The sequence below is a fragment of the Sapajus apella genome, unplaced genomic scaffold, assembly GCF_009761245.1.
Source record: "Sapajus apella isolate SASKATOON/1434 unplaced genomic scaffold, GSC_monkey_1.0 scaffold81, whole genome shotgun sequence".
NCBI classification, from domain to species: Eukaryota; Metazoa; Chordata; class Mammalia; order Primates; family Cebidae; genus Sapajus; species Sapajus apella.
This window is the reverse complement of record NW_022437021.1, coordinates 608,026-680,114: the sequence shown is the minus strand read 5'-3', so window position 1 is coordinate 680,114 and position 72,089 is coordinate 608,026. Positions and strand designations below refer to the sequence as shown.

The following is a 72,089-nucleotide window of genomic DNA, read 5'->3' as shown; positions in this document are numbered from 1 at the left end:
GGACTGACTATTCAATTAACGGTGTTTGGACAACTGGTGAAGTTGGACTTATGGAAAAAGACTGAACCCTACTTCATATCATACATAAAAATCAACTCACTATGATTCAAGGCTTAACTGTGCAAAAGCCAAAGATTAAAAAAAAAATAGGAGGCAATACTGGAGAATATTTTGTTGAACATATGTTCCTGAACAATACATAAAGTATAAACCATAAAAGAAAAAGCTGATTTCCCAGCTACATTAAAATAAAACATTTCTGTTTGGCCACAAAAATTTCAATGCATATTATTAGATGATATTAAGGAATCATTAATTTTATTAGATAAAATAATGTTAGTATATGGTTTGGTTTTGTTTTTAAGAAAGAGTCTATTAGAGATACACACTGAAGTATTTCCTAGTGCAACAATATGATGCAAGACTTGCTTTAAGATAGTCCAGGAAAAAAAAAAAGTGGAGGGAAATACATGACATGAGATTGGAAACATGATTACTATTGAAACTGGGCGATTAGTATGTGGAAGTTATTTACAACTATCTTTACTTTTGTATATGTTTTAAAATTTTTATCAGAAGAAGGAAGGAGAGAAAGAGGAGATAAAAGAGGAGGAAGAGTAGAATTACATTTATCAAAAAACACTGTGTTAGTCTGGGTTCCCCAAGTGGTAGATGCCAAGATGGAATTAATGGTGCAAGAGATTTGCTGGGGTAAGCACCTGTGAGGAATAAAGGTCAGAAGAAGGAGCAGTATGGGGGAGAGTCTGAGACTATGATGCAGGCCTGACACCTGGAAACAGGGAGGGGCAAGAAGAAGGATCAGATAGGAAGAGCTGCAGCCTGTAGTGCCACACTGAGAAAGCCCTGGGCAGGCTTCAGTACCTCCACTATGCTCAGGTTTGACCAGTAGCAGGTGATCCAAAGGTACGGCTAATGAAGGTTGTCATCTAATTACTTCCCCTATGGTTCTCTCTGAACAGCGCATTCCCATGGTTACCACTGACACCAGAAAGAAGTGAAAAGACAAACACAGACTTGAAGGAGTAACACAGAAGACTTGAAAACTATAAACACTATAAAGAATTTAAGGAAAAAAGGTCAAACAAATATAGAATTAAAAAGAGGCAAAAGACAAAACAGGCATTTCACAGAAAATAAAATACATAGTCTGAAGTATGTGAAAAGTTTCATCGATAACAAGGACGATAAAAATTAAAACCAGTTCATACCCACAAGATTGGCAAAAATGTTAGAGTTGAATATACCAAATGTTTGTAAAGTTACACAATAAAAGAAACACTCCATTGAATGCTTATAGGAGCACTAATTGCCTTTGGAAATCAGTGTGTCATTAGCTGATAAAGCTGAAAACAAGAATTCACAACTCAGTATTTCCATTCTTAGTTACATATCTGTGTTTGCTTTCTATTGCTGCCATAACAAATTACTACAAACCTAGTGGCTTGAAACAACACAAATTTATTATCTTACAATTCTGTGGGCCAGATGTCTGTATGGGTCTCCCTGAAACAAAAGAAAGGTGTTTGCAGACTGCATTACTTCCCGGAGGCTCTAGGAGAGAATCTGTTCCCTGTTCTTTCGCATTGCTGGCACAATTCGGTTCCTTGAGATTGTAGGACTGAGTCCCCTGTTGGTTCACTGTAACATGAGGGCTGTTCTTGATTTCCAGAGGCCTCCAGATTCTTCTGCTTTTGGCTCCTCTCCTCCATCTTCAAAGACAGCAAGGACAGGTTGAGAAGTTCTCGAGTTGCATCTGTCTGACCAATTCTTTTGCCTCCATCTTTTGCTTTTAAGGATTTGTGTGATTAGCTTGGGCCCACCTAGATAATCCAGGATAAAGTCCTTTTCTCAAGGCCTTTAACTTTACTCACATCCGCACATTCTTTTTTTTGCCATGTAAAACAATATGCTCACAAACTCTGTGGGTTAGAACTTAAATGTTTTTAGGAGGATACTATTTGGCCTACCACATCATTGTAAAGGCACTTACACACACACCAGGACATATGGTTTGGAATGTTCATAGCCACATAGTGCATAGACAATAGAAAGTGAAGACAACCAATATTCATTAATGGTAGGATGGTTGAATAAATTCTGGTATGTTTACAAAGTGGAAAGACATACAATAGTGAAATAATGAATAAACTACAGATACACAAAATAAAATGTTGACACCCCCAAAGTTAAGTAGTAGACACACAGAAGTCTCTGAAACAATCATTCTGCAACCTCTTTACTTATTTCCAACCTGTTCCAGATTTGACCCACTTCCCCTTTAGTTCTCCCAAATTCATAATCCCATGTGTTCAGTGGGCTCAGCATTGGTATCTGGGCACTCAGTTCTGAACTCTCAGGGCTCCCATAGGCATTGGATTCTCATCTTCCCACTGGCTTTCCCCATAATCTTCTACCCTAGAAAGGCAGCTTGATCTTAGCCTCCTTCTCCAGGCCAGCCCCTGACCCAGCTCTCTGGTTGGACATCCTTCTGACTCACCAAACCTCAGAGGTAGGATCAGACACAACTCAGTCATGGACTCCTTTGCAGCATAGAAGCTCACCAAGAAGGAAAATGTCTACATGTTAGTGGGATTTCTGGGGAGGGAAGAGATAGAAGATTATCTATTTTGAAGGCATATTCCCAGCCTAAAAATATGGCTTTGGTTTCTCATTCTTGTTCACTGTTGAAATCTATAGCTAAGTTAGAAACTTAAAAAGCAAAGGAAATGTAGCAACTCTGAACTTCTGAGAGAGTGAATATGAAAAGTTAGTTCTCTATTTATAAATAGAAAAATATTCTTTTTATAGTTAAGACTTGGTGATAGTTATTTTTACTCGGGAATTCCACCAATTCTTTGCTGGACTGAGGGAGAAAATTACTTTTCACCTAAATGAGAGAAAAATATTATTTAGCACTTATGTGTTGGTCTCCAACCTTGACTGTACATTAAATGACAAAGGGCGCTTTAAACAAATATTGATGTCTGGGTCCCATGCCTAGGGATTCTGAATCAGTTGATCTGGAAACTTCCTGGGCAGCAAGGGTTTTAAGGTCTCCAAGTGATTCCAATGTACAGCTAAGGCTGAGCTGACAACCTCTTCCTAGGGTAAACATGTCAACACAGGTGCTCAGTGACTCTTCACAACAATCCTGTGAAATACCAGCCCTGCGGATGAGAAACTAGAGCTCAGAGAGGTTAAATAACTTACCTATGACCACACAGCTAGTAAGGGTATGAAACAGCATTTCCGACCAAGTTCATATGACTTCAAAGTCCATGCACTTAACCACTAGTGAGTGAGGAAAAGCTGTCATTGTGGAGAAGGGTGAAATTAAATGTAGATAAGAACCTGCTTAGCAACTTTAATTTCCCACTCTAGAGCCATTATATTCTTTCTTACAGACACAGTCAAGGCTGAATCTCTACAACTCTTGTTCTTGAAAGAAATCTTAAAGGTTTGCTCAGAGTATTCATCATCCTTGTACCCTAGATCTGGAAACTGGGCTCTCATCTTATGCCTATGAACTAAGGCCCTGAGATGTCCCGAAGTAAAGGAAGGATGAGGATAAAGAATGGACAATGGAGCTAGAGTCCTGGGTTCAAATCCTGTCTGCATGTGATATATCACTGACTTTGGGTAAGTAAGCTAACCTCTCTGAGTCTCAATTTCCACATCAATCATGTGAAAAATAAAGCCTACATTGTTGGATTGTAGTAAGGAGTAAATGAAATCTATATAAAGAGATAGTATAACATCCAGCTCATAGCAGGTACTCAAAAAAGTGTAGATGTAGTATGATATTATAAATAAATATGATTATTACTTGGTACCCTTGTTTCACTGCAGTAAGTTTGTTGCTTTACCTTACCAAGAATTGCTTGAATGCTGCCATTGAGTCCTTTTTTTTTCAGCCCCAACCATAAAGATGTACAGCTCAATCTCTGTGACGCCTAAGGGTTGCCCCCTAGGACTTCAACCTGGTACCCACAGTCAGACGCTACTTCTACCGCTCTCTCTTACTATGCTCCTCCTGCCTGCCTCCTAGAAATATTGAAGGTGTTCTTGATGCAAGGACTATGTTCATTCAGATCCCTGCAGAGCACCCACCTCAGGGCTGTTCCAGATTACCCATGTGACCCGAAGAAATATGCTTCCCTGGCTTCCAATCTCCAGTCCTCTCTTCTTTGGCCCAACTTGCTATATCCATGGCAATCCAAGATATTACTTCTGGCAAGTAAAAGCATAATGTTAACCCATTGATTTGTGTATCAAAAACTCTAACGCCACTGGTTTAAAAGTTTGGGCTGAAGGATGAGACAAACCCTCCCAGTTTCCTCAGAGGGATTCCAGCCTAACCCAAAGCCACAAATGTGGTGGGGACGGAACTCTCATTTATTCCAATCGTTGCATAAACATAGATAAAGAGGCATAATTCTCTTGAGAGATTTTCAAGGTCCTCCTTAAAGTGTGTTTCCCTCACTTTTGTGGTTCTAAACTACAGCCACAGCCTCAAGACCAAATTACAGCCTTTGGCGGCTGGTTTCAGTCTGGTGGTTACGGCAATGAATTTGGAGTCAGGAATCCTGGAGTCTCAGCCAACTATTCCCTGGGTAACCACAAGCAAGTTAAATGCCCTTGTCTCAGTTTTTCTATCAGTCAAATGGGGTAATTTTTCTTTCCTTCTACTTCAAAGGCATATGTAATGACAATTAATTACCTCATGGCCACAGTAAATTTGGAACTTTCTGTTCAGTAACAAAGTTATTGTCAGTTTTTTCCTTCAAAGCATAATCCTTGAATCTTGGGATTATTTTCACTTTTGGATGTCTGAATGTCACAGCTAGAGGATCATTCAGGGGTGTTTTTTCTTTAGGGTTACTAAGCCACATACTCAATTGCCTTAATGCTGTCAGATGGAAGCAGAAAAAATCTTCCAAAACATTAAGCCAAAAAGCCTGGATTCAGCTGAAGAGAACAGCATTGCTAAAGCACATGGGTGGCTTTCTTTAGTCCCAACTGCTGGGGCTTCCCCATAATATATACACCTAATACCATTTGAAAAATGCTGTAAAGAAACAGTTTGGTATTTGTAGATAAATATGGCCTAGTTAAAATTTCCCATCCCCTCTTCCTGTTTGTGTAACACCAATATCATTATCTGCCATGTCTCTATTACTTTTAGCTTTTAAAGGATCCTTTTTCACAATTCATATATATATATTTTTTTTGAGACGGAGTTTCGCTCTTGTTACCCAGGCTGGAGTGCAATGGCGCGATCTCGGCTCACTGCAGCCTCCGCCTCCTGGGTTCAGGCAATTCTCCTGCCTCAGTCTCCTGAGTAGCTGGGATTACAGGCACGCGCCACCATGCCCAGCTAATTTTTTGTATTTTTAGTAGAGACGGGGTTTCACCATGTTGACCAGGATGGTCTCTATCTCTTGACCTCGTGATCCACCCGCCTCGGCCTCCCAAAGTGCTGGGATTACAGGCTTGAGCCACCGCGCCCGGCCCCACAATTCATATTTTAACACTGAAAAAATTGAGTGTCTCCATGTATACAACCAGTGACAGACCTGTGGGGGTGAAACTCATTTACAAATACTACTTTTTGACCAACTTTGAGAAAGAAACAACTTGAAAGTTGAATTCCTACAGCTGATAAAAGTGATAGCCATTGAGAAAAGAAATGAAATTGTAGAGTTAACAGACATTTTAATTTTTGTGCATACATAGTAGGTGTATATAATATTATTTTTAAGTACTTAAATTACTATTTATACTGCTGGGTTTTCCTCTTTAGTTTTGTTTTGTATGGCTGTCACTTCTGAATAAGAGTGTAAATTTTGACAATTTAGTAGAATATTACTGTTCCCACATAACGTAGATTATGAACACATTCAATTCTGTTTTTTAATGGTTAGCTGACAATTGAAATAGAACAAATACAACTCATCACAATTATTCTTCTCTGCTATAAAGTAAATAAAATTATGGTACTGGGGATTTTAGCCAATTACAGTCCTCAACTTTAAATAGTGTGTTTCATTATTAATGCTTAAACAGATATGTCCTAAAAACGACTCAATGAAGTTAAGTATTGCATATACATTAGATATAAGAGATTAATTCACTTTGATTTATGTGCTATAGTATAAAGATTATTCATTAATGAGCTACAGATTCAGCTTCTCAGGTTTTTCTGGTTCTCCCACTAACTCTCTTTGTGACTTTGGATAAGTTCTTTCATATGTCAGGGCCCCAGTTTCCTGATTTTAACAGGTTCATTTGTGTTCACTTCCCCTCTACCAAAAAAAGAAGTGTTGAAATCTTAACCCCCAGTATCTCAGAATGTGACCTTAGCATCTGAAAGGGAGGTTCTTGCAGATGTAATGAATAAGATGGTCCTACTGGAGAAGATGGGTCCATTATCCAATAAGACTAGTGTCCCTATAAGATGATGGCCACCTGAAGTCAGAGATATGTAGGGAGAATGCCATGGAACATTAAAGGCAGAGATTGAAGTTATACAGCTGTAAGCCAGGGAACATCAAAGATTGTCTGCAAACCACCGGAAATTAGGAAGAGACAAGGAAGGATTCTTTCTCACAGGTTTCAGAGGGAGCATGGCCCTGCTGACACCTTAATTTCAGACTTCTAGGATTTCAGACTTCTAGCCTCCAGAACTGTGCAACAATAAATTTCTGTTGCTTTGAGTCACCCAGTCTGTGGTACTTTGTTATGGCAGCCCTAGGAAACTAAAATGCTGGTATTTAAATTGAGAGTGCTGGACTCTGAAAGCCTCATCCAGAAACATATTTTGGTTTTCTAAGTCAGGAGTCAATTTTTCTATAAGCTTTTCCTGTAATGGGACAGATCATAGGCTTTTCAGGTTATGTAGTCTCTGTCATAAATACTCAATTCTGCCGATTAAAAGCTGCCATAGATAATTTGTAAATCAATGAGTGTGGTTACGTTCCACCAAACTTTATTTATAGACACTGAAATTTGAATTTCATATAACTTTTCTGAATTGAAAGATGGTATTGCAAAAAATTTCTCCACTACTTAAAAATATACACGTGATTATTAGCTCTTAGGCCACACGAAAACAGGAAGGGGGGCTGGATTTTGTTTGCAGATGCAACTTGTTGAACCCTGTTCGAGGCTGATGACATAAACTTGACCCACTTGGTAGAATGCACGACAAAAAAAGCAATATGCACTCTTTTACTTAGGACACATGAGATAAGTGGCCTGACTTGCTGTGGGTGAGAACTGTATTCATAGTGTGATCTCTCTCCATCATAAAAATACTTTTGTAAACTCATCTGAGAATCACATATCAAAATGCATGATAGTGCAGTAGTTTTTTAAAACTCCATTTTATTATTTTATCTCTTTTCTTTAGTATTCAAAGTTATTTTAATAGTAGCATAAATATTAACAATGAAAATGATCACTATTTGTTGACACAGGGTTCCATTTGGCACCATGCTATTAATCCTACAATAATCTTACAAGTTACATAGTCCTTTATCTCCTTTACAGATGAGGCTAAGTAACATGCCTGAGGCAACATGACTAACACATATCTGAGCCAAGAGTACCTCAGATGATTCTGATTCCAAGGTATATAAACGAAACCACTTTAAATACTATTGTTAATTTCTTGTTATGGTTGATTCTAAATTTCCAATGTTAAGAATCAATTACTGGGATCTGGGATCCAAGATGGCCATTTAGGAACAGCTCAGGATTGCAGTTCCCAGTGAAAGCACAGAGACTGCTGCAGGTGATCCCCAGGCAAGCAGGGCCTGGAGTGCACCTCAGCAGGCCTACAGCAGAGGGGCCAGACTGTCAGAAGGAAAACCAAGAAAAAGAAATAACCTCATCAACAAACAGAACGTCCACTCAGAGACCTAATCTGAAAGCCAGCAACTACAAAGACGACAGGTGCATAAATCCCTAAAGATGGGAAGAAACCAGCGCAAAAAGGATGAAAACACCCGAAACCAGAACACCTCTCCTCCTACAAGGGATCACAACTCCTCACCAACAAGGGAACAAGGTTGGATGAGGAACAAGTGTGATGAAATGACAGAATCAGACTTCAGAAGGTGGGTAGCAAGAAACTTCTGTGAACTAAAAGAACATGTTCTAACCCAATGCAAAGAAACTAAGAACCTTGAAAAAAGATTTGATGAAATGCTAACAAGAATGGACAAAATAGAAAGGAATATAAGTGAATTCATGGAGCTGAAAAACACAACATGAGAACTTTGCGAAGCATGCACAAGTATCAACAGCCGAATTGACCAAGCAGAAGAAAGGATATCAGAGGTCAAAGGTCAACTCAATGAAATAAAATGGGAAGGCAAGAATGGAGAAAAAAGGGTAAAAAGGAATGAACAAAGTCTCCAAGAAATGTGGGACTATGTGAAAAGACCTAATCTACATTTGATAGGTGTACCTGAATGTGACGAAGAGAATGAATCCAAGCTGGAAAATACTCTTCAGGATATTATCCAGGAAAACTTCCCCAACCTAGCAAGGCAGGCAAATATTCAAGTCCAGGAAATACAGAGAACACCACAAAGATATTCGTCAAGAAGAGCAACCCCAAGGCACCTAACCGTCAGATTCACCAGGGTTGAAATGAAGGAGAAAATACTAAGGGCAGCCAGAGAGAAAGGTTTGGTTACCCACAAAGGGAAGCCCATCAGACTCACAGCAGATCTCTCAGCAGAAACCCTACAAGCCAGAAGAGAGTGGGGGCCAATATTCAACATCCTTAAAGAAAAGAACTTTCAACCCAGAATCTCCTATCCAGCCAAACTAAGCTTCATAAGTGAAGGAAAAATAAATTCCTTTGTGAACATGCAAGTACTCAGAGATTTCGTCACCACCAGGCCAGCTTTACAAGAGCTCCTGAAAGAGGCTCTACACATATAAAGGAACAACCAGTACCAGCCACTCCAAAAACATGCCAAATGGTAAAGAGAATCAACACAATGAAGAATCTGCATCAACTAATAGGCAAAACAGCCAGCTAGCACCAAAATGGCAGTATCAAATTCACACATAACAATACTAAACCTAAATGTAAATGGACTAAATGCCCCAGTCGAAAGACACAGACTGGCAAATTGGATAAAAAGCCAAAACCCATTGGTGTGCTGTATCCAGGAAACCCATCTCACATGCAAGGATATACAAAGGCTCAAAATAAAGGGATGGAGAAAGATTTACCAAGCAAATGTAGAGCAAAAAAAAAGCAGGAGTTGCAATTCTCATCTCTGATAAATTAGACTTTAAAGCAACAAAGATCAAAAGAGACAAGGACATTACATAATGGTAAAAGGATCAATGCAACAAGAAGAGCTAACGATCCTAAATATATACGCACCCAATACAGGAGCACCCAGATACATAAGGCAAGTTCTTAATGACTTACAAAGAGACTTAGACTCCCACACAATTATAGTGGGAGACTTTTAACACCCCATTGTCATTATTAGACAGATCAACCAGACAGAAAATCAACAAGGATATCCAGGACTTGAACTCAGACCTGGACCAAGCAAACCTAATAGACATTTACAGAATTCTCCACCCCAAATCCACAGAATACATTCTTCTCAGGACCACATCACACCTACTCTAAAACTGACCACATAATTGGGAGTAAATCACTCCTCAGCAAATGCAAAAGAACGGAAATCATAACAAACAGTCTCTCAGGCCACAGTGCAATCAAGTTAGAACTCAGAATTCAAAAACTAACCCAGAACCGCACAGCTTCATGGAAACTGAACAACTTGCTCTTGAATGTTGACTGGATAAACAATGAAATGAAGACAGAAATAAAGATGTTCTTTGAAACCAACGAGAATGAAGACAAAACATACCTGAATCTCTGGGACACATTTAAAGCAGTCTCTAGAGGAAAATATATAGCAATAAGTGCCCACATGAGAAGCAAGGAGAGATCAAAAATTGACACCCTATCATCAAAATTGAAAGAGCTAGAGGAGCAAGATCAAAAAACTCAAAGCCTAGCAGAAGACAAGAAATAGCTAAGATCAGAGCAGAACTGAAGGAGATAGAGACACAAAGAACCCTTTAAAAAATCAATAAATCCAGGAGCTGGTTTTTTGAAAAGATCAACAAAATAGACAGACCACTAGCCAGATTAATAAAAAAGAAAAGAGAGAATAACCAAATTGATGCAATAAAAAACGATAAAGGGAATATCACCACAGATTCCACAGAAATTCAAACCATCATCAGAGACTATTACAAACAACTCTATGCACATAAACTAGTAAACCTGGAAGAAATGGATAAATTCCCAGACACTTGCCTCCTCCCAAGCCTAAACCAGGAAGAAGCTGAAACCCTGAATAGACCCATAACAAGGTTTGAAGTTGAGGCAGCAATTAAGAGCTTACCACCCAAAAAAGCCCATGTCCAGATGGGTTCACAGCCAAATTCTACCAGACATACAAAGAGGAGCTGGTACCATTCCTTCTGAAACTATTTCAAACAATACAAAAAGGGGGAATTCTTCCCAAATCATTTTATGACACCAACATCATCCTGATTCCAAAACCCGGCAGAGACTCAACAAGAAAAGAAAACTTCAGGCCAATATCTATGATGAACATAGATGCAAAAATCTTCAATAAAATACTGACAAGCCGATTGCAACAGCACATCAAAAAGCTTATCCACCATGATCAAGTAGGCTTCATCCTGGGGATGCAAGGCTGGTTCAACATACGCAAGTCTATAAACGTAATTCACCACATAAACAGAAGCAAAGACAAAAACCACATGATTATCTCAATTGATGCAGAGGAGGCCTTTGACAAAATTCAACAGCCCTTTATGCTAAAAACCCTCAATAAGCTAGGTATTGACGGAACATATCTCAAAATAATAAAAGCTACTTACGACAAACCAACAGCCAATAACATAAACTGGAAGCATTCCCCTTGAAATCTGGCACTGGACAAGGATGCCCTCTCTCACCACTCCTATTCATTATAGTACTAGAAGTTCTAGCCAGAGAAATCAGGCAAGAAAAAGAAATAAAGGGTATTCAAATAGGAAAGGAGGAAGTCAAATTGTCTCTATTTGCAGATGACATGATTGTATATCTAGAAGACCCCATCGTCTCAGCCCAAAATCTCCTGAAACTGCTAAGCAACTTCAGCAAAGTCTCAGGATACAAAGTCAATGTGCAAAAATCACATACATTCCTATACACCAATAACAGACTTAAAGAGAGCCAAATCAAGAACGAACTTCCATTCACAATTGCCAGAAAGAGAATAAAATACCTAGGAATACAACTAACAAGGAACGTAAAGGACCTCTTCAAGGAGAACTACAAGCCACTGCTCAACGAAAGAAGAGAGGACACAAACAGATGGAGAAACATTCCATGTTCATGGTTAGGAAGAACCAATATGGTGCAAATGGCCATACTGCCCAAAGCAATTTACAGATTCAATGCTATCCCCATCAAGCTATCAATGATCTTCTTCAAAGAACTGGAAAAAACCACCTTAAACTTCATATGGAACCAAAAGAGAGCCTGCATAGCCAAGTCAATTCTAAGCAAAAAGAACAAAGCGGGAGGCATCACACTACCGGGCTTTAAACTATACTACGAGGCTACAGGAATCAAAACAGCATGGTACTGGTACCAAAACAGAAATATAGACCAATGGAACAGAACAGAGGTCTCGGAGGCAACACAACATATCTACAACCATCTGATCTTTGACAAACCAAACAAAAACAAGCAATGGGGAAAGGATTCCCTGTTTAATAAATGGTGTTGGGAAAACTGGCTAGCCATGTGCAGAAAGCAGAAACTAGACCCCTTCCTGACACCTTACACTAAAATTAACTCCAGATGGATTAAAGATTTAAATATAAGACCTAACACCATAAACACCCTAGAAGAAAATCTAGGCAAAACCATTCAGGACATAGGTGTAGCCAAGGACTTCATGACCAAAATGCCAAAAGCATTGACAACAAAAGCCAAAATAGACAAATGGGACCTAATCAAACTCCACAGCTTCTGCACAACAAAAGAAACATTCATTAGAGTGAATCAGCAACCAACAGAATGGGAAAAAATTTTTGCAGTTTACCCATCTGACAAAGGGCTGATATCCAGAATTTACAAAGAACTAAAACAGATTTACAAGAAAAAAACAAACAAGCCCATTCAAAAGTGGGCAAAGGATATGAACAGATACTTTACAAAAGAAGACATAGACATACATGAGGCCAACAAACATATGAAAAAATGCTCATCATCACTGGTCATCAGAGAAATGCAAATCAAAACAACATTGAGATACCATCTCACGCCAGTTAGAATGGCGATCATTAAAAAATCTGGAGACAACAGATGCTGGAGAGGATGTGGAGAAATAGGAATTCTTTTACACTGTTGGTGGGAGTGTAAATTAGTTCAACCATTGTGGAAGACAGTGTGGCAATTCCTCAAGGACCTAGAAATAGAAATTCCATTTGACCCAGCAATCTCATTACTGGGTATATATCCAAAGGATTATAAATCGTTCTACTATAAGGACACATGCACACGAATGTTCATTGCAGCACTGTTTACAATAGCAGAGACCTGGAACCAACCCAAATGCCCATCGATGATAGACTGGACAGGGAAAATGTGGCACATATACACCATTGAATATTATGCAGCCATCAAAAATGATGAGTTTGTGTCCTTTGTAGGGACATGGATGAACCTGGAAACCATCATTCTCAGCAAACTGACAGAAGAGCAGAAGATCAAATACCACATGTTCTCACTCATGAGTGGTGTTGAACAATGAGAACACATGGACACAGGGAGGGGAGCACTACACACTGGGTCAGTTGGGGGGAAATAGGGGAGGGACGGTAGGGGGTGGGGAGTTGGGGAGAGATAACAAGGGGAGAAATGCCAGATGTAGGTGATGGGGAGGAAGGCAGCAAATCACACTGCCATGTGTGTACCTATGCAACAATCTTGCATGTTCTTCACATGTACCCCAAAACCTAAAATGCAATAAAATAAATAAATTGGAAAAAAAAATCAATTACTAAGAAAATCTATAAGGTTATTACTAATAAATAAAATCTATAATTCATATTAACAATAAACAATGGAAGAAAAATATACTTCATTCTAACTCATTAAATTAGATCAAATATAATATTTGATTTCTTTGTCTCAAATACTGGAATTACATGAGCAAATGGGCCAGCCTTAATCTTAATGCTTACTTGGGAAAAACATAAATTACAATGTAAAACTAGATACTTCTTTATAATATACTCTTTTTTAACCACCCAGTGAAAGAGAAGGTAGAAAAAAACAACAAAAAACATCAAACTGACCTGTTGATAGCATATGTGATTAAGTTCGTCATTCAGGTGTATTGACAGATGGCAGAAAAGAGAAGAAAGTATATAGATGCCAGGGAGATGGAGAGTGGTGTAATCAAATACAAAACCATCTGGATCCTGTCCCTGTGTGACCTAGTATTTGTCTTTAAGTTAAACATTTTGTATCCTCATCTGAAAGATCACAGACCAAATTTCTAAGCTGAAGCATTCTTTCAGCAAGCACAGAGGAGCAAAGTATTGTTTGAGGAAATCATATACTTCGTTCATATAAAGATTAAGCCAATGAAATTATTAAAATGGTAGAACAGGGTTTGAGAGCTTAACCTGCAAGGATGCCATCATGCCTGCCTTATAGAGAGCATGCAATATGCCTGATATAAAATGTCTGCAGAGCACAAACCCAGCAATCTGCTTTGTGTTACTTTCTAATAAATGTCAATGGGGAAATTGTGTTTATAGCTTGAAATACAGGGAGGGAGAGAAATCCAGTAGCTTGCCACATGGAGATATATCCTCTTTGTTGATTCCAGAAAAATGTCAAATCAGAACAAATGCTCTAAGACTCTTGGTCTTCACTTCTGCACTGATTAAGCTCCATGCACTATATTTTGGGAATAATAAACTGCATTCATAATATGCTGACTCAGTGAGAATAGCAGGCCTCACAGATTTCAACGAACACAATATCCACAGCTATTTTACAGCTAGACAAATTAAGACACCTTGAAAAAACAACCTGTTTCAAAAAAGCTAGAATCAGAAATCAGCAATAAGACTTAAGTCTCTCCCTTTTCTGGGATTATAGAGTTTAATTTGGGTGACATTGTTTCAATGATGGTTTAGTCACTTCCAAAGCTACAGTAGAATTATGGAATTCTCACTGCATCTTATTGAAAACCAGTTTTTACCCATCTAATTTGGTTTCACTGACATTTATTAAGAACTTTACTAGATCTAGAGGTGAAAATGCTGAGTAAAAACAACCCCCACCCAGGAGGACTTTAGACTCTAATGAGGTGGAAAAACCCACAAAAAGACCCTCAAGATAGATAAATTTTATTTGAATGAGCCTAAAGAACAAGATAAAGATATTGGGCACAATGGAAACTGAAAGAGGGGCATGGGGCTCAAACTGGGAGTCCAAAAAAGGCTTCTAAAAGAGGTTGATGCCAAAAATGAACTCTTAAAAGTAATGAACATTTAGCTAATTGAAGAACGGAGGAAAAAGCATCCTACCCTGGAGAAACTAAATAAGCAAAGTCGAGAGGTATAAGACATTGTGGAGCATGCCGGGAGAAGATGCTTCTCAGAGAGCAGAATTACTAACATGAAAACTCCAATTCATGTCTATTTCTAAATGGAAAAACTAGGACAATATTATTAAAGGCTTTAGATTCATGGTGTAAACTGTAACTGGAGAAACCTGTTGTTATTATATGATGCCCATAACAGGATTGAGAATCTGATGCTAGAAATATCTCTTATAAAAATAGGTTTAATTTTAGAAAACGAAATACAGTACTTCCTGGCTGATGATATAGCCTATGCCTGTTCTTAGGTCAGTGCCCTCATTGGGTGAAAGTTTGCTGTAACTCCAAGTAAGACAAACAGAAACTCAATGGCCTCTCACACATAATCCCGTGAAAATTATTTACTGAGCATGCTGCACACCCAGTGTTTCTTCCCAGGACTTCTGTGTGGTACTTTGCACTTCTATCCCAGAATCACTGTTACAAGGAAAGAACAGTGGTGAGCAGGAAACCAAGAGTTGTGCCTGCTCTGCTACAAGGTCACTGTTGGCCACCGAGCTGTAGAGGGTTGCAGGTAGCTACCCAAACGTTTGATGGGAATAGCCTCCATTATCACAATAAATGCAGCCCCACCTAAGTATAAGCCTTGAGGGAAGACTCTGTAGGTAGGAAAAGGCAGTAGTACAACACCTCCAGCTTCATCCCTGCTGAGTTTTTCTCACTCTAGTTTTTCATGCTTTGATTTTAAGTACCATCACTTCCCAGAGGGTGCCTCTATGACTTGGGCACTGGAGCGTTTTTGGTCATTTCAGCCTGTTGCAATCGGTTCTCCAAAGTGTCCAAAAGCACTTAGTATGAAAGAACAACACCACCACCATTGGAAGGACACTCTCTAGTTTAGCTAACAATGTAGTGGCTTCTCAGCATCCCAAATCTGATTCTTAGGATATACAGTAACTCCAAAAGAAAATATAATTTATTAGCATAATATATGCATACTTTTTTCCTGTCTGCTGTCCTGCCCCTGCAAGATGCAATAACACTCTCTCTTCTACAGGGTCAGGCACCTGGTCACTAGGACCCTTCTTGGCCAACACAGGAAAATATTTTCCAGCTGTATGAGAGCAGCATAGTGGCCAAAACCCATCTGAGTCAGACTGCCTGGGTATCACTTACCAGAGGTGTGACCTTAATCACTTAGTCTGTGTTTGTCTGTTTTATCATCTGTAAAATGGGGACAATGATACTACTTAGAATTAAGTGAAAAAACACATATGTAATATTTCTCACACACAGTGTATGATTAATAATTATTAATAGTTATCTGTCTTTTAGAAGACAGATAATTATTAAATAAAACATGGAAGTCATTTCTTCTTATTATTTTTTATTTTTATTCATTTTTTTGAGACTGAGTCTCGCTCTAACACTTAGGCTGGGGTGCAGTGGCATGATCTCAGCTCACTGCAACTTCTGCCTCCTGGATTCAAGCAATTTTCCTGCCTCAGCCACCCGAGTAGCTAGGATTACAGGCATGCACCACCATGCCTGGCTAATTTTTGCATTTTTAGTAGAGACAGGGTTTCACCATGTTGGCCATGCTGGTCTCTTAACTCCTGACCTCAGGTAATCCACCTGCCTTGGCCTCCCAAAGTGCTGGGATTACAAGCATGAGCCACCATGCCCAGCCTTCTTTTTATATAAAAAACATGACTTTCCACTGAACTCTGGCAGCTAAATAAATACGATCACCTTTCAAGTAACCCCCAGGTATGTAGCTAAAGGAAGTGTCATAATCTCTTACCACCCAACAGTACTGCAATATGCTAACCATAATCCTACCTCAGTCAGGCTGGACCTTTGCCCAGGCTGCTCTCTCTGCCTGAAATGCTACAGCACCACCCTGCTCCCTCTTCACTTACTCCGTGCACATATCCACCTGACTAGTGCTCAACAATGGCTCTCCACTACTGTGCATCCCAGCTGTTTGCAGTTAGGTGGGGCCGTAAGCACATACACGTTGATGATCTGTTAGCAGCAAGGAAAGCACTGCACATCCTTCCCTTTTGGTAGAGAACATAGCGGCTGTACGGGGTTTCATAAACCTGTATCATCAAGAGTATAGTTGCCCTGGAAAACAGACTTTGTGTAAGCAAGAGACAAACATTTTTTTTTTTTTTTTTTTTGAGACGGAGTTTCACTCATGTTACCCAGGCTGGAGTGCAATGGCGCGATCTCGGCTCACTGCAGCCTCCGCCTCCTGGGTTCAGGCAATTCTCCTGCCTCAGCCTCCTGAGTAGCTGGGATTACAGGCACGCACCACCATGCCCAGCTAATGTTTTGTATTTTTAGTAGAGACGGGGTTTCACCATGTTGACCAGGATGGTCTCGATCTCTTGACCTCGTGATCCACCCGCCTCAGCCTCCCAAAGTGCTGGGATTACAGGCTTGAGCCACCGCGCCCAGCCAAGAGACAAACTTTTAAGTAGCAAGCCCCTGTGACCTGTGGGCTGCTTGACCACAGCATAAGCCTGGCCCATCCTGAAAAATGTATACCCCTTATGCCCCATTCCCATCCCCACTCTACCTCCCCTCTCCCTGACTCCCACCAGCCACATACATTTGCCTGATGGGTTTCTTGTCAATCTTTAGATCATGACTTATCTGTTCCTCAGATAAGCCTAATGGTCATTCTTTCTAGGTAGGTCCCATTCTTGCTATTCTCTATTACAGAATCCTGTTCTTTAAAATTATTTCCCACATAATTTGTAATTATATATTTACACGTGTCCACTTCTCTCTTCCTTGTCTCCACCACTAGACTGTTAAGATCCACAAGAAATCTATAGTTATGGTCATCTAGGCTTTAATTACCAACAAAATAGGTAAATCAACCAGGGCTTAGAATATTCCTAGGGCTTATAGAACACTGTTTATACATATATTTTAATGAACGAACATCCAAAGAAGTACACAGGCTGGGCGTGGTGGCTCACGCCTGTAATCCCAGTGCTTTAAGAGGCCTGGGCCACAGAAGAACTGCTTGGGGCCAGAGAAGAACTGCTTGGGCCCAGGAGTTAGAGATCAGCCTGGGCAACATAAGGAGAATATTTCTCTACCAAAAAAAAAAAAAAAAAGCTGAGGATGGTTGTGCATGCCTATGGCCCCAGATGCTTGGGAAGTTGATGTGGGAGGATGGTTTGGGCTTGGGAGGTCAAGACAGCCATGAGCCATGATTTAGCCCCTGTCCTCCTGCCTGGGCAACATGGCAAGACCCTGTCTCAAAATAAAAAAATAAAATAAAATAAGTATACACACAATGCATAAAATGGCAGGAAGCTTGTGGTTTCATAATAGGCCTGATCAATCGGGAGAAAGACAAATTCCACTGAACCCTGTGCTGGGCCAGAAATTTTGTGCACAGAGGAAACTCATGGGCATTAAAAAAATCACATCTAAGAGAAAAATCAGCAGACTCTTGAGCAAGAGCCAACAAATAGAATCCCTGTTATGCTCTCTTCCATCCTGGAAAGCTGTGCACAAGTACCAGGGTCCCCCATGGAGGAAGAAGGAGCAGGGGTGGGTGACATGGAAGGCTTTGGATCTTTTAGGAGCCTGGGGACACAGCACATCAGCCCACCCCATGGCAGTATTGTTGATTGTGAGGACCACTTCTTTGTTATTTGTGGACGTGGCCATCATCCCCAACCCCACCCTACCCCATCCCAAAATAAATAAAAAGCAAAAAAGAAAAAGGTAGAAAATATAGTTTTATTTCTATCTTGGAGAGAAGACATGATAAAATTTGAAAACTTTTCTCCTTTTGCTGGAGAAAACTGTCTTCTACACACAGTATGGGGCAAACTACAGAGAATCAAGAGGAATAATAAATTCATAGAATTTTGTCTTGAGTATTTCACTATGAACTGTCACTTGATATTCTTTTTCCTTTTCAGGATGTCAATTTTTGCCATCATTTCTATGTATAGAGAAAAGGACATGCACTAAAACACTGGGTCAGGAAACTGGTCACCTGAATGCCTTTACTTCTAACACTTGATGTCTCTATCTTAGGGGCAGTTTTGTATGGCAGCTACAACTAGATAATACTTTAGGTGATATGAACAGCTAAGTATATAACAGACATTTACCATTTTATAGTTATCCAGCACCCAATTCTCTCCACACATATACAGCTTCCTAATAACACCCTAGTCTCTCCTTGGGGATAACTCAAATGGTGGGTGGTCTTAGTGGGAGGGCACTAAGTACCAGCTCTCACTGTCATTTCCTGCTTCAGAAGCTGGGGAGCCTGCTCCTTCCTCCACCAGCTCCCTGTTATAGCCAGGGGGCCAGGCAATCAAAGATCACTCTTGGGACTGTAAATCCTGAATGATGCAAAGGATGAGGACATGGACAGATGCCAAATCCTTTGCAGCAGTCTGTGGGGCCCAAGGACTGGCCAGCTACTGAGTTAAAGCCTCAGTCAACTTTCAGGTCCTGATGCCAGAGATGTCCTAGCTCCTGTTACTTTCTCAGGTTCCTCTTGATCTGTGAACTCCAATATCCTGCCAGTAAATTCTTATTTGGCATAATGTATTTAGGGTTGGATTCTGTTGCAGGCAACCAAGAACTCACACCAGAGCTGTAATACAGCTACGTAGATTGTACTCTGTACAAGAGAACCCAGCAAAAAAAACCAAAGGCTGAAATTTAGCCTGAGGTCCATTTGCCAAACTTATGAGGCTAAATTTCCCTGCAGGAAGGGGTGAAATTTTCCAGTTTACACAGAGGCATTGTTTAGGCTGGCAGTGGCCCTGCCCTTGACCCATACATCCCCATTTTCCAGTTGTGAAATAAAGACCTAGTGATTAATTCATTGACACTTTTATGATTACAGTAGTGCAATGACATTGCACTGGGCTCTTCTGCTGCCTTTCTCTCTACCCATAGCCTGAATACTGAACCACCTCTTTATTCCGTCAAGGAAAATGGGAAAGAGAAGGAATGTTCCTACAACAACTCATCCTCCTATGATAAGGCTGACCACAGTCTGTTACCTATTATTTGCCTACAGTTATTAAAGAGTGAACTTTAAATGTAAAATATATTTATAAATATTTAATACTCAGTGCCACATGACAGTTTTTAATAGTTAACCCTTTACATTCATTAACGATGGCAGAAAAACAAGTAAAGGACTCAAGAACCTTTCATTAATTTCCTACAAGCTACGTTTCTGCCAATTTTTTTGAGATATCATGGAATGGTAAAGATGACAAATTTTGCTCTCCAATGCTCTATGCCAACCTCTTCAATTTTCCCATGATTGTTTAACATTTTTCACATCTTTTTCTCTCATTTTACATCAGAAATTTATACAGAGGATCTATGGGCTAGTATATACCATACCTAGCATATGAACAGCATTTATTGTTAAGAAGGAAATTAGAGAGTCACCACTCCTTCCATTAGGAATCTAACAGTTATGCTGCCTTTCCTTTACAGAGCTTCCTTTTACCATATTAAATCCTCCAGTCTTCCTTTCATGTTACTTTAAGACAGTGATCAAAATCTTTTGTTCCTACTTCCATTCCCCATAAAAGAAAATTAGATTTGTTTTTAGGCTTTAATCCTGCTAAGATAAAGCAAATCAGCCCTGTTTTCATTACTGTCCAGTCAGTTCCATCAATCACCAAAGGGAATCACTAAAAGCAATCAGTGAACAAGGTCAACAGCACTCAGCAGAGGGCCAGCACAATGGTACTTTAGCAGATCAAAATGAAGACTGGGAAAAGGATGACAGTGCTTCACAGCCCTAAGAGGCCCAGGACAGCTTCTCAGGAGTCGTCTGTAAATGGGGAGAAGATAATGAAGAGAAGGGTATTATCTTTATTGTGTAACAGGTCTCCCGATATCGAGCTTGTTAAGGTAACAAAGAGCTAAAAGGTTCAGTTGGGGGTTAGCTTCATCTTTTATTGGTACAGTGACTCAGGTTTTGGACTTTGAGACAAAAGGCCTTAATGTTCATAGATCTTGTTCTTCTCTAGCAGTTTGTGTTGTCACATCTGATAATTACAAAATCTCTCACAAAGAGATATAGGTATCATTTAGGGTTAATTGGTTGCAAGCAACACAAGACAACTTTGATTAACTTAAGCAGAAAGGGGTTTTCTTTAAAGGAAGTGAGAGAGTTATTAGAATCCATCATGAGATTGAAGAGTCAAGCTTGGAGATAGTATCAAAGGTGCTCTGGTGGGGAGAGGGTATGAGAGCAGGAATTATTCAGTGGTCTAGGCTGAAAGAATTGACAGTTTTCCTCAGCACTGTTATCTCTGCTTAAGATAGAAAGTCCTTAATTGGCTTCACCAGGACTACAGAAAAATGAAGGACTGTAGGGAAGGGGAGTAGGGAAAGGATGTGATGGTGTTAATTACTCACAAAAAATCTAGATATTATTAGCAACATAAGGGACAATGTGTTCCCAGTAGCCAAGATAAAACCAATGTCCACTATGGCATTAAAGAAGTTTTCACCCTAAAGGACAGGAGCCATCTACTGAACTTGCATTAACAAACATCACATAAAGCACATGTATGTTTTTCATATGTGAACTAACAGACTAGTTTCAGTGAATACAATGCTTGACACTGGTAGCTGCTCAACAATTATTTGTTGAATGAATAAATTTCTTTTGTAATGTTATTTGTTCTCATCCTTTCTTTAGGCCATTTATGTTTTCTAATATATAGCAAATATCCCATATTCAAAATTGGTGAAATAGAACCTCTAAAAGAGAGAGCTCAATGCAATGAGAAGAGTACCCAATTAGATTCATTTCTTGATTCTGCCCAATGTGACCTTGGGGATGGGTCACAATGGCTTTGAGGTTACTTCATCTTTAAAATGAAGTGGTAGACGTAGATGCTTTTTAAGTATCCATCCAGTTCTATAAGTCTAACATCATGGTCACAAATATATAGATGACAGAGACTCAGAAAACTTAGGGAAAATGTTTATAATTTTCACAGTGTGAAGTGGTTGTACCCTGAATCTGGACAGAAAGTAAAAACTAACTTACTTGGTAGTATTTAGGAGAAATTGCCAATATTGTAGAACATCTAGATCACTGTTATCAAACTTTAAAAGAAAGGCAGTAGAATCAAGTTTTCAAATGAAATCGTATGTTGAATTCCAATGTCTAAAACAAATAAAAGTCAAACTACTCTGAGTGAAACAAAAGAGGGGTGCCTAGAGCCTCATACTCACACCCTTTCCCACAGTTTCCTGGGTACACCATTTGACATTACTCATTTAATTCCTGATTGACTATCCCTAAATTTTTCCGTACCTTGAAGTAGTTTTAAAATGAGGTGTCAAATTTAATTTGGACAAGAAAAATTAAGAAAAAAGCTTTCCATGGGAAAATAAAAGTATATATGCACTCTTTCAGAGCCAAATGAGTTAAAAGACTTTAGCCTACAACAATAAATTTAATCTGTAAAGCAAAATAAAATCTAGCAGCACAGTTTCATACAATAGTCTTGGTCTAGTCCTTACATTATGAACTAGTATTATATAGACCATTGTTTCAAATGGTGAAAACTTAGCTTCCAAACTGTCATCTCTGTGGCTCACTGTAGTGACCTTCTTAGCTTTAGCAAAAAGAACCAATTGCTCTTCTCATAAAATCAGTGTCCTGTCCATTCCATTACTTTGAAATATCATCATCAGAATCATTAAGACACATTCTATTAACTTGGACCGTGGATTTCTATACATAAAATACCAACCATGAGTCTTTGTTTTTGAATATGAGCTTTGAAAAATTCAAACACCTTTGTTAAATCATTTACAAACACTAATGTAGATAAAAGCACATCTTTTTTACCTTCAATGAGATTAATCTTGAAAATATACAAGATCCAGGTGATTGATTTGTTGAACAGTTATTGAGCTTTAATGATGCCATATTTTTAGTCAAAGCAAAAAGCTATGAAGATTTTTCTGAAAGACATTTCACCACAAGCAGCAACAAAAAAGTATATTTCATAGTCATTAGTGATCTGATTGACCTCTTTTGGCAGGACATAAGGTTTAAATTGTTTAGGTACAACCAATTAGATATGAAATGGCTTATTACATGGATTTGTGCCTGACAATCAAGAAGGAAGGCAAAGGCCATCTCTCACTGTTATAGTCTTTACTGTTTCCTGATCTATGCTGATTCTGCCAATCATTCTTCTGATCTCTTGATTCAATGGTTTCAAGATTCACTTTGAATCTTTAAGACATATTTAAGACAAACCAAGTGATGTAGCAGATGCGATTGATGCCATGCCCTTGTTTCTTCATCATTTACCACTTCCAGGCAGGATGGTTCTACTTTCTACTGCCAGCGATTATAATTCTGCCTGAATACTTTCTATGGTAGCCAGAGTCTACCCTGCCTACATATGGGTTATACCAGAAGATACAGGAGCATTTCCCTGAGTAGTTTTCAACCAATGACTGACGAGTTGATAAATACTGTCTCTCCTCCCCTAGGCCAGGATAACTCCAAGATATGTTGTATATAGCTTCCTAGAGTTCCCAGGTGGAACTGAGGTCTAATTGTCTATGGTGTATCTTGCTAGATATACACTCTTTATTAGCTTATCTCTTTCCTGACTCATTTTCTCACTCCCTTAGCACTTCTGTAATAAAATACTTACATTTGAATCGTTATCTCTCTTCTAAGTTGCTTCTGAGGGAACCCACAGTAAGAGAAGGAGCCCACGGTAAGACAAGGGGATATAAACATGAATACAATACGAGTTCTACTTTTAAGGAATTCCGTCTACAACAGAAAACCATTAATAAACACAACAAACCACAAAAGCAATAACTAAGAGAAGAAATACACAATGTTACATTATAAACAGTGGTGTGCTAGCCTAGGTAAAGATGATAATCTAGAGTTTTGAATGTTCTGTGCACCAATGGAATGTTAGCTAATGGTTCTTCCTGCAATTCTAAATATTATCATCATTGGTGAAAAGTGGCAACAATTTCTCTAATAGTCACCTAGTCTAAGAAAGTCATCTTACAGGGTAACAAAGAGGGTAGGAGTATAAGCTTTCTTCAGTTGCATGACAGCTAAAGAGGAATCAGAATAACATTACAGTGATCCTACCTGACCAGTGAATTTAAACTATAGCTGATATAAAATGGAATTTATCCTTGTATCAACCTTTTGACAACCCATCAACCCCCAAGGCAAATATGTGAAGAGCAAAATGAAATCAATATTCTGGCCATCGTTTGTCATTAGTTTCTAACACACAAGGAGTTGGCCATTGCAATGCAACAGCAATGAACAAAAAATCAGGCAGTACTGGAGACCATTTTTTAGAAGGTCGTGTTGTAGAACAACCAAGTAGATGCCTTAGCTTGAATGATCAGGGAAGGCCTAACTTAAAAGGATGAGGAGGGCAAGCATCTCAGGTACAAAAGCACCTGGCCTTTGCATGTTCAAGCAACTGCATGTAGTTTAATCATTTTCTGCTTAGGTGATTTACCTTTGATTTACTCTTCAGAAGTGATCAAAATATGGCAGTACTGAATATCCAGTGGTGTGTGTCAGTAAGATAGGCAGAAGCCAGAAGTAGTTTAGATTTTATGTAGGGGATGCCATGTCCATCCATCCTAAAAGTTTAATTTAGAGGACTATCATAATGAGCCAACTCCCTTTTGAAGGAGTGAATATTATATTAATAATGCTCCTTCTATAGCATGTTGTGGTCTACATTGTATGTTTTCAAACATTTATATCCTTCCTGTTCCACATTTCACATTTTGAGACAGGGAACACATCCCACCCACTTGGCAGAGAGCTGACAATTAGCACCACCCTCATTCCACCCATATACATGATGCTGGGGGAGTGGCCTTGGATTTTCCAGCTACCTTAATGGCTCCTGTTGCACTCCACCTTTAAGTCTCCTGAATTTACTTTTTGCTGTATCCATACGTTCTCTTTGGTAATCTCACCAGTGTCAGTTGCTTTTAAACAAATTGCGTATGTATGGTTTCAGACTCTATTCTGTTTTGTCCTGTCCGTGGAATTCTAATCTCATATATTCAACTAACAACTTGATTACCTCTCCGTGTCTGACTATCTTAAAATTAACTTGATGAAAACAGAAGCCTTCATTATCATTCTCAAACCTGATCTTTCCTCCAGTCTTCCCCATCTCGGTAAATACGCCCACATTCAACCCAATTGTTGAAGCCAAAAATACAGAAACTTATTGCATCTTCTGTTTTCCCAATGTCCAGTCCATTGGTGAGCCCTATCAACTCTACCTCACATGTATGTTTCATGTGGTTGGTACACTGCTTGCCTTCTCCATTCTTCACTTCCCCTTTCCTAATGATCCTCATCTCCCTCACCACCCCCAACCCTTAGATATCCACCCTTCTTTCACATGGGCCATGTGACTCAAGGCAGGCCAACACCGTTCCCAGCTCAGGGTGGGCTCTGCTTCATCTTAAGCCAATCTTGGTAACTCCATCCCCCACGCAAGTGATTGGAGACAACAATGGAAAAGTTTTAAATACATTTGGGGCAATCAAAAAGGGGACTAGGCGCATATGGCAAAGAAAAATCCTACTTCATAAACTAGCACATAAATCCAGCCTCTCCCTCCGAATACAAATGCGGGAGCATCTAGTCTCAATTGCTAGTGACAGTTATATAACAGCTATTACAGTTTGAGGGTGAAGATTAGAAAGTCTGGAAGAAGATTGATGATGTCATTGAGCTTGCTCTAGGACTAGGCTTCTTGTAAAACAAGCCTACAAATGTCGTTATATAAGACGTCCTAGGTTGGGTGTTTAGTTAGTTGCATCCAGAAACAGCTTAATTTAGAATCTATCTACTCCCACTATTAGTATTAGTACTACCACTTGCTTACTAGGATTTACTGCAATGATTACCTAACTGGTCTTCCTACTTCTACCCGGGAATTCTAAGCCAGGGCCTAATGAAAAATGCTGACCATTATTACACCTACAATTTCATTTCAAACAGAACTGAATTTTGGAAAATGATTATGAAAAATTACAGGGGAAAAAAGGGTCATCACTAACAGAAACATTTATGTCTGCATCACTAAAAACTTCTACAATGGAGCAAATTTGCTGTAAACTTCATTTTTTCTGTACATCTACTCAACTAAAATTTAAGGAGCACGTATGTGAGACTATATTAAGTGCTACTAAAAGAGAAACCCAAAGTTCTGTAGAATAGTCCCTTCCATTGAGGACATTTTTTGTTTTGTTTGGAACCACTTCCTGAGTGACTATGGGCAAATGATTCAGCATCTTGGTGCTTCATTTTCTTCATATGTGAAATGCACATGATAACATTAACTATCTCAGGGCTGTTGTGAAGATTAACAAATACAAATAGCTGAGAACAATGTCTGATACATAGTAAACATCAGTTATTAAGGGGAGGTAAGGCAACTTCCATATAAGTGGTAGCATGACTCAGAAAAAAAAAAAATTGATTACTACCACCATATTATCACATGCTAATCTTCAGTTCAACCCTGCAGGAATTCTTTTCACTTTACAGAAGAAGAAAACCATTAACAGGCTGTTCTGAAACTTAATACACAACTAACAAGTGGTCTAATTACGAGTCAAAACTTGAAATAACATCATAACCTATACACTTTCCAAAATACCAAGCAGGAAACCCAAGAGTCAGGACACCTGGATTCTAGCTCTATATCTGCCACCTATTAGCTATTGCAATCCTGGGCCCTTTTACTTCCTTACTGTGAGATTGTTTTCTATTTGATAAAATACTTACAATAAACAGGCCTGTCATCCCTGTTTCACAGGGTAGGTCACTGCAAAGGTCAAATGAGAGAAATTTATAAATTGTAAAATTTCAAAAAATAAATTCTTTCATCTGCCTAATCTCATTTCCTACTTTGGATGTGTTTTATTATCCTATGCCAAATACCAATTTTCAGGTACCTAATCCTTAATAGCAACTACCCAAATTTTGATATTTAATTAAGGACAAAATACTGGATAACTACAAATAACCCATTAAAGCCTCTGCTCATCTCTCATGAGGTTTCAAAATTATACCTCAATAATTTAAATTAATCACATCATGTGGTCATCACTCAGGCCATCACTTAATAGTGTCAGTAATCTGACACTGTTCGACTGACCACATCCTGTAACCACAGACCAAAATATTGAGAAAATGCACATCAAAATACTTCTTAGCAGGTTACAACATTAACATGGCTACCTGTGCTTCCTTATATTTACAAAAATGTTACTTATCCATCCAAAACTTTTATACTTTCCAAAGTTATTTGGTGTCTCTTATTCCATTTGATCATCTAGCAGTTCTGTTAGGCAGGCAAGGTAGGTTTAGGCTTATCTTAGAAGGAGAAACATATTTATGTTCAAAATCGTTTTTAAGTATAACTTGTATTTCAGGTCACCAACTCCTATTTTGGTACCTGTACTGCACTGTTTACATAAATTTTACATTTGAAATTACTCAACACTACTGACTGAGTGTAGTTCTTTTTACATTTACATTTGAAAATATTCCTAAAAAATACCCTGTATATTTGCTTCATTCTAAGTCATGAGAAAGAATCCTTTGCAAACCAAATTAAATCTCCCATTCACCAAAGTAGATGTGGCAACAGCTACCACTCTGTGAAAAGTCAGTTGTATTAAATGAGCCTGTAGTACCTGAAAATACGCACTTGTTGATAAAGTATCTTGAGCCCACTTCCCCAATTTTAATAGAAGACACCATTCTTAGAACTATGATTAAATCACTTTGGACTTTGAGTACCAATAATACTCTAACAACCATTAATAATATTATTAATGGCTCAGGAACTAAGTAAATTACAGCAATTTAAAATGATTAATATTTTTAAAACACAGGTTTTGAAAGGTCACCTTATAAATGTCAGCAAATGTTGCCTAAGCTATCAAAAATACAGATGAGATTAAGGTTCAACATGATGTAAAACAAATACCTTATAAAATAGAAGTAACAATTAACTGATGTGGTTTAAGAAAAGTACTGAATTGGGAACCAAGTTAAATCTGCTCCAAATCATTTAACCTAAGCCTCACTCAGTTAACATTAAAAAAAAAAGTTTCATAATATAAAATTTTACTATCTGTATATAATAAGGTTTCGGAAAATCATGACAAGAAAATTGACTAGAGGCAAAAGATTAAGACTTCTGAACCAATTAGATCAAAACATTTATTTTTTGTGTTACAAAAACAAAAATAAATCCAAACAGATAATGAAATAAACACATTTTTAAAGTGTCCCATCCTGGGTTCTCTGTCCTAGAATTTATTAAGCAGTTCAAGTTTAGGTTACTTCAACACTTCTTCTGGATGCTATGAAGTCTCCATCTTATAACCATGTTTCTCTAGTTCAGCTCTATGATAAAACAGAAAGAACGACATCACCAGGAATTCTTTATAATAAACATTCTTTTAGAAATAATATAATCAATAAATAAATGAGCTAAGCCTGAGACACCAGTTTACAATATCACTCAATAGTTTTAGTCTCTAAAAAAAAAGAAACTACATAAGAAAAGTGGACACGAGTCAATAATAATACTAATAAAAAGTTGCTTTTCCCACTAGTTAACTTATATTTTATCTTCCTTAATTTTCTTATAAGTCTATTTATGGAAGAAATGTGACGGAGTTACTGCTAACCTTCAAATACTTTCCAAATGCCATATGAATGTTCTGTTCATAATAAATATTTAAACATAAGTTTTGAGATTCATTAACCTCAGGCAAAGTACACATCACTATCAAACCTTTAGGGATTTTATAATCATCATAACAGGTATTACTGTTGTATATGCAGAAAGAATAGCTAAACAATATGCCTTCCATATTGACATATATCTATTAGTAATATACATATATATATTACTAATCAAATTTATAAGTGTGTGAAAATTTTCTGCATTAACCATATAGGCAAAATAAACACATAAAATAAGTCATGGAATATTAATTAACTGAGACTTTACTTTCCTGATTTTAAATGTGGATGAAAATCTCAAAAGTTTATACTAGCATGAATATACAAACATGAAGATTTTTTTTATAATTTATCCAACCGAAAGATTCGGTCATATATATTGAGAATTTCAACTGCAATTGTTGATCTGCCTTAAATAAAATATTTGTACAAAAAAGTTTAGCTTTATGATCAATTTCAGCTATTTAAACTACCATTCCACATATCACCAGGAACTTATTTGACACAATTCAGATAAAAGTTTATGATGAAATTATTAGATGGCTAATTTATCATCCAAGATAAAACACTGAGTAAATTTAAAGTATGATTAATATGCTTTACATCATTACATCCAATAAAATAAAGACATTGGTTCTCAAGTAAATTTGGCTTAGACACCACTACACTATTCCAATGCAAATACATGACAGGAATAATGTATGGTATTTATTATTCATTTTTCAAAAAACTTTTCCTAAAATTTTTATAGTTACTCAGAATACAAACAGTGAGCTAATTTCCATGAATTCTATCAAGCCCATGGATTGTTCAAACGAAGCATTCTTGTCTTCTGCTAGGGTATATAGTATGGGCTGGTGGTATAAACACTGGATTAGGAGTCAAGAGTCCAGTGCCAGTATCTGACTCTGGCCCTTCCTTTGCTAACTAAATTACTTCCTTTGGGCCCTTCCCCCGCCACTCAGGCAACTGAAGATTATAGTGTCTGCCCTTCATTTATAACAACCTACCTCCATTGTTTTGAGAGCTAAATGAGAGAAAGTTATACAAATGTAATGTAGTATACTTTAAAATAAATAAGAAAAAGGAGGAAAAGCTAAGAGATTATATTTCTGATGATCACAGAAAACTCAAATGTTTCATACAAAACCTCTTGTTGCCAATCTTTAGGGAATGTGGTAATTGTCTTTGAATTTTATCTCATGCTAAAATTTTACACCTTATTTAAAATGAAAATAATTTCACAACTTTCTTAAACCTTAGCATATTTATTTTTATTTTAACAGCAGCAGCAAAAACAAACAAATGAACAAAAAAATCCCAAAGTTCAACCTATGATTTAAGTAACAAGTACACCAAATCTGTCCTTTAGGTTTGTGTCTATTGGCCTTCCTAATGGGAGGTGGCTGGTCGCCAACTGCTCGTATAAATTGTTTATGAAAACATAACTGCCAGAAGAACAGATGATCAAACACCGCATGTTCTCACTCATAGGCGGGTGTTGAACAATGAGAACACATAGACACAGGGAGGGGAGCACTACACACTGGGGTCAGTTGGGGGGAAATAGGGGAGGGACGGTGGGGGGTGGGGAGCTGAGGAGAGATAGCAAGGGGAGAGATGCCAGATGTAGGTGATGGGGAGGAAGGCAGCAAATCACACCGCCACGTGTGTACCTATGCAACAATCTTGCATGTTCTTCACATGTACCCCAAAACCTAAAATGCAATAAAATAATGGGAAAAATAAAATAAAATAAAATAAAAAATTCCCAGTACCCATATAGGTTGAAAAAAATAATAAAAAAATAAAATAAATTGTTTATGAAAACAAAAGAGATGTTGAAATGCTTTTCTATCAGCTAAAATCTGAGAGAAGATGAAAAGTTCTCTGCTAGAATTTAAAAAACCAAAAGAAAAAAATTGAAGCCACCAAGTACAAAACAAAAACACTAATAATCATAAGGCTACTGAATGGAAAAATCCAACAAAGACAAAAACAGAAAACCCCAGCACAACTGGAATATCATATGACATACACAGTAAACATACCCTAACTGAAACAAACGCAGCAGCATTCTTTGTGCAACAAACCAGAAAAAAGACCAATGGCCACCAGCAGATTTGAAAACTCCTCTTACTAATCAAAAACTACTCAGCTTTATGACAATGGCTATATCTGATTTGGTGAATCAGTAACTATACTGGCTTCTTAGAGTTTTTATGTAAGATGTGAAATAGGGTTGAGAAAATCATATTACTATTTCTCCTGACATATAAAGAAACAAATTGTATCAGAAGCTGCAAAAACAGACTGACTTTGAGTTACCTGGAAGTACTAACTGGCTTTATTCTTTCTATTTCTATCTGTTAAAGGTAATTACACTGACAGAGAAAGAAGAACATGGAAAGTGGGTAGCTTGCTATATGGACAGTTTTTATTTAACACACACTTACCATAGTCTAAGCACTTTACACATACTAAACCACTTAAACCTTAATAGTAACCCTAGCAGTAAAGCACTAATTATCATCTGAATTTAAAGTGTGAGAAAAGCAAGTCACAGAAAGGCTAAGTGAGTTGCCCAAGGTTCATATGGCCAAATAGGAGGGAGATCTGGGGTTGGAACCCCAGCAGTCTGATTCACACTGGAGTCTGAGATGTCTCTCCACTGTTAAATAGGATTAGGACCAAATAACATCAGAAAACAGTGAAACCCATCTTACCATGGCTTATGATACTATGTTAAGGGTTTCCATGTACTTTACAGAAAAGACTAGGAAGAATATCTTTGTGTGAGGCTTATTAATTAAGATAAATTTTTTAAAGCAAGGATTGTCCGAGGCTGTGGTAGTCACATGTGGCTATTTGAATTAAATAAAACAAAAAATTCAATCCCTTAGCTGCACTAGCTGCATTTCATGTGCTCAATAGCCACATGTAACTGACTGCTTCCATACAGCAGTTTCTTAAACACTTCCATCACTACAGTAAGCTCTATTTGGCACCACTGGCAATGTGGCAACAACCTTAGTGAGGAAAAAACTCATGACTCAAATGGGGAAATAAAAAAAAATCTTATTCACTAATGGAAGTATCAAGATTTATGTACCTAAGGCAAAAAAAAAAAAAAAAGTATATACCTATAGAAATCCAGAAACCTAAAGGCAGAAATACAACAGAGTACATAACAGCACTGTAGAGGTGTACTATAAAAACAGTAAGCCACAAATATATAATGTTCTATTTCTAAACAATAAAAAGGCAACACGTAATGATGAGAAATCCAATTATCAATACATTTACTACTGAAAGTTTCCTGGTAAAAATTATAGTATTCAATAATGTAGTAATTAGGTTAAGAGAAAGTGCTAATGAAAGACAAAAGAAACAAAACGTTAAAGAAATTTGACTATTTTGAATGTCAAAAGAAGAAAACTTATATAGTCTCAACTTTAAAAATGTCAAAAGCATATCAGGAAAAAACCTCTGACATGTGTTTAAGAACACAGAGTAGGGATCAATAGCATTTGGAAGACCTGAAAATAAATAGTCCAATAGCATAATGATGGCAAGGAGGAACAAAAGGGAATGCATATTTTTCAAAAGGCAGTAGGGTGTTCTCTAATGTGAGGACATAAAACAAAGACAAATGTAAAAAGAAAGTGCATGAGCTTGTACACATAGAATTAATTTGATCCTCGAATAAACTGAAATCTGTAAAAATAACAAAAGGGGCTTTTAAGAGCCATACATTGATCATGAAGAATGAGAAAGAGCAGGTCCAATGCTTGGGACAGATGATGTAACATTAGCAGATTTTAGGGAAAAAGTAGGATTATTGTTCAATAGCTATCATTTTTATCTTGTCCATAAAACTATAATAGGAAAAACAACCTTATTAAGACAAAATTGAAAACTAAGACAGGTAAGATAACTGCATTAAAGCAGTTTAAAGTCTCAAGGCTCTGAATAACTATATCTAAGGGTACTGAAAGAACCATAAGATGTAGGCAAAAATCAGTCAGCAATACTTGAGAATGGAAATGAAAAACTGTAGAAGTATCAGAGTAAAGTGAAAGGTAAATTGTAGTATTTCTAAAAAGGAGAAAAACAGACGGGTAAAATTATTAACAGTTTCCAACAAAATTCTCTAAGTCTTTAGAATATAGAGTTTTGAGCCAATAAGAAAATAAAATGCATTGTAGGAGCTGGTGCTACTTTATCACTATTAGAAATCAAATTTTAAAAATTTATTATAAACTATTTCACTTTCTTTTTGAACAAGCTTACTAGACTAGTAAATTAGAAGACTGGAACACATAGACCTTCTATATCTTTACTTGAGCAAAGTATGTGACAGTCTATTTATTCTTGCAGCCAAGACAGATAAATATATGCTGAATCAAAATAAAATTAGGAGAGAAAAAAGTCATTTCAACAAATGGTGCTGGAACAACTAGACATCTACATGCAGAAGAATGAGCTGAAGCCCTATTTCATAACATATACAAAAATTAACCCAAGACGAAGACCGACATCTAAGAGTTAAAAATTACAAAGCTCTTAGAAGAAAACATAGAGATAAATCTTCATTACCTTGAATTTGCCAATTAATTCTTAAATACGATACCAAAGGCAGAAATAACAAAAGAAAAAACAGACTTCATCAAAATTAAAAACTTTGTGCAAAAGGATACTATGAAGAAACTGAAAGACAACCTAACAGAGTGGGAGAAAGTATTTGCAAATCACTTATTTGATAAAGGCCTACTACCCAGAATATGTAAGGAAGCCTTACAACAATAACAAAAAGACAAACAACTCAGTAGTAAAATGGGCAAGGACTTGAACAGACATTTCTCCAAAGAAGTATACAAACAGAACAAGTATATGGAAAGATTAGTCATTAGGGAAATGCAAATCAAAGCTGCAAAGAGATACCACTTCATATCCTTCACTTACAGGACGGCTATAATTTAAAACAAAAAAAGAAAAATAAGTTTTGGCAAAGATGTGGAGAGACTGAAACCTTCACACCCTGCTAGTATGAATGCTAGTAGGAACATAAATTGTTCAACTGCTGTAGAAAACAGTTTGGCAGTTCCTCAAAAAGTTAAATATAGAATTAATGTGTGATCCAATAATTCCACTTGTGTGTGTGTGTGTGTGTGTGTGTGTGTGCTCAAAAGAATCGAAAACAGGTACTCAAATATATGTACACATATGTTCATAGCAGCACTATTCACAATAGCCAAAGTGTAGAAACAGTCTGAATGTCCATCAACTGACGAATGTATAAAACGTAGCATATCCATACAATATTATTGTAAATTGGAATACAATATACAATATGGAACATGTATATAGAATATTTTGCAGCCAAAAGAGGAATGAAGTACTGATGCATGGTACAACATAAATGAACCTTGGAAACATTATGCTAAGTGAAAGAAGGTATGCACCCAAGGCCACAATGTTGTACGATTTCATTTATATGAAGCATCCAGAATAGGTAAATCCTTACAGACAGAAAGCAGATCAGCAGCCGCCAGGGGTTAGGGGAAGAAAGAACGTGGAATGACTGCTTAACAGATACTGTGTTTCCTTTTGGGATGCTGAAAATACTGGAACTAAATAGAGATGATGGTTACACAATATTGAGGATGTACTAGAAGCCACTGAACTGTCCACTTTAAAATGGTTAATTTTATGTTATAAATAAATGAAATCAGGCAGATTTATACATGAATATGATATAGTACATTCTCACAAGCTCAATCTCCATTCCAGTTTGAGAATCACCAAGGTACCAGCACTCTATGACTCTAATTTCTGCTGAGATATTTGATATTGGTAGAAAATTAACACTGACAGAATTAAATCCCCAAGGGTAAAAAATAGCAAATATGCTTCTATTCTTCTACCTTTGTAAAAGGACTAGAAAGAACAAAAGTTGCATGATATGCAATTACACAAAGTGCTCATGTTTAGAATCACAGGAGATGAAGACAGTATGTCTTACTTTACATAATTCAAAAATCCTATTTCAAAGATTAAGCAGTTTTTAAGAAATTAATTATTTACGTAAATTACGTATTCCATGCTTATAAATAATACTGAGCTACAATAAAAATCTGGCTTAAAACTTACCGTAACTGATTAGAGAAGTCATCCTCTACATTGTCATCATCCCAATTATCCTCCCAGACATGTGCATCTTCATCTTCATCTAGGCCAGCCCAGTCTAAAAATAGAAACAGATGCTGTCTAAATATTTCTCACACATTTCCACAATTAAAAAAACTTTGAAAAGCTTGCTTATGAACACTCACAATTCAAAAACAGCTAGTATCATATCCATGAAAAATGGTATATTCCTTAAATCTTAGTTTATGCTGTCTAGTTCTCTCAATTCTTGAGTTTGCAGATAATCTAAAACAGAAGTTAATACAAAAAATTCTACTTGCAATGAAAACTTGTAATTTCAGGAGGATATTTACTTTGCTGATTTGTCTTTGAACGCATTTTTAGAAGGTCCACTTCACAATCTTTCAAAACACAACACCAACAACCCTAAAGCAAGTTGAGTGGCAGGAAGATACCAGTGTGGAATTGAAAACTGCAAAACACAAGGATAACTCATACACAAATATTTAAAAGTAGACCAAACCATAAGCCACCACTAGTATCTAATATAGTTGATACAACATTTAGATTTTCAAAGGAAGAACAAACATAAACATGGATAGAGAAGAATATTGTAGTTTTTGGTTTTCTAAATTTTCTTCCTCCCTTTGGTAGTGGTAGAGGGGTGGTTTAGATTGAGATTTAAGCTTTTGTTTAGAATAGTGAGAAAGTACATAAGTATTACCATTATTCTCTAACTTCAAATCTCAAGCTCTAAATATGCTATGTGGGTTAACCCTGGAAATAGAAATTATCTGTTTTATAGTTATTTTAAGGAGTCTTTAAAAAGATATCCAATGGAGTATAATGCTACAAAAAATAAGTTAAATAAACACTAGATACTGTGTTCTTGAGTAAAGGGGGTGATATAACTCAAAAATCACAATGGAACTATTTCAAGGTTCTAAGACAACAAGCTTCTTCTCAGCCTGAACCACTTCCAACTAACCAGCATCCTAAACTGTTAAGTGCCATTTCCATTGGCACTAGTCCCTAAAAAGGAAATGATCACGTGACAAAAGATTCAAGCCAGAAATATAAAATAATATTTTGACACTTTTCTGCTAACCTTGTAAGTCTTTGAAAAATAGTGTAGAGCCTTATCTTTTAAAGCAACTATCTTTTAAGAAACAAATTTTTTCCCTCTAATTATGATTTGATTCAAAGTGTTGATTTCAATAGTTATTAAGTGATCTCCTCGAGTTGACTTTACTACTTTTAACGTAGAGAGGGGAAAAATATTAAGAATGGTGCAATGTTTTTTAGTTTTCATGTTAAACTCTGATAATCATTTAGCACAAGGATAAAGCATCTCTGCCTCCTCTAACAGCCATCTCATGCTATTTTAATGGCAGAGAAAGGAAAGGAATAAAGACCCAGGAAAAAGGAACTGGCTCACGAAGAGGGGGAAAAAAAGAGTACTGTGGGCAACATTTTAGGTAGAACATATATAAAAAGATTCATGACAATAGCTCTGTATTTCTTTGGTATTACTATATAGTAATACTAAATAACATATATAAAAAGATTCATGACAATAGCTCTATATTTCTTACTACATAATTATGACACTACTAAGTAAACAAAGATGAAAGAGTTGGCCAAATTCTTCGTTAATCATCTGATAAATCTGGATAAATTCTGTAGCCTTAATACCATTATCCTAAGCAGTAAGAAGTACTGATGTCTATGTAATAGCACACCATCCTTCCAGTCATCATAGATGAGGAATCTGAGAAATAACCTCTTTTCTATTATAACTTATTAAGCAATTAAAAATTAACAAGCACTAGTAAGAAAAAAAGTGCTAACACTGACAAACCAGAATCTATAATGTTTTAATGGAGATTTCTAAAGTTTATTAACTAGGATTATGTACTTAACTATATTACGTTAAAAGCTTACGTAATAGGGTATAACGCCCAAAACAGTATGTATAGCACTTACAAATTCTCTGTATTATATAAAAATGTTACAATATATGTAAGTTACAATACATATAAAACTTTACTCAGTCAATGTGTAACATGAAAAAGCCATAACTGGATTTAGTTGACATCTTCTTGGATCTCTGAATTGTGTTTTAGTTTTCAGTTATAACACTACACTGATCACCATGCAATTTTAATCACTCAGTTTTAAAGCGTTAACTTCAGAAATAGTTTTTTTTTTAAAGGACAAAATAAAACCAATGATACCTCTGATACCTGATACCTGACATGATACCTCATGTCTAATGCTATCCTTCAATATGTAGATGGCCTTATAAAGCATACACTTTACCTAAAACACTAAATGCATTGCCACAACTGTGATTATTCATGTAAATAATCACAGCTGTATTTACTTCAATGTGTATGCCTCCAGATGTGTACTGGTTTAAAAAAAAAAAAAAACCCTACATTTTAAAAAGTCAGAATTGGAAATAACCAATAACAGGTGCCTAATATGTAAGCTTCTAGCAATTCTAAATTATTTTATACTTTGTCCCAAATTTGGCTTTCTTCATATTGGCTAGTTGAGATGTGACTAGTTTGAAATTTCAAAAATCTGAGTTACCCAAGATTTCATACATACTTTATCTAAGTATCACCTTGACATTTAAATACAAAAAGAATTTTCTCTCAACTTAGAAAATTATTTTACTACTTAATTTCCCCTACCCTTTACCATACATTTTCAGTTTTCTGAAAGGCATGAAATACAGCATTTTTAAGAAAAGTAAAAAAGAAATTCCACTCATACTAAATAGGGTTGCAAATTTTCTATTCTACACCAATTTTCAAGAGCACCAAATTCTTATTCCATAACAATAAAGGTATTCTGAATATAAACAACCCAATCTCCAACCAAGTTTCTTCAAATATAAAATATTCAAGTATATACAGAACATTACATGAAAAGAAAAATACTAAATTTAACATTCACCATCGTAGGTGTGTGTAAAAGAGAAAAGCAACACTTACAAACAGCATCATTATACTCATGAGTATGATAATGAAGCCACACCATATCTAGTGATTCTAAGATAATTCACATGTGTTCCTGTTCAGGGTGTAGGAAACAAATTTTTTTTTTCAAAATTTCATTTCTGTAGGACATCATGATGCAAACACACCTATACCCTGCAGATAGATGTTCTAGTCAGTGACTAAGAAATCAATACCTAGCACTGCACTACTTTATTTTGTCTAACAAAGACCAAAACTGTTAGTAGAGAATTTCAAACAAAAATCATGCCATAAACAATGTTTGTATTACTGGGCTATTGGTGAGGTTTCAGTTATTTGTGTCAAAGAGTCTGAAACAAAGGCTCAAAATAACTTCATAATCATTCATAACTATACTTAAATTTTTCAGAAAGGAAATCCAAACCCAATTATCTTCACCAACAATTTAAAAAAATGTAAGTCTAGCAGAATGGTTCCGTTTTGTTGGTTCTCTTCGTTGATTTTTGATTTTTTAATATTTTAAGTTCTGGGATACATGTACAGAACATGTAGGTTACATAGGTATACATGTACCATGGTGATTTCCTGCATCCATCAGCCTGTCATCTAGGTTTTAAACCCCGCATGCATTAGGTATTTCTCCTAATGCTATCCGTCCACTCCCCCCCACTCCCCAACAGACTCCAGTGTGTGATGTTCCCCTCCCTGTGTCCATGTGTTCTCACTGTTCAACTCCCACTTATCAGAACAAGCAGTGTTTGATTTTCTGTTCCTGTGTTTAGTTTGCTGAGAATAATGGTTTCCAGCTTCATCATGTCCCTGCAAAGGACACGAACACATTACTTTTTATGGCTGCATATACGGTATTCCGTGGTGTTTTTGGGCCACATTTTCTTTATTCAGTCTGTCATTGATGTGAATTTGGGCTGGTTCCAAGTCTTTGCTATTGTAAACCGTGCTGCAATAAACATACATGTGCATGTGTTTTTACAGCAGAATGATTTATAATCCTTTGGGCATATATCCAGTAATAGGACTACTGGGACAAATGGTATTTCTGGTTCTAGATCCTCGAGGAATCGCCACACTGTCTTCCACAATGGTAAAAGTAATTTACACTCCCACCAATAGTATAAAACCGTTCCAATTTCTCCACATCCCCTCCAACATCAATTTTTTAAAATTTATTTTTTCTTTGGCCTCCTGAACCTGGAAGATTTATGATTTTATTTTTAATTCCATAAAATTCACAAAAGCCATTACTTTCATCTTTTCCAAGCCCTCATGCCCTAGATTCATCTCATCTTGGTTCCCTCATTCTGATCTACCCTTCATATTACTGAGTCAAGGGTATCCAATCTCAACTCTACCATGCATATTCTTAGACACACAAGGGCAAAATCACAACCCCAGATTTCTTCTTTTTCTTAATACCCCATATCAAACTAGCTGCTAATGCTTCATCACTTCTGCCTCCCTTACTACTGTGGCAGCATTCTCTTTACTTCGTTCCTAATAATACTTTATTTCAAGCCCTTAGTCCTCACCTGAGTTATTTCGACAATTTCCTAATCATCCTCCCTGATTCTAGTCTTTCTATCTTTCAAATTAATTCTGCTGGATTAATGTTTCAGCCTATTGCCTAAAGGAAACTTACACAGATCACTGTCATGAGCAAAACAAACAAAACATTTTAAAAACCACTTCTCATCTACTTAAGGATTAAGTCCAAACTGGTCAGCAGCTTAAAGTTTTCCTTGCTTAGGCCTCAAACTACCTGCATTTGCAACTACTATTTCACAAGCAAATACAATATACATACACACTTATTTTTCACATCAAAAGCATCTACATCTTTTCCCTTCTTTTGAAAAACCCTTTCCTCATTTCTTTTGAAAGCCCCATTCAAATGTTACTACCTCACATTGTACATAACTGGAAGTAATGTTTCTTTTGAACTGCGGTTGTACTTTACTATCAGTTGAAGGAAACCAAATTACATCTTACCCAGAAGCCCAACAGGTAAGAGAAACAAAAGCAATGTTGCTCTGGTTTAATTGGGGGTAGGGAAAAAACGGCTTGGAAGCCCACCTCAGGATAAAGCACTTCTGCTTGGTGTTAAAAACCACTGATCCCTCTCTCCCTTGACAAGTACTACTAACTAAGTTCAAAGACAAATATCTATAGGAGTCAAATTTGTCCCAGGACAGCCTCTAGTTAACTGTGAACTTGGATAAATTATTTAATTTTGCTGATCTCTAGCTATAAAACATAAACCTCAAAGAGCTATAAACATTCAATGACACTATGTATGCAAAGAACTTAGTACTGATAAATGGCAGCTAATATCATTCTCTCTGTACTTTTCAGTACCAGATTTATAGGAAACACTCAGCAAATATATGTCAAATGAATAATCTTTTATCACATGTTAATCATTGGAAAGGGAACTTGTGGGATGAGGGAGATGAGCAGAGAAATATGTCTTAGAATATAAACAATACAATTTCTATCAAACATTACATGTACAACAGAGTACACAACCAGACAAAGAATAAAGGATATTTGGTAAATTTTAAATACTTCTGAAGAAGAGTACTGCTGTTCCTCGGTATACTCAGGGTACCTGTTCCAGGACAGCCCAAGTATACCCAAATCTATGCATATGCAGATCCCACGGTCAGCCAAGTGGTAGTTAGCCCACTGTACAGGTGGGTTTCATATCCCGTAAATATTTTATTTCCTTTTCCTGTTTGGTTGAAAAAAATCTGTGTATAAATGGACCCTCACACTTCAAGCCATGTTGTTAAAGGATCAACTATATAGTTTTTGAAACTTTTATTTTCCTCTCAGTGTTTTCACAGTTCATCACATCTTTCAATAAGTAATGTTTAACAACCAAGTAGCAACATTAAACACTACTTAAGCCACAATTGCTTTACTGCTTGCTCATTCCATAGAACCAATGAAATAGCTAACTTTTAAATAGTTTTTCAGTGTTTAATATCCTGGTTCACAACTCTTACTAACCATCTTGATTTGGGGATTTTTCATTCCCATCTGTATGTACCCCTAAACAATCTATGTTATTATTCTGTGTGTCTTTCTATGAATAACCACACTACTGTTTATGTACTTGTGGAAAAACATTTAATAGCAATTTTTTTTTAATTTACAAGTTTCTAATACTCTGAAATAAACCAACTATCAAATAACTCACAAATTCAACAAGCTTAATTTTGAATATATTAAAAATTACTAAATACATGTCAGAAATAGCTCAAATTCTAAATAAATATTAAACATCATCCAAAATTCAAACTCCTAAGTACATTAGAGGGGCGAGAAGAGAGGAGACTAATGTTTACTGAATACCAACTTTGTGCCAGACTCTGTCATGCTCTTTTACATATCTATCATTGTTCTGAACTAAATCTTTGTATCCCCGCCCCCCTACCCAAATTCTTCTGTTGAAGCCCTCATCCTCAATATGATGGTATTCAGGAGGTAATCAGGATTGAATGAGGTCTTGAGGGTGAGGCTCTCATGATGGGATTAGTGCCTTTATAAGAAGAGATACCAGAGAGCATACACTCTTTCACTGGCCACAAGAGAACACAGTATAAAGGTAGCCGTGTGCAAGGAAAGAAGAGTGGCTTCACCAAGAACTGTATCGACCTATACTTTAATCTTGGACTCCCCAGCCTCCAGAATAGGTTAGAAATTAAATCTCTGATGTTTAAGCCACTCAGTCTATGGTATTTTGTTATGGCAGCCCAGGCCAATGAATACAATAATGTAATGCTTTCATGACTCTAATAAATATTATTAGCCATAAATTACAGATAATGAAATTGAGGATTAAGATGGTAACAGCTCAGAGACATAATGGTTAATCTCACTTAAAAAAATCAATCCAAATCAAATGATACAATTTTACTTCTCATTCGTGAGGTCAGCTATGACGACCATGTTTACTATTTATTGTAGCAAGCTTATGAGGGAAAAGGTGAATTGTAGATGGAAACATAAATGGCATAACCCTTCTCAAAGGCAATTTGAGGATACCTATCAAAATTTAAGACACACCTGGTCTAAGATGAGATGTCTAAGCCCAAGCAGAGCAAGGAGGGCATTCCTGTAGAGGGGCACCATGGTATGGCTGGTGTGTCAGAGCCTGAACAGAATGAAGAAGTCACCCACACTAAAGGAGGGGAGGGTGGCCTAGCATAAAATGTGGAGCCCAAGTAGGGCAAGAAGGGCATGTTTTGGGGGCAGAAAACATTGGTTAGGAAGGGTGATAAACAAATACACAATATACATAAGATAATGGAGGCAAAGTTTCTCACTATTGGAGAAGGAAGTATCAAATGCAGAAAGGGAAAAAACAAGAATGAACCCAGTGGTGTTGAACTGCAATTGGAGGTATCTGTGTGAACCCATGGTTTTACACACACACACACACACACACACACACACACACACACACCCTGTACATCCCTAGTTCCTGCCACTTAGAGGGTCTGGGAGCAGGAATATCCCAAAAGCAATAAACATAACCAAGGTCAAGACCTTGCCTTCTAAATACCGTTCTCCACTAAAAAGAAATCACATTGAAGAAATGGCTGATTCTAGGTATACAATTAGTTTGGAACACACCTTGTACCAAAATGCTAGGAAATGCACAAAGAATAATGGAGACATGACAAAAGGACACAGAAGACAGCTTGAAAGTGTTCTGCATATTCAAATACGGGGCAATCTGAGAATCCAAATAATAGTTACAAATTATAACCTACTCATCAGAATCCATGAGTCCACGCTGCTGCATGGTTTTTAAAAAATGAACAAATTACAAGTTTCATGATCATTGGAATACTGTATTTACAGTTTCAAAGTTCCTCCCCCCAAAATGCCTAATACAAAGGGAAAATTAGTAACCTAACAATGGAAAAGCCTAACAAACACCACCTTAATAGAGTGATCAAAGTGAACATCCCCAATAATTAAACAAGTGAGAATGATGTTCCATCTAAAAGGATGTCACAAGAACAGAGCACAAAGACTACAATGTAGACCTTTAATCATGAGGAAATAGGCAAAGTTAAGGAACATTCTACAAAATATCTGGCCTGCAGTCTTCTAAAGTATCAAAATCATGAAAGTTAAAGACAAAATGAGGAATGCTCTCGACTAAGGAAGACTAAAGAGACATGACAAGAGAATGTAATAGCTTTATATTAAGACTCTAATGAGATAATGGGAGAAAGGTGAAAGGGATCTGTGGGTTAGATCACACAGGCTGAGTATCCCTTATTCGAAATGCTCGAGACCATTAGTGTTTCAAATTTTGTATTTTTTTGAATTTTGGAATATTTGCATTATATATTTATAATTTAGCATCCCAAATCCCCAAACCTGAAATCTCACATTGGCACCCAGAAAGCTCGAGATTCTGGTGGATTTCAGATTTGGAATGCTCAACCTATGGTAAGGCAACAGTGTATTAATCTCCTGATTTTTACGGTTGTCATGTGACTATGTCCTTATAGGAAATACACATTAAAATACTCAGGAGTAATGGCCATCAAGCTGGCAACTTATTCTCAAATGGTTTAGAGAAAAATGTTTGTACTGTACTTTCAACTATTCTGTAAGTTTGAGATTATTTCAAAATAAAAATTATATTATAAAAAACAAAAATGAGTCTGCCAATTTGATTTGGCAATTTTCTCTCTAGAAGTTTATCTTATAGATTAGCCCACACACGAAAACAAAGACATAAACATATTCACTATTTGTAACAGAAAAACAAAAAAACCCCAAGCAACAATAACAAAAAAAACCCTAAAGCTATAAGGTTATTCACTGCAGCATATTCCATTTCTTTTTTAAAAAAAGGCCAGGTTTGGTGGCTCACACCTATAATCCCAGCACTTTGGAAGACTGTGGTGGAAAGACTGCTGAGGCCATGAGTTCAGTACCGGCCTAGGCAACATAGTGCGACCACATCTCTACAAAAAATATGAAAAAACAAATTAGTCAGGTGAGGTGGCACATGCCTGTAATCCCAGCTACTAGGGAGGCTGAGACAGAGGATCACTGAATCCCAGGAATTCATGACTGCAATAATCTGTGACAGCACCACTGCACTCCAGCCTGGGTGACAGCACCAGAGCAAGACCTTGTCACGCTAAAAAAAAAAAACAAACAAAAAAAACACACATAAAAGACGCAAAAAAAAAAAAAACTGTAATATCTATTCAAGAAGGGACTAGTTAAACAGACTATTCAAGATGCACACAAGAACATGAGGTAGATTTTTATATCAATGTGAAAATGTGCCTGAGCTACATTTAATAACAAAAATCAAGTAGGAGGAAACCGTATATATAGAATGTCTTTTGTGTGTGTAATTAAAGGATATACACAAACGAGTGCAATTTATATATACATTCTGGAAGAATACTAAAGAAAAAAATATTTAATGTTGGTTACCACTGGGATATAAAAAACTTTTGGGGGGAATGGTAGAGGGAAACTGTTTTTAATTTATACTCTCATAAGTTTAAATTTTTACTATAATCAGTTACATATACAATTGTCCTATGTAATATGCTATAAAAATATTTTAAAGAGGAAGTTAAGTAACTAGCATGAGGTGACAAGCTGAAAGTTTATGTATGTTGGATTTCAACCTGGGCCTAATCCTAGATTCACCATGCTTATTCTATCCTGGGGTTCAAAAACTTTCTTCTTGCGTATAATTATCAAAAATGGATATTCAACAGGTACTCTGCCAATCATTATATAGATTACATATTTTATCTTAACAATTTTTAGTAACATTGAGTTTTCCATCTCTTGCTACCACCATGTAACTAATTTAAATGTTTGATGGTCATGTCCACTACATTACATTTAATAATGCAAAACAGCAAAAGCCCTTTTTGGCACTAGGTAAACTGACTAGCATGGTGTGCGATGGTAACAATACTGGTCACATCTACCTTCTACATTTAAGATTCTAAAGAACCTCCCATTGAATATTTAGTCCTGTTGGCATGTGATGTTGACATAAATATTTCTCAACAGCACTTTTCGCAGGGCAGTTCTTCTGTATGCAGGCACAAATTTAATATCATTGACATCTACCCACTAAATGCTGGTAGTTTTTCTACACTCCTACCTATCAAGTGAATATAACATCCAAAATCACTCCCCTGATTAAGAACCACTGTAAGATGTCATATTTTTTAAGGTACAAGTGATAGTGCCTCAGTTATTCCAGAATGCTGGCAGCATTAGGGGATCACTAGTCTGTTGTCTGCCTCAACAGACAGATTCCCATGATAACAGTGTCTTATCCAAAAATTTCTCAAGGGGCCACGGGGTGGAGAGGTGGTTAGTATTCTGCTCCTGATTTCTTCAAGACTATATAGCAATTTTACCTATTACAGAAAAAGTATAACACTTAGTATAATATCACTCTTGCAAATGCTATTGCTGCTGCAGGCAAACTCAATTTCATTCTAAATACTCTAAAAAAGCTTCTCGCTTAAAAACAAAACAAAACAACAACAACAACAACAACAACAAAAAACCTCTGAATTCTGGCATAGGAAGAGAATAAAAGAATCTAAAGGACCACTTGTTTTCTTCCCACTTTTACTCCCATCCACATCTAATTGTCAGAGAAACTAATAAAAATATTTTTTAAAACTCTTTCAATAATTTGATACGAAAAAGTAATCAAAGTTTTAAATAAATTATAGACTACTTCAATTTTTGACTCTATTACCACTAACCTAAACATACTATGAGTTGAGAAATGAAATCTTCTCTAGACTTTTAAGTTGCTCTCTGGTCTTAAAATTCCAACCATTTCAAAACTTCCAAAATCATAGTAAAATCAATCACACCCAGGATTCTGAATGTTTTCCTAATAAAGGCTGTTGACAATCAGTTTAAGTAGTCAAGAAGTTGAAGACTGTATATCATAAAGATCCTAAACATGATTTTTTAACAGCTCCTGCTTAATAACCAGTAGATTACACACCCACCAATTGGAATAAATTGTGAGGAACTGCCAAAGTAGCACAGATTCACAGGCTACAGAAAGGGTTAAAAATAAAAGGAGTATTTGTACCTTCAGAGACTCCTTCCAGATGTTACACTTTACACTGAAGGGCTATTGAGAGAAACAATGAGGCCTCCATGAAAACATGTTACATTAGTTTCCTTTTTAAAATAAAAATTCCCTTTCCTTAAAATGATTAAGTGGACATCCTACTAAACAGATTCTTATACAAGATTAAATGTAACAAGACTACTCCCATAAGAAGGACAATCTATTAGTCGAACCATCAATAATGACTTTCATGTGGCAACCTCTACCAAGTTACCCAAGACAGTGGATAAAATCCACTTTCTGGAGCACTGAGACTCAACAAAGTCTTTGAAAGTAAGATCTCTTTTAGACTGCAGAGATGTTCATAGGCTGCCTTAACAACAGCAATTTTAATTTGTATCTGTTAAGGAATTTGTCAATGACATATTTACAAGAAAAATAATTTTCCAAAGTACAGAAAGAACTTGAAAGTAAATCAGGGCATTAATAATTGAAGTGAAAACTCAAATACCAAAAGATTCAAAATAGGTCACTGTTTTAAAGTAATTATTTTCAAACTTTAATGTGCAAAACAAACCTCTTAGGAATCTTCGTAAAGCTCATGCTAATTAAGCAGCTCTAGGTTAAGGAATGATGAGATGCTGTGATTTCAATCTGATCCCAGGCAATGCCTAGTCTGCTGTTTCATGGATCACATTTTGAGTAGCAACAGACTCTAAGCCTTGACTAAGGCTAAAACATGACAGAAATGTTAAGATTCTCAGAAAAGAAATAATTCTTTGGTGATATTTTTCCAAGTTTGTTTTTCTTTTGGTTTTATTATTTATTAGAACAATTTTCATGAGTAAATATTGAGTGGTTTCAGCTTGTAGGCTGACTTTTTCACTAATTCAAATTAAGAAAAACTTATCCAAATCATAAACCAGAGAACAGGAGAAAGTTGAACAAAATAAAGGCATTAACAATGTTTCTCATTCTAAGATGGAAAATTTGCTGAATGAATTAGGTTCTACACATTTATACCCGAAGACAACAAATATTCTGTTAGGAGACCCATAAACGGTGAATTACTTAATGTTAATAAACCAGTCTGTTGTGAGTCCTTTGTCTTTAGAGAAAATATTTTCTTTGCTTTTCCTTTTGCCTTTTTGTTTTGTGTCACTGCTATGTAACTACTGACACTTTGAAAAATTGCTGCTCACAACATAAACTTGGAACAAGAACAAACTACACTCTGCAAAAGCTGATTAAAATTGCTGAAAAAAAATAAACTGTAGCATCAGGCATATAATTATCTCTATATCGTTTTTAAGCAATCAATTCTCAACTAACTACTCATTTTAAATGCAGGTTCGTTCACTCAGCCAGCATTTATTGACCACCTACTATGTGTCAGGCACTTTGCTAAATGTTAGGGATAAAGTTTGGATCAGGGACTCAGCTCTTTCAGATCCTGGCTTGGACATAATGGCAAATCGTGGTATTGCTTTTTTTTCTTTTTGTCTCTAAGCCTCCATTTTCTCAAGGTGATAGTGATAGATTATATAATGTAAATAAGTGCCTAACATTCCAATCTGTATATGATAATGAAGAATGCTATTTGAAGTATGAAGTTAGAGTCAGAAGTAGATTCTACCTGCAATAGGCCAGCTTTCTACTGCATAGCTCTATGTTGGCAGATTATGAAGCAACTTGAAAGTGACGTAAAGAAAACATGACTGAACAGATAAATCCACTACCAAAACAAAAAAACTAAGACTGCCTACAACAGATAATAAATTCCAGAACTGAAAAGAAATGCGCTTTGGGTTAGTTTATGAGTTTGTGTAACATGTACACTAATGTTCTCTTCCACTAAACAAAATAAAAGTACACTATAAATAAATAGAACAAATGTTCCAGCTATGTGGTTTTATGCACAAGAGGATCATGATAGGGTATACAACTTGGGACAATCTTAGTGAAGTAGTAATTACTTGATGCAACAGGATGTGTACACCATTAACCACAATTCTCTTTCTACCACCTTTAGAAAGTTATCTCCTTTTCTTATAAGGTAAATATTTACAAATCTACTCATAACAATTAACCAATAAAGCAGCCTATTTTGAAAACCTAACTGGTAACAGTGATCTCACAAAAAGAAGCAGTACAGCTAAAGTTAAGAGCTTTGGTGTCAATCAGGCCAGGTGTCCCAATTTCACTTCTATTCTTTCTAACTAGTTGTGAGACTTGAGGAACGTCTCTTAACCATTCCACACTTCAGTTTACCTGAAGAATGGCAATACCAGAGCCTACTTCCTGTATTTATGAAAGTGGAATATGCTATTACAAGTAAAGCACTTAGATAACTTCTTAAAAACAGCAGCCACTCAATAAATGCTAGCAATTTGCTATTACCGACAATGAAAAAACTAAAGGCCTTTAGTTTTTAAGCTAAAAAAAGATGTATAAGACTTAGGTTCTTTTTAAAAATATTTTATTTTTGTAGAGACAGGGTCTCGCTATGTTGCCCAGGCTGGTCTTGAACTCCTGACCTCATGTGATCTTCCTGCCTCGCCCTCCTAAAGTGCTGGGATTACAGTCGTGAGCCATCATACCCGGCAAGTTTTAGGGTCTTATAAAGCTTTAAGTTAGTTCACAGTTAAGTGATCAAAATGGTGAGGAACAGGGTAAGGCAGTAACGTGTATTAAGCACCCAACATCTTATCCTCCTATCCTACTTAATCAGCCTTCACTTGTAACGTCCTAAAGTTAAGCTGCATTGGCGTACTACAGACAATTCTATTCTGGAAAGGTTTAAAGGCAAAAAAAGACTGCTAAAACAAAAATAAAATAAAATAAAAATAAGAGAAAGAGAGGTTATGTAGACTTGAACTACACTTAAGTGGTGGGTAACCCAGAGGAACAGTAAAGGCACCAACTATCCCAGACACGGGGGTATGGGTCTGGACTCACGGCGGCTCCTCCCAGTGAGGAGGCCGAGGCCATTGGGCCTCACCAGTGAGTCCCAGCGCGACACCCCAAACCCGAAGCCAGGGCACCACTGAGGGGTGAGCCTCAGCGCCTCCACTGCCCGCCCCGGGGGTCCAAACTTCCAGCCGGTGCACCAAGCCGGCCCGAGCGCCCAAGCCGCTTCCACACGGAGGCCTGAATCACCGTCCGCACTGGACAGAAGCCGGGGCCCAGAGGTTACCTTCAGCAGGGAACTCTTCAAACTCGTCGTCTTCCTCTAAGAGACCTAAGTCTACCGGCTGCTTTTTCTCTGACATCGCGACCCTCCGCGCCCAATACCTCCCAGATCAGCAGGAAAGTTGAAATCCTCACGCTTCCTCAAGGAAATGCCACCGTCGCTACCGCCTCAGAGGCTGACGCTACCATAGAGACTCGGGGAAAGAACTACGGGAGTCGCGCGAAGAATGCTGGGATACTGGAGGTCGGCCCAGCGCTTCCTGCGGGTTTAGCGCTTTTTCCGAGTTACAGAGGTAATTTTTTTTGTCTCTACTATGTTATTCCGACTCTCTGAATTGCCAAAGTTGAGATTCGTGTAGTTTTCCTGACTATAAAAGACTCATAATGTGTAAAACAAACAAACAAAAAACCTTGACTTAGTTTGCAACCGAGGAAGGAACTCCAGAGGGACTAGAGAGTGTGGTTGCTAACATTCATCAGCCCTTCACATACATTATTACCCCTAGCCCTTAAACCCGTTCCCTAAGCGTGGTATTAAATGTCTCCACATCGCAGAAAGTTCAATTTCAGAAAGAAGCAGCCGAAGTCACTCAGGTAGTGCTAGACAACCGAAATGCAGATATTTTTGCCTGGCTCCGATCTCCAGACTTTTCCATCAGGCAGTGTATATAAGGTCTTAGAATTACTTTGTGGTAAATAGCTTGTTAAGTAGAATTTGTGGGGCGGGCGTGTGTGTGTGTGTGTGTGTGTGTGTGTGTGCAGTAACTCTAGTTTACAGGTTATTATACAATAATGCTATTTAAAAATGGATTTGTGTAACATTTCATGGTGTTTATGTCATTTAGAATTGTTTGAATAGCGTTTGAACATCATTTTGAAAACAGTAGTGAACTGCATGGAACTCTATATATAATATGGAGATGTATATGGATGAATATTGTGTAATATACATACACAAATTGAGTGTTATTATAAATTTGATACATGTTCCAGATTATTTCTATAAATTCCATTCCCTTATTCAACAACTTTAGGTCATACTGCCTACCAGGAGCTGTACATCAAACATGTATAGACAAGGTGCCTTTCCTCAAGGAGCTCATAGTCTACTCAGAGACGTGTAAACAGGTAAATCACAATGAAACACAGTAATCCAGTTGAATCTCCATCTTAATATTATGTGAGAAATAAACAGAGTGGGAATACAGAAAATGGAATAATTAAATGTAGAACAAACTTGGACAAGAACTACAATTAGTGTAATTTTTAAAAAATGTATTTTTATTATACTATTTTGATTTGTATAGATTACCTAATCAGCCTTCACTTGTAACGTCCTAAAGTTAAGCAGCATTGGCATAACTACATACAATTCTATTCTGGAAAGGTTTAAAGGCAAAAAAAGACTGCTAAAACAAAAATAAAATAAAATAAAAATAAGAGAAAGGGAGGTTATGTAGACTTGAACTACATTTAAATGGTGGGTAACCCAGAGGAACATAGTAGTATCTCATGAAAATAGTAGTATCTCACTACCGCAAAAAATTATGCCAGGTAATGCATATCTTAATCAGTGTGACTTAGTCATTATACAATGTATATGTATTTTAAAATACGCTGTGCTCCGTAAATATATGCAATTTTTATTTGTCAATTAAACTAACTTTTTAAAGAATGTAAAAAAAAAGTTTTTTGCCAAGGAGTCAGAAAACCCAAATTCTAGTTCCTGGACCTATTATTTAGTTCATTTGATATATGATGAAGTTTGTATCAATCCTTAGCAAAAGAAAAAGATCAACAGCAATATTTGGTGATTTTTTTTACCCCTAAAACTGTGTTTATTCAATTTAAAAAGAGGTTGTTGATTTAAAAATCACCAATCTTATGTCAAGTTCCACCACCCCTGCCCTTTCTTCCATTTTACTTGTTCATGAAACCCGGAATGCTGAAACTTAAATAACTTCTCATTTCAGATGAGGTGGGGCATGTTCAGGGTGGTATGGTCATAGACAATAACTTCTCATTTTAAATGTCATGGCACATAGCACAATGAGCAACTTCACGTTTCAATGGTCATGGCACATGGAATAATTTTGGAAAATAATACTATAAATATATATTTGCAGATCAGTTTGTATTGTAAATCCAGGCTCAATTTCTTCTAAAGGGGAGTTTGGAGAAATTACTTAATTTCTCTGTAGTACATTTTAGTTATTTGCAGTTACAGTTAAGATTAAATGAGATTATGTGTATAATGTGCATAGTCCAATGCTTGGCACATAATTGGCATATAATAAGTGATCAATACAGGTTAGCTATTATTAAGTAAGGAACTTATATTTTAAAATATCTGTGCTTCTCCTTGTCAACCCCTAAAAGTCTCTTAAGTGTGTGTTGTGTTTCTTGATCTCTTTTTAACACTTTATGAGGAAGTCAGTCCCTCTCCAATTATAATGATAATTCATAATAATGTATATTTAATGTTTACTTTGTATTAGGCACTGGACTAAACCCATTTTGTATATTTACTTGTTTAATCTTCCTCACAACAGCCCTATTGATATGGTTTGGCTGTGTCCCCACCTAAATCTCACCCTGAATTATAGCTCCCCTAATTCCCACATGTTGTGGGAGGAACTTGGTGGGTGGTAATTGAATCATGGGGGTGGGTCTTTCCCATGCTGTTCTGGTGATAGTGAATAAGTCTCACAAGATCTGTTGGTTTTATAAAGGAGAGTTCCCTTATACAAGCACTCTTGCTTGCCACCATCTAAGACATGACTTTGCTCTTCTTCATTCACTTTCAGTCATAATTGTGAGGCCTCCCTGGCCATACGGAACTGAGTCAATTAAACCTCTTTCCTATATAAATTTCCCAGTCTTAGGCAGGTCTTTATTAACAGTGTGAGAACAAACTAATATAGTCCAGTTGGTTACAGGGTAGTAGGGCACTGCTGTAAAGATACCTGAAAATGTGGAAGCGACTTTGGAGCTGGGTAACAGGTAGAGGTTGGAACAGTTTGAAGGGCTCAGAAGAAGACAGAAAAATGTAGGAAAGTTTGGAACTTCGGAGAGACTTGGAGGGTTCAGAAGACAGGAAGATGTGAAAGTTCAGAACTTCCTAGAGACTTGTTGAATGGCATTGACCAAAATGCTGATAGTGATATGAACAATAAAGTCCAGGCTGATGTGGTCTCAGATGGAGATGAGGAACTTGTTGGAAACTGGAGTAAAAGTCTCTCTTCCTATGCAAAGAGACTGCTGGTATTTTGCCCCTGCCCTAGAGAACTGTGGTACTTTGAACTTGAGAGACATGATTTAGGGTTATCTGGTAGAAGAAATTTTTAAGCAGCAAAGCATTCAAGAGGTGACAGAGCATAAAAGTTTGGAAAATTTGTAGCCTGATGATGCAGTAGAAAAGAAAAACCCATTTTCTGGGGAGAAATTCAAGCTGGCTGCAGAAATGTGCATAAGAGGAGCCAAATGTTAATTGCCAAAACCAGCAAAATGTCTTCAGGACATGTCAGAAACCTTCATGGCAGCCACACCCATCACAGACCTAGAGACCTAGGAGGGAAAAATGGTTTCATGTGCTGGGCCCAGAGCCTCCCTGTTGAATGCAGACTCCATGGCTAAAAGGGGCCAAGATATAGCTTAGGCCATGGCTTCAGAAGGTGCAAGCCCCAAGCCTGGGCAGCTTCCATATGGTATTGGGCCTGCAGATGCACAAAAGTCAAGAATTGAGGTTTGGGAACCTCCATCTAGATTTCAGAGGATGTATGAAAATGCCTGGATTTCCAGGCAGAAGGAGTGTGGCCTTCATAGAGAACATCTGCTAGAACAGTACAGAAGGGAAATGTGTGGTTGGAGCCCCCACACAGAGTTGCTACTGGGGTACCATCAAGTGGAGCTGTGAGAAGAGGACCACCTTCTTCCAGAGCCCAGAATGGTAGACCCACTGACAGCTTGTACCATGAGCCTGGAAAAGCCGCAGACACTTGATACCACCCTGTGAAAGCAGCCAGGAGGGAGGCTGTACCCTGCAAAGCTACAGGGATGGAACTGGCCAAGACCACTGGAACTCACCTCTTTCATTAGAATGACCTGAATGTGAGACATGGAGTCAAAGGAGATCATTTTGTAGCTTTAAGATTTGACTGTCCTGCAGGATTTTGAACTTGCATGGGGCCAGTAGCTGCTTCATTTTGGCCAATTTCTCCCATTTGGAATGGGTGTATTTACCCAATGCCTGTACCTCCACTGTAGCTAGGAAGTAACTAACTTGCTTTTGATTTTACAGGCTTGTAGGTGGAGGGAACTTACCTTTTCTCAGATGAGACTTTGGACAGTGGACTTTTGAATTAATGCTGAAATGAGTTAAGACTTTGGGGGACTGTTGGGAGGCATGACTGGTTTTGAAATGGGAGGACATGAGATTTGAGAAGGGCCAGGGATAGAATGGTATGGTTTGACTGTTTCCCTACCCAAATCTCATCTTGAATTGTAGCTTCCATAATTCCCATATGTTGTGGGAGGGACCCAGTGGGAGGTAATTAAGTCATGGTGGCAGGTCTTTCCTGTGCTGTTCTCATAATAGTGACTACGTCTCACAAGATCTGATGGTTGTATAAAGGGGAGTTCCCCTGCACCTGCTCTTTTGCCTGCCACCATTTAAGACATGACTTTCCTCTATATTTGCCTTCAGCCATTATTATGAGGCTTCCCCAGCTGTGTGGCACTGTGAATCAATTAAACCTCCTTCCTAAATTAGTCTCAGGTATGTCTTTATTAGCAACATGAGAACACTAATACACCTATTGCATACAATTTAAATCCACTTTATACTTGAGGAACTGAGACTGAGAGAGGTTGGTAATGTGGCCAAGATCATAGTGCTAAGATATGGTGGAGCTATTATTTAAGGACTTTCTTAAAGGATAGGAAACAAACCATCCCAGTGTGCAGAGAGGCTGACAGTTAAACCCCAGAATTATTTTTTTCTTATGCATAAATGTAGGCAGAAGTGCAAAAGGCAAAGAGGTAGAATGAAAAAGAAAATCAAACTCTAGGATTAACTCTCAATGACTAAGAAACTCTCAACAATCTTAAGAGAAGCATTTGTAGTCAAAACTATGCCTTCACTTACATATTATATCTGTAATTGATTGAATAGTTAGGTAGGAAATCGTTATAGGTAGGAAAACAAGTTAGCAGTGTATTTTGTAGTAGACGATTCTGTTTGTCTCAAGTAAATTTTTTTTTAAGCAGTGTCTCACTCTTGCACAGGCTGGAGTGCACTGGTGTGATCATAGTTCACTGCAGCCTCGACCTTCTGAGCTTAGGTAAGCCTCCCTCCTCAGCGTCCCTGGTAGCTGGGACTGCAGGTTCAGGCCACCATGCCCAGCTAATTTTTTGTAAAGATGGGTTCTCACCATGTTGCCCAGGCTGGTCTGGAACTCCCAGGCTCAAGTGATCCTCCTGCTTTGGCCTCCCAAAGTGCTGGGATTACAAACATATGCTACCATGCCCAGCCTCAAAATTTTTTTCTCCTAAAAGTTTCATTAGGGATTCTCCTGAAACAGATTTTGAGGATCTTTAAGAAAAGTGGACTATAAGAATGCAGGCAGATTCTGGATACTTGCAGCTAGCTCTAAACCCCATTGTAATACATGTTTGGGGTTATTTTTATCATTGTGGTAAGAAGACTTAACATAATATCTACCCTCTTACATTTTTAAGTGCATAATACATTATTGTTAGCTATAGGCATCTTATTGTACAGCAGATCTCTGCAACTTATTCATTTTGTGTAACTGTAGATTTATAACCATTAAATAGCAATTCCTTATTTCCCCCTCCTTTAATCCCTAGCAACCACCATTCTATTCTCTGTTTCTATGACTTGGACTATTTTGGATTCCTCTTTTAAGTGAGATCATGCATTATTTGACCTTCTGTGACTGGCTTATTTCACTTAGCATAATGTACTTCAGATTCATCCATATTCATTCATCCATATAGCAGGATTTCCTTTTTTGAGGCTGAATAATATTCCACTGTGTGTATATACTGCATTTTCTTTGCATTCATTAGTTGATGGTCATTCTGATTGCAAATAATACTACAATAATCCTGCATATTCATGAAAGTACAGATATTTCTTTGAGAGCCTGATTTCAATTCCTTTGGATATATACCCCGAAGTGGGATAATTCAACCATATGATTGTTCTATTTGTAAATTTTTAAGGGAACTCTATACTGTTTTCCATAGAGGCTGCACCATTTATTTTTAGACTTCCATCAACATCACACAAGGGTTCCAATTTCTCCGCAACCTTACCAGCACTTACTTTTTTGATAATAGCCATTCTTACAGGTATGACATAATATCTCATTGTTGTTTTGATTTACATTTTTCTGATGAGTAGTGATGTAGAGGATTTTTTCATATACCTTTTGGGCATTTGTATGTCTCCTTTGGATAAATGTTTATTCCAATCATTTGCCAATTATTTAATTGGGACGTTTAGGTTTTTGTTTTGCTTTGTTTTGTTTGCTTTTGTGTTATAGAAGTTCCTTCTGTGTGTTTGATATTTACCCCTTATCAGATAAATAGTTTGCAAATATTTTTTCCCATTCCATAGGTTGCCCTTTCATTCTGTTGTTTCCTTGGCTGTGCAGAAGCTTTTGAATTTCATGCAGTCCCTGTTGTCTAATTTGGTTTTGGGATCATATTCAAGAAATTAGACCAATATCAGGAAGATTTCCCCATTTTCTTTTAGGAGTTTTACAGTGTCCTGTCTTATATTTAAGCCTTTAATCCACTTTGAGTCGATTTTTGTGTGTGATATATTTAATGGCTTGGTTTATGGGGCTTAGTTCTTTGTAGAAGGTGTATATGTATCTTTATTAGTATTATGAGTACTCTGTATCCGGTGATTGATTCTGGACTTTGGGAAGAATTATAATCCCAAACAGAAGGAGGTTTTTTGGCTCTCTTGTCATATTGGACAAATGAAAATGTGAAAAATTATAATTGTAAACTAACTCTCTAAAATATTTACATCTCACTGTAGAACAATTAGTAATGAATAAAGATACAGTTATTTAAAATCTAAATGCTAATAATGAGAAGTACTTAATCTACCACAACATAAAAGCCCAGTCTAAAAAGACCCATCTTATACCAAACTACCTGTTCAAAAATCGATATTTGCATGCCCAAGACTTGTTTGAAAAGGCGATTATGGTCTCACAGGTAAATCATAAGAATTTTTAAAATTTTGTAAATGCTGTATTTATATGACAGACAAGAACCACTCTGAAGGAATCATTATGGTTTGGGAAATGATATGCAATTTCAAAATCATCGAAATCATTTCAATTGCCTGTATTTACATTTATATAATGGGTATTTATAATGGTGATTATTTTAGAACTTACCTTGTTTTCCAGGATCTCACATTGGTTTCTATGGGAACAAGACTGGCTCTGAAGAGGAGCATTTTAAGAACTCTTTTCACATTCAGTGACTGCTAACTGAACTGTAAATTCTGTTTGTCTGCTAAAGGTTTTTAACACTTAGATTTTAACACGGAAATAAAAGTTGGGCATTCTAGCTTCATAAACCATTTTTAATAATAAAAAGTATTTTTATGAAACACCTGGCACATTTGCAACATTTGAAAAACAAAATAACTAGCTTTAGGAGCTAAGGATCTGTTCACTTTATTAAATTTATTAATAATTAATCCACATTGGCCATGTGCTTGCTCTTACAAAATTGCATAAAGAAAAACTTCATCTGATCTGTTGTTTTAATACATTTTCTCTGCTATTAATACACACATATACATATATGTTTCCTTAGTTTTATAAAAATCCCTTAAAGTAGTATAAAATGTTCTGCATTTAAAGTTTCTTCTCTGCTAATACCTCAGTCATCCTGTGCTATTACTTACCCTGGTACCATGTTGTACCTTGACCATGAGTTGGGACTTTATCCATGTTCTTAGACCCAAATGGAACTTAGTTTTACTATTTTTTGAAACAAGCTCATAAGTCTTTAAATTTCCATTTTTTCTTTTTCTTGGAAGAAATTTTTAAATCATAAAAAACCCAATGTGTAATTTATGCATTACATTTGTTCAGTTTACTATATTTTATATTTCCTCCCATTTCATGTTTTCCAATTAACTTTATTTTTTTAATTTCCTGGAAAAATGAAACTTAAAAATATTGTTATTTAATTCCCTTTCAACATAATTAAAACCTACTAAAAATAAGAGAAGCCTATTTTAGAAAAGAGTGTTAAAACTCAAAATTTTTCTCATACCCAAACTATAAAAGATGCTAATTGAAAGCACATGGCATCCCATAACCAACTTATGTACTAGCTACTCCAGTTATTTCTGACATATGATTTGTGTCTTAAATCCGAAGAGTACAGGTTGATGGCAGACTGCCAGGTGGGGTAGAATTAGTACTGGGTGATTTTGCCATCTTTTTGATTGGAATGTGTTTGCTTGCTCTCAGCCTATTCATGACTGTAGGCTGCCAGAGACTAGTGACAGTTTGAAAAGCGGAACTGCTGGCATTGCTGTGACCAAGAGATCATTCTATAACTTAGGTATCTGGTGTAAGCTCCATGGAATTGTTTTTCTTCTTCTTCTTCTTTCTTAAAAGTATTTTTCATTCAGAATTTGATTTTATGATATAAATTAAGGATTGCCCCACTTTGAAAAAAGGTGATGATAAATAAATGAGAAATATGTAATAAAATGTTTTGAGAGGAATGACTAATTGGCTATTCTATTTCTTTTAAAGACGATTGTGAATAGAAGTACAAAAACTAAAAAGTAAAATCAAGTCTAATGTTAATTATTAGACGAGAAACAGTTATCTTAAAAAGTATCTGAATCTGAAGGTGAGGAATATAATTGTCTAGCACAGAGCTACTCAAAGTGGGGTCCCTGGACCAGTGGCTGTAAAATACAACTACAGAAAGTGTGCATGAACACTTAGAAACTCTTAGAGCAATTTTACACTACCACTTCATCCAACCCGTGATTTAGTATTTTACAAAAATCAGCTTATGGCATTTTTGAATTTTAAGAATTTGCTCTTTACTACAAATGGAGATGGATTGATTTAGCATAAATTACTGTAAGCAGAAAAGAGTATCATTGGAACTTCATATATTGAGAATAATTTATCCTGTGTGATTCTGTCTGAAAGCTGGGAAGTGAGGTGTTTTTCTCTCTGAAAGATCTCTTTTAGCCCTAGAATAACATATTTATTTTCATAAGATTACAGCAAAGGAGGCTGAAGCTGATATTGTTCTCTCCTTTTGCAGATACGAAAACAAAAGTGCAAAGGGCTTAAGTGAGATGTCTGAGATTACACAATTAACATCAGAATTTAAAATCAAGTTAACTAAACAGCATTGCACTGAACTTACTTCATTTTATGATGAATAAAATAAAAAATACCCTAGGTTGATTATGGCATCAAATTCAACATATTTACAATTATATATTGCAGATGGCAGTGCTTTGTCTTAAGGTTTCTGAAGGAAAAGCATTGTGATAGTTGTTCAGTGAGTGTACAGTGAAACTATACATACTGCAAACCAAGGTGACGAGTTGGAAGGAATTCAATAACCAAAACCAAAATTAAACAAAGAGAATGAAAAAAGATTAAGGTAGGAACACATAATTTGGTTAAAGAACTAATAGAGCAGAAATGTAAGCCCACACCTCTCTGAAAGGTAAAAAATTCCAGAAAAAAAAAGGGTTGACCTTGGACTGTAAATAGGAGAAATAAAACGAAAATAAGAAAGGGAAAGTTTAGACAAAACACTGGGAATTCTTAATTGTCAGGAGTATTAGGTTAGTTGAGTGAGGGCCCAAAAGAATCTCTAAGGACATTTAAAACTGAACAAAGCCATGGACAATGTATTGTAGTGAGCAAGAAGACTTAATGGCAGGGGGATGGTTTGGATCAACCATGAGGTGTTTTTCAGCTCTAATTTCTAGTATTCCATAGCTCTGTGAAGAATAGTTGCTAAATTGCTTGATCAACTCAGACAAATGAAACTCAACACAAGAATAAAGTCCCAGACAAAACAGTAAAGTCAGCCAAAATTGAAACACACCCTCAGAATGACAAAAAACCATAAATCTTGCATCATATCCCAAAGATGACAAATTCAGTTACTGGCAGCCTGCCCAGACGGATAAATTCCAGAGACGAGATCCTTCACTGAGTAAGCCCAACCAACAGGTTGGGAGAGTTCAACTTCTCAGACTGCAAAACCTCTCAGCTAATATTAATATTAGAGCAGACTAAAATTGAAAAGGAAAAGTGATGTATTAAAGAACCTGGTCTATGAGTGAACTAATTCCTCTATTCATTCTTCAAGGAGTTATTATGGAGTGCCTACTGTCTGCCAGCTACTATTATAGGGTAAAGTACCTCAGTGAACCAAATAGTGAAGAGATCTGCCCTTATGGAGTTTATGTTGTAGTGTGAGGAAGAGTAAAGAACACAGTATGCCATATCTTCAATATGGGAAGTGCTAAGGGGAGTAGAAAGCAGGCTGAGGAATATGGCAGGCATGATTTGGGGTGTGGCAAAATAGGGGCAGATGGCTGTGTTTAATAATGCAATCAGGGTAGAACTCCTGGAGAAGGAGAGACATTTGAGCAAGACAAGGGCAGTGAGAGTAGTTAGCCAAGTTGGTACTGGGGAAGGAACATCCCAGGCAGAAAGAACTTACAGAGAATGGCAGGAATGATGGAGCAAACCTGGTGTGTTTGAGGAATAGAAAGGAGTATTCTTCCCCACACTCACTTCCCTCCAGTGGGATGAAGTCAGAGAGGCCTGTAGGCCTTTACTAAAACCTTGTCTTTTACTCTGAGTAAATTGCTCTCATCTTGCTGTGAGAATCTTAGGATCTCAGTGAAGAAACTAATGCACTTGAGGTGCCAGCCTCTTTGAGAAACTATTCACCCATACATCAATGGTGTTTCATTGTGCTCTTTTGGATTGTTCAGGTGATAAGTTTTAAGAATGTCAGCATCTTCCAGCAGCATGGGCCTTTAACATAAAAATATGTCCTGTAACTACTGCTACTGAGAATGCAGGGAAAATAATAAATCGTATAACTCTGGATTATAGAGTTACTGCTTTCATTTTTCTCTTAGACCAGCAATAACCATTTTTTAAAAATTATACTCATGATCTTTGATGTTTGTACATGTATGAAATATATGCTCTGTCACAGAAAATAAACCCCTAAATATCAGCAATTGTATTGTGGGTTTATATTCTATGAAACCTGATCATTACTAAGGGCTTGATAAATATTTAAAGGTAACTAGGTGCTTAATGTTAGAAGACAAAGATGGATCTGCTTATGAGAAGGAACGACAGTTTTTTTTTTTGAGATGGAGTCTCCCTCTGTCACCCGCTGCATGCAGTGCAGTGGTGCTGTCTTGGCTCACTGCAACCTCTGTCTCCTGGGTTCAAGTGATTCTCCTGCCTCAGCCTCCCCGAGTAGCTGGTACTACAGGCATGCACCACCACACCCAGCTATTTTTTTTTTTTTTTTGTATTTTTAGTAGAGACGAGGTTTCACCATGTTGGCCAGGCTGGTATCGAACACTTGACCTCAGGTGATCCACCTGCATCAGCCTCTCAAAGTGCTGGAATTACAGGCATGAGCCACTGTGCCTGGCCAGGAATGACAATATTAAAGAAATTTTTTTTTATGTTTTTGGATATTTGAAAATATTAGAAAATGAAAGGCTAAGTTAGAAAAACACTGTTAATGTTTCTTTATGATTTGAAAAAAGTGTGTTCAGTACCTGCTATATGCCAGGCACATTTTCTAGACCCTATGGATACAACAGCGAAGAACACATAAGAGCCTGAGATCTAATACATTCCTCTATTAAGATTCTCTTCAGGCAGCTTACCAGTTCTATTATAACAATATGTAGCTGAAGAGGTGAGTCAATGGGAGACTCATCTGGAACCCAGCATCACCTGTTAGGATGGGACGTGGCTAGGAAATTATGCTTCATGACCTGGCCCATCTGGTCATCTACTCTTTGGAAATCCTCAGGCAGAGACTACATCTCTGAATGTTTAGGAACTTTAGAAAGAGAAGAGAGGATTTGGGTTGGTTCCAAGACTTTGCTATCGTGAATAGTGCTGCAATAAACATACATGTACATGGGTTAGTTCCAAGTCTTTGCTATTGAGAATAGTGCCACAATAAACATACGTGTACATGTGTCTTTATATTAGAATGATGTATAATCCTTTGGGTATATACCCAGTAATGGGATTGGTGGGTCAAAATCCTCTGTGTATATACGCAGTAATGGGATTGCTGGATCAAACAGCATTTCTAGTTCTAGATCCTTGAGGAATCACCACAGTGTCTTCCACAATGGTTGAACTAATTTACACTCCACCAACAGTATAAAAGTGTTCCTATTTCTCCACTTCCTAGCCATCATCTGTTGTTTCCTGACTTTTTAATAACTGGTATTCTAACTGGCGTGAGAAGGTATCTCAATATGGTTTTGGTTTGTATTTCTCTAATGACCAGTGATGATGTGCTGGATAAAGAAAACGTGGCACATATACACCGTGAAATACTATGCAGCCATAAAAATGAATGAGTTCATGTCCTTTGCAGGGACATGGATGAAGCTGGAAACCATCATTCTCAGCAAACTAACACAGGAACAGAAAACCAAACACTGCATGTTCTCACTCATAATTGGGAGTTGAACAATGAGAATATTTGGGCACAGGGAAGGGAACATCACACACCAGAGTCTGTAGGAAGGTGGGGGGGGGGGGGTTAGGGGGGGAATTGCATTAGGACAAGTACCAAATGTAGATGACGGGTTTATGGGTGCAGTAAACCACCATGGCACATGTATACCTATGTAACAAACCTGCATGTTCTGCACATGTCCCAGAACTTAAAGTATAATAAAAAAGGAAGGAAGGAGGGAAGGAAAGAAAGAAGGAGGGAAGGAAGGAAGGAAGGGAGGAAGGAAGGAAGGGAGGGAGGGAGGGAGGGAAAGAAGGAAAGAAGGAAGGAAAGAAGGAAGGAAGGAAGGAAGGAAGGAAGGAAGGAAGGAAGGAAGGAAGGAAGGCAGGCAGGCAGGCAGGCAGGCCATATTTGAATTAGAACTGTGTTGTCTGATATAATAGCCACGTATGGCTATTAAGCTAGTAAAATGTGGCCATTCCAAATAGAGAAGTATTCTAAGTATAAAATACACTTCATTTGGATGACTTGGTGTAAAAAAGAGAATATATATATTTTTAGATGTTTTACATTTATTGCATTTGAAATTATACTTTTGATGCACTGAATAAATCAAGTGTACTATTAAAATGAATTTCTCTTTGTTAAACTTTTTTTAAAAAATGTGTATTCTAGAAAAAATATACTTACATTTATGTGGTTGACATTCTATTGAGCCTGAAGGTCTGCCTTTGATTCTCATATTTGCTCAGTACTGTTGCATAATAATGGCTAACACTTGGAGTACGCATTAAGTGGCAAGCCGTCTCCTAAGCACGTTACCTACGCTAAAACATTTAATCCTTACAGAAAACCCTGTGAGGAATCATTTTTCCAGATGAATAATTTGAGACACAGAACTATCAAGAAACTTGCTAAAGGCCACAGATCTGGTGAGTAGAAAAGCAATTAGGCTTTTAAAGCTGTAACTAACCCAGTAGCTCTTAAACCTACATGTTCATCAGTCACCTGCAGGGCTTGTTAAAACACAAATCCCTGAACCCCAACCCCAGGGGTTTTGACTCAGTAGATGGGGCATAAGCTGAGACTGTGCATCTCTACCAAATTTTCAGGTGATTTTGATGCTGCTGACTTACGGACCACATTTTGAGAACTGTTGGCCTAATCAATGCACTACACCACCTCTCCCCAATCTTAATAAAGTCCTCAGCCTTTCTGAATCATAACTGTAGTTCTTATATTTACCTCATATGCTATAAAATTCACCATTTTAAAGAGTACAACTCAGTATTTTTTGCTATCTTCAAAGCTCTGCAACTATCATCATTAATCCCAGAACATTTCCATCACCCCTAAAAGACATTCGATACCTATTAGGAGTCACTCCAGACTCTTGTCTCCCCCAACCCAGGAAACAGCTAATCTATTTTCTATCTCTATGGGTTTGCCTATTTTGGACATTTCATATAGAGGGAGTCATATAACGTGGCTTTTTGTGTCTGACTTATTTTCGTAGCATCATGTGTTAAAGGTTCATACTGTAGTATGTATCAATACTTCATTTTTTTGAATGAATAATATACACTTGCATGGTCATACCTTAACAGTTGATGCACATTTTGGATAGTGTATATTTTTGAGCTATTATGAATTTGTATGAACATATATTTTTATTTCTCCTAAGTTGTAAGTATGATAGGGTCTAGTAGGAGTGGAAGTGCTGGCTTTTATGGTAATTCTGTTTAACTTTTTGAGGAACTGCCAAACTGTTATCAAAATGCTGCTCCATTGTACATCCCCATCAGAAATATATGAGAGTTCCAGTTTTTCCACAAGCTTAGCAGTACTTGCCATTGCTCATCTTTTTACCATAGCTATCCTAGTGGGTGTGAAGTGTTATTTTATTGTGGTTTTGATTTGCATTTTCCTAATATCTAATGATATTGCACATTGTTTTATGTGCTTATTGGACATTTGTGTATCTTGTTTGTTTGAAAAGATGTCTATTGAAAGCCTTTGCTCTTTCAAGAGACAGAGCTCACTCAGTCACCCAGGCTGGAGTGCAGTGGCACGATCACAGTTCCCTGCAGCCTTGATCTGGGCGCAAGGCATCCTCCTGCCTCAACTGAATAGCTGGGTCTACAAGGATATGCCATCATATGCTGATTTTTAAATTTTTTTATAGAGACTAGGTCTTGCTATATTGCCCAGAATGGTCTTAAGCTTGTGGCCTCAAGTGATCCTCCCATGTTGGCCTCCCAAAGTGCTGGGATTACAGGTATGAATGACCACCCCTAGCTTCATTTTTAAATTGGGTTATTTATCTTTTTATTGTTGAGTTATAAGAGTTCTTTAATATTCTGCATAGAAGTCCTTTACCAGATGTATGATTTGCAAATAATTTCTCCTATTCTGTAGGTTGCCTTTTTGCTGTCTTGATGGTCCACTGAAGCACAATGTTTTTAATATTTATGAAGTTCAATTTGTCTAAATTTTTTTTTTAGCACTTGTACTCTTGGGTCACATCTAGAAACCACTGGCTAATCCAAGGTCATGAAGATTTACTCCTTGGCTTTCTTCTAAGAAAACATAATTCTTACATCTAAGGCTGTGATCCATTCTGCATTAATTTTTGTCTATGGTGTGAGATATGAATGAAACTCCATTCTTTTTCATGTGGATATTCACTTAGCACTACTTGTTGATCACAGGGTCCTTTTAAAATTTAAGAATATTTTATAGTCTGCATTAATTATAATATTTTTATTAATATTAATTACAATATGGTTTTTTTCCTTTCTGGGTGCTTGCCTGCTATGCTGTCAAAGCTTTGTGAGTGCTGTAATTAGAACAAAATGAATGTCCTCGGAATTAAAACCCCACGTCAGTAATGATTGACCACAAGGCAGGCTTGTTCAATTGCACTTCATCATTTACTGTTGTACCAAGACCCTTACCATTATTATATTGTCCTATGTTAATTCTTTCATTCACATATATAGGATGAGAAACAAAGGAATATTTATCCTATATAATGTTCCTTTATGATTTTTAATACCATTTTACTGTTGTTTATGCCTAAAGCACCCATTCAACTGATGTTATAAATACAAATTTGAAATGTGGTATGTTATTTCCATATACTGTTATAATAATTGAATATAGAGAGCAGACCAAAATAAGATGAATGCTAGAAAATAAACAAAAATGTGGGAAAAGAGGCAAACTTTACCTAATTGGGACTGATAGCAATTAGTACATTACATACATGGATGCTTCCTTTTCATAGGAAGTAAGATAAATGGAATGTGAAACACAATGCAGATGCTGTCCAAATATTGTGAGAGGGTTGCAATGGGAGGTGAAAATGTAGAATCTGAAAGGCATCAGTGCATATGGCATCCAGAAAAATGAGAATGATAAAGTAAGAACTTTTTGGTATTTCCCGAAATAGTGCCCAGACTTGTGACAGGAATATTTAGGTTACTGGTTAGGTATCACTCTGCAGTGCCATAATTACAGGAGGAAATTTTAGCAAGCTGTTTCAACCTAAAAGTATTATTTCTCCTTTATTTCCTGGCTCCATTGTCATTTAACCCACTGCTGTCCTTAGCTCATTTCTGAAGTAGATATCTAGAGAAAAAATAATTAACTCTCTCTGTGTAAATACTTTTCATTGTAAATTAATAAACTTTTCTGGTGACTTTATGGAACATAGGCATAAATTCAGTTAGATGAGCTTCTGGATCTGAGGACTGAGTGAGGAAAGAAATTTTGGACTAGTGTTCAGCCTAAGCAACATTGCTAAGTAAAGTGATAATGAAATTAGAAACCAAGCCACAGGGTCTTGTAAATGTGCTTCAGACTCTCATTTATATTCAGTGAAATTCTGGTTATTCTCATGAGTCAAATATTAGAAATAAAATGTTAAGTCAAATTCTCCTTTTTCAGTATATTGGTACTGAAGAACTCCTTAGTACTCAGATAATTCTGAATAGGGATATAATTATCCCAAAAATATATTTGTGGGAGCTGACTTCTGTATTGTGAAAATGTCAACTGAATTTGGTAACACGTACCTGAAAGTTCCGGAAACATAAATATTACCCACAAATAGGGCGTTGATATTTCATCTTATTGTTTATTCTGAACTTCACTCTTATGAAAAAGCCAAAGGGTGTCATCCCTTTTCAGGCTAGGGACTATGACTAAAGAGTTTTATTTTATATAATTTATTAGGCTTTTACAATTCCCCTCATGCTTCTTATGTCCTTTTCTGGTGTCAGCATTCTTATAGGCTAAATTTCTAAAGCAGAAATGGTGTGCATGTCAATATAGTTAGCAAGAAATTAGGGAGTATATTATCCACTCAAAGCAAGTCTTGGAGATGAGGAGAGAAAGAAATCTCTAGAGATAGATGCAGTAGGGGCAGTCTTGAAGAGAAAAGGAATGCAGCCTATGGAATTTGTCTTACAACTTGCAAGTCACATAGTATTAGAAATTAAGCCACAGAGCCTGGTGATATTATGTTTCATAAAATTCCTATCAGTAGTTACTGCGAGTCATAAATCTTCATCACGATGAGTTCCTGGGGCCTACATGAAAGAAGAACAAAAGCTGTTATAAATTACCTTGAGCCAGAGACTGGACCCAGCAGATTCCATAGAATAGACTGCCTGTCTCCTGTTGCTCTCATTGGATGAGGGTCTCTTGAATTAAGCACCAAAAGCAGAAAGCAAAAGGAAAATAACATCACAGATGTGCTGACCATACTGCACCCTGCCTGCCTAGTTTCTGCCACAGACTCCATCAGCTCTCCTTTCAGAACCTGCAGTTACCCTCACGGTCTTGTGCCTCCTTCTGATTATATGTTGGGTAGTTTCTACACATACACCTCTGACTAATTAATCTCTACCTCACATCACCTGAAGAGATCAAGCAATGCTGGGTTAATGCCAAGGGCTCAGGGATGGTAAGCAGAGGCAAAGCATGCACAAATAGGAAAGCCACCACCTAGGTTCTTATGAAAAGCATGCATTTTTAGAATATTAGAAAAATACGCTATGGTTAGCTTAATTCTGAATTCTGGGGTGAATTCCAAGCAAACTGAAATTCCCCATGTCCTGAGCAAAGCAAGTCTGTACATGTGGTGGCCTTTATGTCATCTTCCCAGGTAATCACTTTTCTCACCTTAGAATGGTATGACCAGGTTACCAAGAATATTTCCCCTTGCATGGAGGGGGCTGATTCATGAAACAGTGACTTGCACAGTTGGGCCACAGTGTGTCCTGGATTTTATGAACTAGCCAAGAGCCAGGGTGTGGGCTGTCTATGCAATTCTGCCCCCAACTTGTGTCAGCATGTCCAGATATTTAAGCAAAGTTTAAGTACGTGCTCATTTGTGTGAAGAAAAATCCAACAAAGGAATGCAATCATTATCGGCCTCTGTATCAATAGGAAAGTCAAATCTGGTCAGCATTTCAAATGAATTCAAATTTATTATTTTAAAAAGCTCTGTTATTAGAATGTTAGTCCTAATGCAATTCTTTTTATATATTATTTATCTGATTCATTTCATTAAACTTTATAAGCCTCCCACAAGGTAGAGTTTTATCTATTTTAGAAATGTAATACGACTTTTAAAATACCATAATTAATCAATAACAAAGTTAAAGAAAAACAGCCCTGAGTTTCTTAATCTTTATTTATTTGGGCAAGATGGGACAAGGCTAACTTCTGACACTTTTCCCTGATAAACACATTTCATGTGAATTTTTTTTTTTTTTTTTTTTTTTTTTTGAGACGGAGTTTCGCTCTTGTTACCCAGGCTGGAGTGCAATGGCGCGATCTCGGCTCACCGCATTTAAAAATGCTGTCTTGGTCTCTCCTTCAGATCTTTGGAGAAACATGAGAACACAGAAAGGAGAATACATATTTTAGAAATTTTTTGAAGCAAAATCCTATCTACGTGCTCTTTTGTTTTATTCTTAAACTTTCTTACTTAGAGCAGTTTTGGATTTTTAAGGAAATTATGAAAATATTACAGAGACTCCCATATACTACATAACTAGTCTTCCACAATTAAGGAACCAGTATTATGATATACATTATTATTAAAGTTAATATTTTATTCAAATTTTCTTAATTTTTACCTAACATTTTTATCTTTTTCTGTTCCAGCTTCCCGTCTAGGATACATCACATTTAGTCATCACGTCCCTGTAGGCTTCCCTTGACTATAGCAGTTCTCAGACTTTCTTGGTTTTGATTACTTTGATGGTTTTGAGGAATACTTGGATTTTGCAGAATGTCCCTCTCTTGATACTCTTCTGTTTTTCTCATAATTATACTGGGTTTATGTGTTTGGGGAGTAGGACCACTGAGGCAAAGTGCCATTTTCATCACATTATATCAAGGGTACTGTCAACATGACTTACTAATTTGATGTTGACCTTGATCATCTGGCTGAGGTAGTTTATTTGTCAGTTACATGCTCTTTTGAAATTTTGTTTAGTTATATAGAATGATCTCTTCATTAAAAGATTTATTAAGTTTAATTTTAAACATCATTTAGCCAAGCAGTAGTAGCACTAGAACTAACTATCAATTGTACAGGTTACAATACATAGGAGATGACATTGCACATTTAGAGAGTGAAAGGAGAATGAATTACACAACAGGAAAACTGGTTTAGTAAGTCTTAAAGTTCATCATCTGTACAACTCCTGTGGAGAAGGTTAATACTATAAGCTCTTCCTTAGCATATTTGGCTTTGCAAAACATGTTGCAATATCACTCTAGTTATTTTTTTTCAACATTCCTATGCAGAAGCAAAGTAGAGCTGCCCTCCTTTACTTTCAGTGGCAGGCTTGTAGTCAGAGATACTTGTGTTTGGTTTTGAGCTTAGCCCCACTTTCTATCTAAATCATCCTTGGAGAAAATTTCTGGGAGCACCTAGTCTATAAAACAGGTTAATACAAACTTTATAGGGCAGGAATACATAGAATATTTTCAATCAAGCATCTCAGATACATACATCAATTTTCTTCCCAGAAAGAGGATGAGAAAGAAGGGAGGTTCTTTCTCATCCTCACTTTCCCTTTTCCAAATCTCCAAACTTATAAATAAAGACTTCAGGATCTGGGTGTTATAAGGATGCACATTAGTATTAAAACCGACCAACAATTTTAATTAATCATGTAAATTTCAGCAAATGTAAAACAGCTTTAGACTAATGCTATGGAAATCTTATGAGACTGGACTAACACAATTCCTACCCAGATGTCAATAGAATCCCAGCACCATAGTCCTGAGAACCATGATTTCCAGTAGTACTTTTCATCATAATTGTACATCTCCCATGTTCTATGTTCTACTTACAGTTCCTCGCTTCCTTAAGAATAGTAAAAGAGGCCGGGCACGGTGGCTCACGCCTGTAATCCCAGCACTTTGGGAGGCTGAGGTGGGCAGATCATGAGGTCAAGAGATTGAGACCATCCTGGCCAACATGGTGAAACCCCGTCTCTACTAAAAATACAAAAATTAGCTGGGCATGGTGGCATGTGCCTGTGGTCCCAGCTACTTGGGAGGCTGAGGCGGAAGAATTGCTTGGACCCGGGAAGCGGAGGTTGCAGTGAGCCGAGATTGTGCCATTGCACTCCAGCCTGGCAACAGAGCAAGACTCCATCTGAAAAAAAAAAGAATAGTAAAAAAAAATGAAATGATAGGGCTTCAATGACCACAGTGTTTGAATATTGATTGTTAATATTGTTCCATTGTTGGGGTTACCATAATGTGGTAGATTGGTGATCAACAATAATGTGAACTTATATGTAGGGAGGTTGCATCATGTGTGCATATAACTGATAAAAAGGCAACTGAAAATAAGGCAACTCTACATACTCAGGACAAAAGTAAATATACCGAGAGAAAGGGATGGAGAAACAGCTGTTGTAGCTGTCATTCTCTTCACTGAGTGTAAGCCTTAGAGTAAGCATGAAATGGAACCATGATCCCATTCTTCCCTCAGGCTGCCTCATTTCTTTTATACTCCTCATAATTCTGAAGTGTTGGCACACCAAGTGTGATTCTAGTTTTTAAAGGTGTGTATTTTTCACATAACAAGGTCTCTAGATGTAACCCAATTTCTTCTGGCTATTATATTAAAGAAATTGAAATAGAATCCAAAGATGAAGGGAAGCTCTACACTGGAACTCTTGATCTCCAGTGTGGACCCTCTGAAGGTGTTAATATTTTAATGGCCAATTTTGACTACAGTAGTCCCCTTTTATCCATGGGAATATGTTCCAAGACCCCCAGTGTATGTATGAAACCACCGATAGTACTGAACCTAGATTGCTATGACTTCTGTGTATACATGCCTATGATAAAGTTTAATTTATAAATTAGTCAGAGTAAGAGATTAACAACAATAACTAATAATAAGATAGAACCATTTTACTATTTTAACAACAGACTGTAACAAAAGTAAAATAAGCACAAACACTGTGATACCAGCACAGTCAATCTTATTACCAAGATTGTTACCAGGTGACTGATGTGCATGTAATGTAGACAGCAGGGATAAATCCAGGTGGGACGGAGCAGGACAGAAAGAGATTTCATCAAACTACTCAGAACAATGTACAATTTAAAGCATAAGAATTATTTATTTCTGAGCTATTCCGTTTCATGTATTTGGACTGAGATTGACTGCAGGTAATTGAAACCATGAAAAGCAAAAACTGTGAATAAGAAGTGACTATTGTAATTGTGCTTTTCGCCTTAGGAGCTAGTCCCTGTATAACTCCATTATTTCTTAATTAATGTATATTTGAATACCTAATGATTCATAATATGATTTTGGGGGGGAGATGTTGTTCGATAAGAAAATATCTAGCTGACTTGAGGCAGACCCTGTAGCCCATTTGGTTACAGGTATTCAGGCAGCAATGACTGATTTTCCCTGGCTGGGCTTGCTCCATTCCCTCCTCATTTGTCATGGGGCACACAGTTTAGTGCGTTAGACTTGTGCACCCCTAGATCTGGTTCTAAGCACTTTACTGACAAGGCTAAGGGGGACGTAGCAGCACCATCCTGATTCTGAGCCTCTACCCCAGATCCAGACCCTACTTTTTTTTTTGAGACAGAGTCTCTGTCGCCCAGGCTGGAGTGCAGTGGTGTAGTCTCGGCTCACTGCAACCTCCTCAGCTGGGACTACAGGTGCAGGCCATCATGCCCAGCTAATTTTTGTATTTTTAGTAGAGACAGGGTTTTACCATGTTGGTCAGGCTGGTCTTGAACTACTGACCTCAGGTGATCCACCCACCTTGGCCTCCTAGTGTGCTGGGATTACAGGCGTGAGCTACTGTGCCCGCCTCCCTACCTTTCTTTTCCTCCTGCATTAATGTAAGGAAGGTTGATATGAACAGATCTTTGCTCTTTTGGGAGTCTGAGAATGATAGATAGTTTTGTGGAAGTTATGTGGGATGGGTAGAGAAGAACCATTCTGTTTTGCCCTGCATGAATAAGTAGTTGTGTTCACCTTCTTCTTGACCCCAGAAAAGGCTGAAACCAGAAATGGTGATGAAGAAAGAGCTAAGAGCTCATTCCTATCTTGTCTTAATTCATATCTTCTTGTCCCAGGGTAGTACATAAATGGGATACCCAGTTAGGTGTTTGTGATAGGACCAGGGGAGGAAATGGCCACAAATACAGCAACATACAAAGGAGTAATATGAAATAAATTGAGTGGGGAGGCATGGACTACTTCTTATTCATAAGAGCCAAGAATTCCATGGCTTTTTTACGTCCGTGAGCATGCTTGTTCTCATGCCATGTTCTTTTTTTTTTTTTTTTTTAAATGAAAAATTTATTTCTCAATTTAAGCTCTATTTGAGAAGGACTTGTTTCTGTTTATTTCTCTTATCAAACAATACATTTTATGAACATTTTAGTGGGAAATCATCAGGCATTCACCCTAGAATCCTGGCTTGGCTCCTTCTACTTCCCCTTAACCTCCAATCCTAAAACATCCTCCAAAAGGCCATCATTCTCAAGACACCATTGTAAATGATGTTACTGGTCATACAGTCCAATCCTAAATTACTGAGGGTCCTGGAAATTGATCTATGTCAATACAATCTCTTTTACATTATTAACTAAAGATAAAAAGCTTCCCTTTAAAGATTTTTTAAAAATTAGAATGGAAAAGAAGTCAAAACCACATCAAGGCTTTAAGGTGGATGCCCAAGAATTTTCTATCAAAATGCTCACAA

General features: G+C 37.1%; 1 protein-coding gene and 1 long non-coding RNA gene across 2 annotated transcripts; one reads left to right on the top strand and one right to left on the bottom strand.

Moving 5' to 3' along the window:
* Positions 1-28,005: 28,005 nt before the first annotated feature.
* SEM1 (SEM1 26S proteasome complex subunit) lies at positions 28,006-49,226 on the bottom strand. Its single transcript, XM_032252884.1, has 3 exons — positions 49,019-49,226; positions 34,705-34,798; positions 28,006-28,206 (listed from the first exon to the last, which is right to left on the bottom strand). The coding sequence occupies exons 1-3, from the start codon at positions 49,092-49,094 to the stop codon at positions 28,164-28,166; spliced, it is 213 nt and encodes a 70-aa protein (XP_032108775.1). The 5' UTR covers positions 49,095-49,226; the 3' UTR covers positions 28,006-28,163.
* A 6-nt stretch (positions 49,227-49,232) lies between these two features.
* Positions 49,233-67,583, top strand: LOC116533254. Its single transcript, XR_004261178.1, has 3 exons — positions 49,233-49,307; positions 62,662-62,744; positions 64,641-67,583. It is a non-coding gene; the product is annotated as an uncharacterized LOC116533254 (long non-coding RNA).
* Positions 67,584-72,089: the final 4,506 nt, after the last annotated feature.

Bases quoted from the DNA above. Each gene is read 5' to 3' on its own strand.
- SEM1 (XM_032252884.1), bottom strand. From the start codon at position 49,094: ATGTCAGAGAAAAAGCAGCCGGTAGACTTAGGTCTCTTAGAGGAAGAC. The intron at 34,799-49,018 runs GTAACCTCTGGG...TTCTATTTTTAG, and splicing joins TGAAGAGTTCCCTGCTGAAG to ACTGGGCTGGCCTAGATGAA. The intron at 28,207-34,704 runs GTAAGTTTTAAG...GTTTTATCATAG, and splicing joins GACTTCTCTAATCAGTTACG to AGCTGAACTAGAGAAACATG.